At 50.4% G+C, this 59351-nt stretch overlaps 1 protein-coding gene across 1 annotated transcript; it reads left to right on the forward strand.

Moving 5' to 3' along the window:
- Positions 1–29632: 29632 nt before the first annotated feature.
- Positions 29633–36828, forward strand: Irf1 (interferon regulatory factor 1). Its single transcript, XM_059269337.1, has 10 exons — positions 29633–29838; positions 30848–30939; positions 32479–32578; positions 33294–33470; positions 33556–33605; positions 33705–33837; positions 34005–34127; positions 34569–34618; positions 35459–35594; positions 35856–36828. The coding sequence occupies exons 2-10, from the start codon at positions 30853–30855 to the stop codon at positions 35978–35980; spliced, it is 981 nt and encodes a 326-aa protein (XP_059125320.1). The 5' UTR covers positions 29633–29838; positions 30848–30852; the 3' UTR covers positions 35981–36828.
- The last annotated feature ends 22523 nt before the right edge of the window (positions 36829–59351 follow it).

The raw sequence follows: 59351 nt of genomic DNA on the forward strand, positions 1-59351 counted from the left end.
CTCCCAAAAGTTCATATATTTGAATACTTGGTCTCCATTTGGTGGAACTGTTGGGAAGGATTATGAGAGGTGGCCTTATTGGAGGAGAAATGTCACGACCAGAGGCAGGCTTTGATGTTTCAAAAGCCTGTGAAATTCCTAGTTAGCTCTCTCTCTCTCTCTCTTTCTGCCTTGTGCCTGTAGATCAGAATGTAAGCTCTCAGCTCTAGCACCATACCTGCCTGCCTGCTGCCATGCTCCCCACCATGATGGTTATGGGCTCTAACCCTTTGGAACTGTAAGCCTCAATAAACTCTTCCTTTTATAAGTTAGTTGCCTTGGTCAGGGTGTCTCATCACAGCAGCAGAAAACTGAGACCATCCCCCAGCCAAGATCATCCATGACAACTGTCTTAGTTAGGGTTTCTATTACTGTGAAGAGACACCATAACTACAGCAACTCTTATAAAGGAAAACATCATAGTTCAGAGGTTTAGTCCATTCTCATCGTGGTGTGACATGATGGCATGTGGGCAGACATAGTGCTACAGAAATAGCTGAGTTTTGTATCTTCACTCAAGGCAATAGGAGATGGTCTGTCTCACTGGGTGTAGTTTCAGAATAGGAGACCTCAAAGCCTACCTCCACAGTGACACACTTCCTCTAACAAGACCATACCTACTCCAACAAGACCATACTTCCCATTAGTGCCACTCCCTTTGGGGGCCCATTTTCTTTCAAACCACCATAACAGCTCTGGCATTATTGAGGGACTCATGATCACAGCCCACACCAACACATCCCCCAGAAGACTGAGAACCGCCCCTTTGTGAAACTGAGGTGTGATTGTTTGGGGGATTCCCAGAACATCATCCTTGCATCCACTGGTGAAGCCAAGGCTGTACAAAGTCACCCCAGACCTGAACAGAAAACACATTAGCATGTCCTTCCACATTCCGATATGTCCGTCATGGATCTGACCCACTGCCTGGAGAAAGCTGCCAAATGTGATGACATCAAAAAGGTAACAAAGGGCTGGAGAGATGGCTCAGCAGTTAAGAGCACTGACTGCTCTTCCAGAGGACCCGGGTTCAATTCCCAGCACCTACATGGCAGCTAACAACTGTCTGTAACTCCAAGATCTGACACCTTCACACAGACATACATGCAGGCAAAACACTAATGCAAAAAATGTTTAAAAAATAATAATGAAGCAGACATGTGGGGGACCTCAAAAGGGAATCTTGGGCTATACTGAGGACCAGGCTGCCCCTTGCAACTTTAAGAGCAACAGTCTTTCTCCTTTGGTGATGGGCGACAATGCTCTCAAAGGCCACTTTGTCAAGCTCATTTTTAGTATGACAAAGAACTCAGCTACAGCAACAGGGTGGTGGACCTCACGGCCTACATGGCCTCCAAGGAGTAAGAAGCCCTGGACCACCCACCCAGCAAGAACAGGAGAGGAAGAGAGGAGCCTGCAGCTGCTGGAAAGTCCCTGCCTCAATTCAGTCTCCAATACACTGAGCATCCCCTAACCAAGTTGCCTAGCGACCGAGTACTTCCCCCATACCCCTACCCCCCCCCCCCCCCCCGCCAGAAATAGCGGGAACAGAGATAGCTTGGAGAGATAAAGGCCAAAGGGATAAAAGGCAGTTTTATTTTCAGAACTTGAGGATGAGACAGAGAAGAGAAAAGAGAAATGAGCCGGGCGGTGGTGGCGTCCACCTTTGATCCCAGCACTCAGGAGGCAGAGGCAGGCAGATGTTTGTGAGTTTGAGGCCAGCCTGGTCTACAGAGTGAGTTCCAGGAAAAAAAAAAAGAAAGAAAGAAAGAAAAAAGAAAAGAGAAATGAAGAACTAATGGGTAAGAACTGGAGAGGAACAAAACTAGAGGAACAAGATGGAAGATGAGGAAGAGCCAGACGGGAAGAACTAGGTGGGTAAGAATAAGATGGGAAGAACTAAGGAGATGGGAAAGAGCTGGATGGGAAAGAATGAGAGAGAGAACTTAGAAGGTTATAGAGAGGAACTAAGGATGAAGTGGAGCTAAGATGGGAAAGAACTAGATGGATGAGAACCTAGATGGGGCAGAACTAGATGAAGGAATTAAGACAGCACATAGTGGGAACAGCATATAAACGTTATTGGTGAAATTATTAAGGCCACTCCACGTAGTTAAAAGGAGATTTATTTAGTGGCGTAACTTACAAATGAAGGGACAGGTAGGTTGAGGGTTCTGGGAAAGATGCAGCAGTAGTCCGGTGATGTTCTCTGGAGAACTCTCCTCCATCCACCTCTAGCGTCCCAGCTCCCAGCAGCAAGAGAGAAATCAGGCGAGAAAAACACTAAGTAAGAGTGCAGAATAGAAGCCGCGTAGAGAGAGAACTGACTCAGAAGAATGAAGTGTATGGACTAAAGAGTTTCGTGTACATAGATTTACTAGAAAATCCCTCAGATTTATTTGCTGCCGGTACCATCTCTTCTGGAGCTCTGGGGAAAGCTATCGAGGGGCTGAACCCCAACAGCTTGCAATACATAACAGTCTGTATTCCAGTCCCAGGGGATCTAACGCCCTCTTCTGGCCTCCGAGGACACCAGGCACACATGTAGTGCAGACATCCATGCAGACAAAACACACATAGACATAAAACAAACAAACAAAAAGTTCACTGCAGCTCCCCTATCGGCAAAATAAAATAATACATAATATTAGGATACTTGCATATGTGACGAAACTTGAAAGAATAACAAAGAAATGATTAAAAGGAGGGTGCTGGGGATGTCGCTCAGTTGGCAGAGTGCTGCCTGGGGTGCACGGAACTCCAGGTGTGATCTCCAGCACTGCACAAAACTGATTGTAGTGGTGCATGCCTGCAACCCTGGCGCTTAGGAAGTGGAAGCGGGAGGGTCAGAAGTTCAAGTGCTCCTCCACTCCATTTTGAGTTTGAGTCTCAAGACAGTGTCAAGACAGAGAGAGGTTCCGGGTCAGGGGAGAAAAAAGGAAAAGAAAGAGAAAATCCCAACATTGTGTCTCCTGGTGGGAGGGGATGTGAAGGGGGGGGAGCAGGAAATGCACTCTGAGTTGAGTGACGGGCACGTGGGTTTTGCTGTTTTAGACTGTTGGCCTAAGTGACATTTTCTCTTGGACACCTGACCTGTTTCATAATAAGGTTGAAAGTCCCCAGCCCTGCTCTTTTCTCACGCTGGAAATGTACTTTGCACCTAGTCCTCATCCTCCACTGTGCTGGTTCGAGGTGGGAGCAACCTGGAGTTAGAGCAGAGAGGAGCTTTTGTCTTGGAAGAAAAGGGCTCGTGTCTCTCGCTGTCCTACTCAAAACAAACCATACATCACAGTGCTTCCCATTTCTCAGATGTCTAGAAAGGAGCTCTGATACTGTGAAGAATGGAAGGGGGGCAACTTATGGGGTTACCCCAGAACCCTCAGCACCTTTTGAATGGGCAGGCTGGACTCTCCAAGGTGATATGGAATGAAGGCCAAACCATGCTTCTAGGAGTGGATTGACCCCAGGTGCAAAGACTCATGAGCAAGGCAACTCTCCAGGCCAGAGAGGCAACAGCTGGAAGCAGACCAGTTGCCTAGGCTGCTGGGCTCTGGGCATGGATCCTTCTTAGTGCTCTACATCTACCTGGTTCATTCACTCACTCAGGAGCACCTTCTGCAGTATAAGCTGAGCACGCCTCTCAGCTTTAGCCACGCCCCAAGGAAGAGACACAGCCCTGCTTTAGCTCTTTGTCCCCAGTAGAGGGAGGCAGTGAGCACACACTCAGAGCAGCTGTACCTGGTGGTGAATGCTCTAGAAGAGAATGGGGGAAGTAAAACAGCCCTGGGCCCAGCATGTGTTCAGTTTCCTGAGGCTGGACAAGCAGGCTAGTATTCTCTCTTGTGGAGGTCCAAGTCCAAAGCCTTTGCCAAGATGCCTATAATTTCCCAGGGCCCATGGCGGCAAGGTGGTCACTAGGTCTCTCTTGATGCTGTGTGCCTTGCTTGCTATGTGGGCCCCTTTAAGCTGTTCAGGAGCTCTGGCCCTGTTCTGCGACCAAACAAAACGCCGACCCATTGGCATAGCCACGCTCATTAGCCCTTTGAAATCAATAAGCACAAACAGTCCTGCTCTTTTTATTTTACTTTAGTTGGATTTATTGTTTTTCTTTTATGTGTATGAGAGTTTGCCTCAAGTAGGTATGTCTACCATGTGTGTGCCTGGTGCCCATGAAGATCAGAAAGGGTGTTATGCTCTGGAACTAGAGTTACAGATAGTTGTGAGCCACTGTGTGGGTGCTGGGAATCGAACCCGGGTCCTCTGGAAGAGCAACAAGAACTCTTAACTGCTGAGCCATCTCTCCAGCACCCTGTTTTGTATTTTTTTAAATGTTGTTGTTGTTTTAAGACAGTCTCTGTGTAGCCCTGGCTGTCCTGGAACTCACAATGTAGACCAGGCTGGCCTTTAACTCAGAGATCCTCCTGCATCTGCCTCCCAAGTGCTGGGATTAAAAAGGTCTGTCACCATTCCTGACTTGTTTTAAAAAATATTTTATTGCCAGGTGATGGTGCATGCCTTTAATCCCAGTACTGAAGAGGCAGAAGCAGGCAGATTTCTTGAGCTCAAGGCCAACCTGGTCTACAGAGTGAGTACCAGGACAGCCAGGGCTGCACAGAGAAACTCTGTCTCGAAAAACCATAAATAAATAAGCTAATTAATTTTAAAAATTAAAAATTATATGTGTGTGTGTGTGTGTGTGTGTGTGTGTGTGTCTTCATGTAGGTATGTGCCATGTGAGTGCAGGTGCCCACAGAGACCAGAAGAGGGCATAGGATCCCCTGGAGCTGGAGGTACAGGTGGTTGTGAGCATAGTCCTAGGAACAGAACTCAGGTCCTCTGTAAGAGCAGTATACCTTAACCATCTCTCTTTATATAAAATCAGGCCCCTGCTCCTTATTTTATTTCAAAGTCAGGTTCTCACTATGTAACCTGCCTGCCCCTATTCTATTTCGAGTCAGGGTGTTGCAGGCCCCTAATTTGGGTGATCTTCCAGCCTCTGTCTCCCGAGCATTGGGGTTTCTAGCCATGCATCACCAAGCTTGCCTTTTGCCGAGCTCAGCTCCCTATCTTCCTCTTGTGGCCAATCCGGGTATTTCTTCCCAAATCCCCACCAGTCAGGGACCCGAGACTGGCTACAAGGCTGCTGGATGCTGTCTCTTCACACAGCGGCTCAGGAATTTGAGGTACTTTAGATATCTCAGAAAAGAAGCCTGGGCTGAGGAAAACCAAGCTCTGTGCACTTTCCAGGGACGGAGGCGGACTTATCTGGGCCGTTGATGAAATCCAACACTGCCCTCTGGTGGCTGATATGTTAATATTCAGACCCCCTTGTCCCACTTTCCGGACCTTCAAACAGCTGGACACCAACCTTCCCCATCTTCTCCCCAGAGTTCTGGGATCCAGGTCTGCCTTCTGCAGAGGAGACCTTCTGCCAGTTTATACCAGCCCAATGCCTAGGATCAGCCTGATCCAGACATAGGGAGAAGGCAGGTGGCAGGCACACACCCTTCACACGGAAGAAATAATATTTTTTTAAACAGGGTGAGGAGTGGGGCGGGCGTGGTGGCACACGCCTTTAATCCCATCATTCAAGGAGACACAGAAAGGTAGGTATCCACGAGTACGAGGGCAGCATGGTCTACACAGCAAGTTCCAAGCCAGCCAGGGCTACACGGCGAGAGCCTGTCTCAATAAACAAACACAAGAAAATCATTGCCTATATCCTTATCCTTATTCGACCAACACTAAGAATGGTCGAAGGCATCCCCAAATAACGTCTGGAAGAATGAGGGTGTGGTGACCGTCTTACAAGTGGGGCTCCTTCCAGACTTCTTATTCTGCCTCTAGAGGGCAGCATGTCAGGGCTTTAAAAAACCAAACAAACAAACCAACCAACCAACCAACCAACCAGCATCCGGCTACCCTCCCTACTCCCAACCCCATTTTTGTTTCTCCTGTGGCTTTCCTCTCCCAAACCTACACTTGTGAAGACACTGAGCTAGGAGTCCTGAGTACCAGATTTGTAGACAAGGAGTTGCTCATGGCACCTCAATTTACAAAAAAAAAAAAAAAAAAAAAAGGGATTCTCTTGGTTCTTGGATGCACATGGACTGTGGTAGCCCACAGAAGCTTCCTAGTGAGATCTGAGCTTGCTTTACACAGCAGGGCTGCATTAGGGGATGGACTGACCATGTGCGTGGTCATCAGGTGTCTGGGATGGTCTGCACTTGGCTGTGCTGGGGGAGGTCTTTTGTCCCACCCCTTGGCATTCCTCTAAAAGCCCTTTAGTAGAGACAGAGGGGGCTGGTGAGTTTTGACCCAGGCCCTCTCGATTCTATCCTGTGTTCCTGTCTGTCTCTCTCCTCTATATTTCTATCTAAATCTCTTATCCCTCACTCCTCAAGAGTCCCTGGGGTAAATGAATGTGGGAGCTGCCCACACACACACACAATGGACCCATGTTCAACCTCACTTAAAATGGTGGTGTCCTGATGGAGGCAATTCTTTTGCAGTATCAAAGTATTCCATGCACATATAAAAAAAAATATGCGTATAGGAGCTGCGAAGGCTTTAGTCCATCAAGCGCATACTCCACAAGCGTGGGACCTGGGTAGGACCCCAGAACCTACCTGTAAAGCCAGCATGTGCCTGTAATTCCAATGCTGGGTTGGCAAAGATGGGTGGGTGCCTAGAGTGAGTTAGACTGATTATAGCCAATCTGTGAGCTCCAGGTTCAGTGAGGGACCCTTTCTCAAAAAGGGATGGGCCAGGGGGGTGGATCAGCTGGTAAAGGTGCTTGCTGTGGAGCCTGACACCCTGAGTACAATTCCTTGGACCTACATGTGGAAGGAGAGAACCAACTCTAGCAAATTCTACACACACACACACACACACACACACACACACACACACATACACAATCAAGCCAGGCCAGGCATGGTAATGCACACACCTGTAATTCCAGCGCTGGGAAAGCAGAGGCAGTCAGATCTCTGGGTTAGCCTGGTCTACAAAATGAGATTAAGGCCAACTGCACGGTAATAACCCGTCTCAAAAACACTTTTTAAAATTAGAAATATGTGTAACCACTCATAAAATGGTATATACCTCAGTCCTTCCAGAAGTGTCCATCCGTTGGGAGTCTGTCTATCCTGTTCCTCCTGAGGGCTGGGTACCTACTGTTTTGTTATTTGTTTTCTTGGGGGGTTATTCATTCATTTGCCTTAGATGTTGTTACCTCTTTATTTTCTTTAGTTGCCTATGTTGGCATTATTGGAACATTTTAAGTGTCCTGTTTAAATAAACACGTACTGTATTTTAACTGTATCAATTGTATATTTTATCTGTTTCATTTTGGTAGTTGCTCTGGGGCATTATATACTTACATCATAGGCTATTGCTACTGTCCTTGGTTGTCCCTCTAGAAGTGGAAGGTAAGACCCTATTACTGAAGACACCAAACACTGCAGACACAAGGCTCAGAGGCTCAAGCTGGGTCTGACCTGAAAGGCTCCTCCTGGAGGGCTAGCTTTCATGGTACCAGAAAGCACTGTGCAGACCTGCAACATTCCTACCCAGCTATGATGCCTGTTTATTGGGGATGTCTTTCTGTATGCTGTGAATACATGTTGCTGTGATTGGTTGATAAACAAAATGCTGATTGGCCAGTAGCCAGGCAGGAAGTATAGGTGGGATAAGCAGACAAGGAGAATTCTGGGAAGAGGAAGGCTGAGTCAGGAAACACCAGCCCGCTGTCCAGGGAGCAGCATGTAATGGCACACAGGTAAAGCCACGGAACACGTGGCGACATATAGATTAGCAGAAATGGGCTGAGTTTAAGTGTAAGAGCTAGTCAGTCAGTAGTTAGCCTGAGCTAATGGCCAAGCAGTTTTAATTAATATAAGCCTCTGTGTGTTGACTTGGGTCTGAGCAGCTGCGGACTGGGCGGCACACAGAAAAACTTCAGCTATACCTATCAATCACAATAACAACCAGCATGGCATGCTATCCCTAAGAGTGTAATAGTGGCATACACAGCTTGCTGGTAACCAACAGCTTTCTAATTGGACTTAAGGCTCACTAAACAAAAGAAATCATGCCTGGTACTGGAAACCTAGCCAACTAGCCTGGTCTAGTGAAGCCATGGATCTTGAAGGGGAATCTACCACCACCACTTTACTAAACCAGCATAATTCCTAACTACAGTCTAAATATTTATCCTCATACCCACAGGTAAGTGTAGTCCTCACCCCTCATCAAGGAAACTTCATTTTGCAATAGACAGAGACCATTACAGAAAACAACCAATCAAAATGCAGAGTTGTGGAGCCCGGTCCCAACTGATAATCTACAAAAAACTCCTGCCCTAAGGCTCAGGGATCGATCATTTCAGAAGAGGGGACAGAAAGATTGTAAGAGCCACAAGACCAGAGAGTGTACTGTGAGACTGTATCCTAGAAATGTCAGCGATGTGGCCATGCACACCTTTAATCCCAGCACTCGGGCTGCACAGAGAAACCCTGTCTCAAATAACAAAAAACAAAAGCTGGGCAGTGGTGGTGCACGCCTTTAATCCCAGCACTTGGGAGGCAGAGCCAGGTGGATCTCTGTGAGTTTGAGGCCAGCCTGGTCTACAGAATGAGTTCCAGAACAGGCACCAAAACTACACAGAGAAACTCTGTCTCAGAAACATATATATAAAGCATGAGAGAAAACTGAGTTTTTGTAGGGTTGTGGCGCACAGCTTTAACCAAAGCAGGGGCTGGGGCAGGTGGATCTCTGTGAGTTCCAGACTGGCCTGGTCTACATAGCAAGTTCCAGGCCTATCAGGACTACATAGTGAGATCCTGTCTCAATAAGATAATAAAAATAAAAGTAAATGCGTTTCATCATGATGTTTTCATACCCATATGTATCACTATGTTTTCTCTTATTTATCCCCACACTCTAGCCTTTACTGTAAATCCTCATTTTCCAGCTGGTCCCTTCGTCTCCCAACCATGAGTCCCTCTTCCCCTTTCATGTCTTATGATGTATAACATAACATTAATACACACATACATAATTGTTAAATATAGATCTACATCTGAAAGAAAAATACAATATTTTGTCTTTCATGTTCCGTTAGTATGTTGTTTTCCTCTCACATGCTCCCTGTTCCACATTCGTGCATGTGCATGTGTATGTGTATGTGCATGTGTGTGTGTGTGTGTGTGTGTGTGTGTGTGTGTGTGTGCATGTGCGTGTTTAAATCTAGGTTCCTTAAATGAGAGAAAGAACGCAATATTTGTCTGTGTCTGTATAGCTTATTTTGCTTAACATGGTGATTTTCAGTTTCATTTTCCTGCAAATGATGTAATTTAATTCTTTATGGTGTGGGACTTATACCTGTAATCCCAGCACTACCCAGGAGGCTGAGGTAGAAGGGCTACTGTCATGAGCTCAAAGCTAGCCTGGACTACATACTAAATTCCAGGTCATTGGACTATAGAGTGAGAAAGACAAACGGCAGTATCTCTTGTGCATATGTACTGCTTTTTTTTTTTTTTCCTGGTTTGTCTGTTGATGGACATCTTGCCTGGTCCCATATCTTGGCTGTTGTGTGCACTGCTGCAGGCCTGTGGTGTGCTGACTCAGGCTCCTTCCGTGTGTACACCCAGGGCTGGTACCACCAAATCACGTGGTACCAATTCTACTTTTAGTAATGAGGAACCTCTATGCTCTTTCCACGGTGGCTGCCCCAGTTCACATTCTCACCGACAGTCATAGGGTTCCCTTTTCCTCAGATGGAGGTTTCCTCATTCTCCACTCTTTTTATAGTAGCGTTTTGGTGGGTTGCAGATTGGGGGCTGGGGGATAGGGACGTTTCTGTGACAGGGTGTCTATGTTTGTAGTCCAGGCTGACCCTGAACTTTCAGTGAGCCCTCTGCCTCAGCCTTCTGAGTACTGAGATTACAGGCTTGTAATACCCTGCTCTAAAAACCAAACTTAACCGTACAAAATGATGGGTTTCACTAGGGCACTTGCACACATGTGTAGGATGCACTTGGATGACATTTGTCCCTCTCTTGTCCTCTCATACATAGACGACAGCATCAGGACCTGTTGTCTTTTTATTTGCAGTGCTGGAGATGGGTCCAGAGCCATGTGCCTGTGAACATGCAGGGAAGCACTCCACCACCACCAAGCTGCATTGCGGGCCCCCAAAAGGTTATTTTTGTTTTCATCATGAAACATCTTCATGTTTTGTTCTTCTGTTTTTCATTTTTGTTTTATTCTGTTTTTCGACACAGGGTTTCTCTGTGTAGCCCTGGCTGTCCTGGATCTCACTCTGTAGACCAGGCTGGCCTCGAACTCACAGAGATCCACCTGCCTGTGCCTCCTGTGTACTGGGACTAAAGGCGTGCACCACCACCGCCCAGCTATGAAATATCTATTATTTCATTGTAACATCTATTTATTTTAAAACAAGGTCTATCATCTGCCTTCTGTCTGAAGAACTTTCTACAGTTCTCACAGCTGTCAAGGAATCGTCCTAGTTTTCCCTCCATCTGAGAAGGCCTGTCACTCCTGTGGCTGACTGCTTCCATTGCCTTGACATCATGGAGCAAACCTAGGCTCTATGATGCTTTTACCTCAGCTGTTTACTTTTTATTTAGTTTTTCAGACAGGGTTTCTCTGTGTAGCCCTGGCTGTCCTGGAACTCATTCTGTAGACCAGGCTGGCTTTGAACTCACAGAGATCCATCTACCTGCCTCTGCCTCCCAAATGCTGGATTAAAAGTGTGCGCCACCACCATCTGGCTTTACACCAGGAGTTTAAAGAATGATTTGGAGGGCACTTGCTGCCGAGCCTGAGTTCACACCCTGGGACCCACATGGCAGAAAAAGAAAACTGACTCTCCAAGTTGTGCCCGGACACCCCATGAGTGCTGTGGCATGCACACAGTAAACAAATATTGTTAAAACGACACAACTCAAGGGCCGAGGAGACGGCTCAGTCAGGACAGTGCTTGCTCTGTACGGGTGAAGACCTGAGATCAGATCTTCTCAGTACCCACGTAAAAGGCCAGACAAAGTGGCAGGTGCCTGTAATCCCAGTGCTGGTGAGGCAAGAATGGGAGGAGCCTGGGGTTTGCCAAGCCAGCCCATCTAGCTAAAGCCGTGAGCCCAGGCTTCCAGCAAGAGATTCTGTCTCAATAATAATAATAATGATGATGATAATAAATAATGTGGAAAATGGCCAGGCGGTGGTGGCGCACGCCTTTAATCCCAGCACTCGGGAGGCAGAGCCAGGCGGATCTCTGTGAGTTCGAGGCCGGCCTGGGCTACCAAGTGAGTTCCAGGAAAAGGTGCAAAGCTACACAGAGAAACCCTGTCTCGAAAAACCAAAATAATAATAATAATAATAATGTGGAAAATGATAGAGTAAGAATACTCGGTGTCAACCTGTGGTCTCCACACACACTGAATATCTGTGTACCCAAACACAGATATGCTCACACACTAATATGGACACACACACACACACACACACACACACACACACACACACACACAATAAATAAAGATGTGATTGCCCTTGCTTCTAATCTAACAGTGAAACTCACTTTCAAATCTGAAGTCATTTGACCTGTTAGTCATCTCTGCAAAAGGTCATTTTTCTCTAGAAGGTTTTTTTTTGAGATGGCTTCTCATGTAGCCCAGGCTGGCCTTCAAATCCTAAGCTCCTGATCTTCCTGTGATGGCCTCCCAGATGGGTTTACAGGTGCACCACTGTGCCTGGTTCTGATGGTGGGTAGTGGTTACCAACCTGACAGTACCATACACATACATGCACATACTAATGATAATAAATAAAATTTAAATCACCTTACAGCAAAGTAATAGGCCTCCATATGGGTTTTCATATACATTTCATTTTAGCTGTTTTCCCCACCCCCTGCATATAATGCACCCATTTAATAAATTGACTATTGTGCTGTAACAATCTTTTATTATGTATTTATTTATTTATTTATTTATTTATTTATTTATTTATTTATTTGGAGACAGGATTTCACTACACAGACCAGGCCAACTTCAAACCCATAAAGATCCACCTACCTCTGCTTTCTGAGTCTTGAAATTAAAGGTGTATGCTGCCACCAAATTGACTAATTTGATTTTTTTTTTTTAGACAGGGTATCATGTAGCCCAGGCTGGCCTCCAACTTACTATGTAACAGAAGATGACTTTGTAGTCCTGATCCTCATGCCTTTACTTCCCAAGTGCTGGGATTACCAGTGTGTACCACCATGCCTGGCTTGCTTTGCAAACATTCTTTGTGTATTCTAGATGCCAATACTTCAGAAGTTATGCATTCTATAAATATTCTCTCCTGTTCTATAGCATCCACATCTGACTCACCTGTTTGGCTTCTCCATCATCATCTTTGCCTGGATCATTTCCTATTGTCTGCCCGCTGCCCCTCCACCTGGCTCACCCCTCCTGCATCCTCCTCCTCCTCCCCTGGCTCACCCCTCCTGCATCCTTCTCCTCCTCTTCCCCTGGCTCACCCTTCCTGCATCCTCCTCCTCCTCCCCTGGCTCACCCCTCCTGCATCCTCCTCCTCCCCTGGCTCACCCCTCCTGCATCCTCCTCCTGCCCTGGCCACCAGAGTATCCTCCCCTTCACAGTGGCCCATTGCAGCCCACCCCATATCCAGCAGTTGGTGAGCTTCCCGAAGAGCACACCTGGGGGCTGGAGAGATGGTTCAGCAGGTAAGAGAATGGACTGCTCTCATAGAGGACCTGCGTTTGGTTCCCAGGACCCATGTCAGACAGCCACAACCCCTTGTAACTCCAGTGCCGGGGGATCCAGTGTCTTTGGCCTCCACGGGTATTTGCACTCATGTGTATATACTTATATACAGAAATACATATATGCTTAACATATATATTAAATATGATAAAAACAGATCTTAAAAACAATAAAGAGGAAGTACATTGGGTAACTTCACTCCTGTACACAGTATCCTTCCAAAGTCCTTCCATTCTTTTTTATTTTGTTTTGTTATTCTTACTTTTTTTTGTTTTGTTTTTGTGGGTTTTTTTTTGTTTTTCGAGACAGGGTTTCTCTGTGTAGTTTTGGTGCCTTTCCTGGAACTCACTCTGTAGAACAGGCTGGCCTCAAACTCACTGAGATCCACCTGGCTCTGTCTCTCAAGTACTGCTACCACTGACTGTCTTGTTTTTGTTATTATTTTTAATTAAATTGTATTTTAAGGAAGATTTTATTTTTAATTTTGTGTGTGTGTGTGTGTGTGTGTGTGTGTGCATATGAGTGCCAGTTCCAGAGGAGGCCAGAAGAGGGCATCACATCCCCTGGAGGTGGAGTTATACGTGTTGGGAACTGAACTCCAGTCCTTTGCAAGAGCGGCCAACACTCTTATCATTGCGTATCTCTCCAGTCCATGAATCACATTTTTGTTTTTATTTATTTATTTTTGTAAATTGTCATTTATTATTATTATTATCGTCTGTTATTTATTTGTGTGTGCGCTTGTAACACTGTGGATGTGGAGGCTGGAGGACAGCTTTGAGCAGGCAGTTCTCTCCTTCCGGAAACCTTTGCATGGCTCCCTGAGATCAAACCCAGGTGGCCAAGCTTGTGTGGAAAATGCCTCTACCTGCTGAGCTACCCCTCTGACCCTATGGTTCATGTTGAGACAGGATCTAATGTGGCCCAGGCTGGCCTTGGACTCATTATGTAGCCTAAGATTAACTTGAACTTCTGATCCTCCTGCCTCTACCTCCCAAGTACTGGGATTACCACGATGCCCAGTTTATATGGTACTGGCAAACTACCTGGAGCTCCAGACGTTCTAGGCAAGCAACCTATAACCCCCAGCCTTCTTTGTTTTTGGAAACAGGGCCTTGCATAGCCAAGGCTGGCCTTAAACTTGCTAGGTGGCCAAGGATGATCTTAAATTCCTGGTCCTCCTGCCTCTACTTCCTGAGTGCTGGGATTGTAGGCATGTGTCACCTACAAGTAAGCCCTCCTTGATATAAAGCTGAACCCCTAGGCACAGGTCCCAAAGGCCCCACCTGGTGGAGGCCTGCTCACCTCACTGGCTCTTTCTACCCTCCCACCCCCCATGCTGTAGCTGTACTGCTGTCTCCCCATGGCTTTGCTCTGCCCACTCCTTCAGCTTGGCGTGCTCTTCTGCTGATCCTCCTGTCAGAGAGCTGAAAAGTCACCCTCCTCAGAGACATTCGCTAGACCCCAAATGTAAGGTGACCTTCTTTGTGCTATGGCGTCATACTATCTCATGTCTCTACAAAACTGTTATCACGCTGCGGCAGTTTCTTTGTTTGACAGCTGCCTACCTGGACTGGAAATAAGTTTCAAGATCAGGGATTTCCTCAGAGCTGGAGAGATGGCTCAGTGGTTAAGAGGAAGGACTGTTCTTCCTGAGGACCTGGGTTCGATTCCCAGCACAGCACCCTCCTAGTGGCTCACAACAGTCTATAAGAGAGCCTGTCAACAGTCTGTAACAGTGGTTCTCAACCTTCCTAATGTTGCAACCCCTCAATACAGCTCCTCATGTTGTGGTGACCTCTAACCATAAAACTATTTTCATTGCTATTTCACAACCATAATTTTGCTACTGTTATGAATCATAAATATCTGATGTGCAACCTCCGTGAAAGAATTGTTTGACCCCCAAAGGGGTCAAGACCCGCAGGATCCACCATCTCTGTTTCCCAGCACCAGGACATAGGTGTGCTTTGCCACACTCAACTTTTTAAATGGGTGCTGGGAACCAGAACTCCGTCCTTACACTTGCACAGCAGGTGCTCTACCCAATGAGCCATCTTCCCAACCCCATGTAGCCCAGGCTTGCCCAGAGCTCCGAATCCTCCTGTTTCTACCACTGAGTGCTAGGATGACAGGCTTGCACTACCACACCCACTTTCCCAGGCCTGTTTGTCAAAAGAAATCAGACCCTTCTCAGGCCATGCAGCTTTCTGGGCTCCAGCTCTGCCTAGTATCTGTGAGTTGATTTCCCTTCCCATAAATCCCAGGGTGATGGCTCAGTGTCCACACACTGGTGACACAGCTCCTTGCTCCCATGGTTCCTGTCTGCAGGCAGAACAAGGGCCCACGTGTGCCTGGGCAGTTCAGGCGGCCAGGCACTAGCTCTCTGTCTTCCTGGCTCCTCGTGCAGGCTTGTTCTTTTCCCAGGAGATGAAAAGCTCTGAGATGTGGCTATGTAGAGCATCAGCTGTTTGCCTGAGCAAGGGGCCTCTCTGAGTGTGAAAGACAATAGTCCCCTCCATACTGTCAAGGCTAGTGACAAGTTTCCTTGGGAAGCCCTGGCCTGTGCTTCCAAGAGGCACAGAGGGGGTGGCCTCAGTCCTTGCTGGCAAACAAAGCCCCAGATGCATTCACTGGCTTCTGTTTGTTTTTAGACAGGGTCTCATTAGTTCAGCCTGGCCTCAAATTCAGTATTTAGCCCAAGATGACCTTAAGGTCCCCCTAAAACCACCACCTCTTCCTCTCCCTCCTCTTCTTCTTCTAGGGATGCCAGCCTCATGTAGACCCAGGCTAGCCTCAAATTCACTATGCAGCCAAAGATGACTTTGAGCTTCTGATCCTCCTGCCTCGACATCCCGAGTGCTGGGATTACAGGGAGCCCCACCACTCCTGGTTTATGCAGTATCAAGGCTTCATGCATGTTAGGGCTACATTGAGCTACATCCCCAACCCAGGACTGGCTTACTGTCTGGGGTGGAGAGTCCTGGTGCCAGGGACATGGTGAGCAGAACTCCCCCAGGGAACAATACCCCCTTTCTGTGACAGAAAGTTCTGGGGACTACACATTGCCCATGGCTATGCGGCACACACTCCTGACTAACCTGTGAGTCAGGGCACACCAAGTCCTCTCATGCCTCTGGGCGGCGTCATCTGGAGCTCCAAAGTGGTACCTGTGTCCCACAGCACTGGCTTGGAGCTCAGGAGACATGTGTCTGAAGAGGCAGGCAGCTGCTCACTGATGCTTCGGGATTTCAGGCTGGTTTGATCCCACCTCCATTCTCAGTCTTAGCTATTTGCTACAGGAATGTGCTTTTGTTGTTATTGGTTTTCAGTGTTTCTATTTGTTTGTTTGTTTTGAGACAGGGTTTCTCTATGTAGCCTAGGCTGACTTCAAACTCTTGATGCTCCTCTGCCTCTGCCTCCTGGGTGCTATGATTACAAGTGTGCACCAATAGGTAGGCTTGACCCTCAATCAATCAATTTCCCCCTCTCCCTCTCTCCATCCCTCTCCTGTTTTGTGAAAGAGGATCTCATGTAGCCCAGGCTGGTCTCAAACTCACTATGTAGCTAGAGATGACTTTGAACTCTTGCCACCTCCCAAGTGTTGGGGTTACAGGTGTGCACCAGCACATTTATCGAGACATGATTTCTCTGTGTAGCCCTGGCTGTCCTGGAACTTGCTCCATAGACCAGGCTGGCCTCGAACTCACAGAGCTCCACTTGATTCTGCCTCCCAAGTGCTGGGATTAAAGGCATGTGCCACCATGCCTGGCTATTCTTCTCTATAGAGTGCCTGAGGGAACTGCCCTCCATCAGCCTAGCCCTTCAACTGAGTTTGAATTCTCTGTGAGTCCAGGGGGCTTGCTCAGGGGAATCCACAGGTGTGTTTGCATCTGCTGACAGGGACCAGGGCTCAGCCTTTGATAAAGAGGGTGGATGCCTGCATGAGAGCAGTTGTCCCTTAGCAGTTACCTTAGAAAACCCCATCTCCACCTTTGCCTGGGCACTGGCCTTTCTGGCATCTGTTCAAAGGCCACTAACCAGGAAGTGGGTGCTATTTACCAGATGGCATCTGCCTATCTGCTTTAGCCAAAGTCCGCCGCCTTTCATTCCTGCCCTTCCTACCAGCTTGGCAGCACTGGCCTCATACCTTTTTCTCTTCCCTGGACCCCTAGGCCAAAAAGGGAGATGTCGTTCTCTAAACTTGCCAATAGGGGGTGCTGCTGCCGTAGGGGGCTGAGCTTCAGGGATCTGAGGTGTGTAAGAGCATAGGTGGACCTGAGGGCACTTTGGTTTTGCTGGACAAAGTGGACCCATAGACAAGCCCCACCCAGCAGTGGAGGCCACCTCCTCCTCCCTTCCCCCCGGCCATGCCCACAGAGCCAGGGTGCAAAGGGCAAAACGGAGCAAAACTGAGGCATCGCTTTGGCCTCTAGCTGTGATCACCAATGACCAGGGCATTCCTGGGGCAAGCTGAGACCTTTTGACCTCTTGCCCTACTCTCTAACTCAAGTCCCTTGATCCCAGTCTCAGGCCTTGGCCTAGCTGTGGTCACGTGTGCACAGAGGGCAAAGTGCATGGGTTTTCTCCTTGCACGGCCCCCAGAAGGAGACCTCGGGAAGGCCCAGAGGTGTTGCCCCCATCTCTCCTACATCCCAGCCACACCCCAATCTCCATCCTCTGACTTGGGGAACATCAAGATACTCCTAGTATTTGCAAACCTAGACTTAGGGTCAGAGGATTAAAATGTTTCCGCCAAGTCTGCTGACCCAGTTTGAACTCTGGGTCCCATAGGGTGGAAGTTGTCCTCTGACCACCACACATGCACAGTGGCAGGTGCCTTTCTCTCATCCCTAAATAAATACATGGATGTAATTTTTTTAATTTAAAAAAAAAAGGCAAAATAAAACAACAAAAAACCGGAGTCAGAGCCCTAACACACCAGGGATGGTCGCATGAACTGTCTGTAGTTACCATCTCCACCTCTAGGGTGCAGCAGGGGCTTGGACTGGGGTGAGGCACCTATAGCAAACCTTTAAGGAGGCACTAACTCTCAGGCACACACAGATGCAGAGTTGGTCCCTGAGAGTTCGTGCTTCCTTAAATGCTGATTCATTGACTGCCTCTCCCTAGAGGGCTAGTGGGAAATCCTCCACAGCAGCTTGGGAGAATTTCCTAAGGCTCTCTCTAGTCAGGGACCCACTGACAGCCAAGGCAAGTCAGGTGGGAAAGAGTCTGTTCTGCCCTTTTGAGTTGCAGGCCTTTCTAGGCTGTCATCCCGTGTCCCCCTACCCCCTACCCCCACCCCACCCCGCTTCCCCATGATGGCCTCTCTTATCCCTTGGTCTGTGGACTTTGGCTCCTGCCCGTCAGGCCTGGTTAAACTGGTACCTCCTCAGAGGAGCCATCTGTGAATACTGACTGGGACACCTTGCTCCTCTCTCCACCCCTGCGCATTCACTCCTTCGCCTCATACTCCTGGTGTGCCTCCTGAGGGAGGTAGCCAAGCTCCCTCCACCCTTGGAGACCTTCTATGTAGGCTAGGGGTGGGGACCTGTGGACTGCCTTACTGAACAACACACCCCACGGGCATCAGACACCCTAAGTCTTCAGCATCCTGGAGTTCCTGCTCTATGAGAAGCTGCGTAAGCCACTGACTGGCACCCAGCCCATGCCACTGTGGGAAATGCTCTGTGATGTTCCTGAGGAACCTTAAGGCATGGGTTCCGTTTCCTGAGAATGATAGACAAGTCACCACAGGCCCCCTGGCTCAGAGCTTCTTCTCCCAGCATGCCATGGTTCACTCTGCCTCCACTGATAGAGCCCAGTCCTGTACAGCACTGCATGATGGCTCTCTGACAAGGTGGACACACTCACTGTGGTCTGTCACTCATCCAGCTGGAGGCCAGCATTATTTCTTCCTGACCATCGGGTGGGGGTGAGGTCCTCCGCCTACCTCCTGCCTGCGGCTGGACAGGTGTCCTTTGGGGTTAGAGGTTTATTAGAGGAATGGTAAACATGGGCACACACAGAGACCAGCAAGCAGCATATGGGACTCTGAGGAGGAGAGTTCAGGCCCATAGCGCAGAGTGGGAGTCCCTTCTCGTCGGTCTCAGAGAAAAGGGGTGGGGGAAGTTTGAGAACTGGAGTCTGAAGCCAGACTGCCCCTGTGTCCTGGGTAGCAGCGGGGAGGGAGTGAATTCCTGGGAAGGAAGTGTCTCCACCAGCGGTCCTCTGATGACCCTCGGAGTCCGGCAACCTGAAATCTGTGAACTTCCTAGGGGAAGTGAGAAGGGCACCTGCCATTCTCCAGGAACCCCGGCGGCTGGGGTGAGGGATTCTTCACACCGTCTGCTCCCGGTAAGGGGCTTGCTATTTCCTTCAGGGAAGAAAGGGGCTGCAACAGGTGGGCGTGGCCTGGAGCCTAACACCACAGTGGAGAGAGACAGGAATCTCTCACATTGGTCTCTCTCAACCCTGCTTGCCTTCCAGGGAAGGCGGAGAGGCACTTAGCAGGAATCTAGAAGTCCAGCCCCTTGTTTTCCGTCTGGGTGGTTCTTTCCCCAGGACTCTCAGGTCTCAGTAGGACTTCAAGGGACCACACACATGAAGAGGGGGATAGAAAAGGGGGTGGAGACCCCAGAGGAAGGACAGAGTTGAGCAGAAACAACCCCAAATGTCACTCAGACAAGCCTCCCCCTCATTCCCTTCTACTAAGGCAGCGCAAGTTTTTGTAGAAATTGTGTTACTGTTAAGATTATCTCAGAGAAAATGTATACACTACAAAGACCAGCTGAGTCGACCTGCCCTCCCATTGATCCCCTTATCCACCCGTCCACCATTCATCCATCCATCCTTTCATCCACCACCTATCTACTCATTTACTGTCCCGTCCATCCACCTTTCCTCCCTCTTACTGATCCACCCACCCATCCATCTACCCTCCCATCCATCCATCTTTTTATTCATTCATCTATCCTCTCATTCACCCACCTACCCATCCTCCTACCCATCCACGCATTTATACATCTCCTATCCTGTCTCCCTACCCACCCTCCCTCGAGTCCATAGGGTCACTGCTTTATGCTGAGCCCCAGGCTGGCCTGTCCTGCTTTTCTTCCACAATTGTGACCTCCGGTGAAATCCAGCACAGACACTTTAAGGCCCTCTCCCAGGTCTTCTTTATGAGCTAGGATCAGTCGATTCTCTAACTCAAAAATACTGGGACTGAAGAGATGGCTCAGTGGTAAGAGCACTTGCTCTTACAGAGGATCCGGATTATGTTCCCTGTACACACATCTGCAGCTCACACTTGCCTGTGACTCTAGCTCCAGAGAATCTGGCACCCCTTTCTGGTCTCCTTGAGCATTGCACACACAAGCACACACACATATAGACAAGCAAGCAAATACACGCACATATAAAAATGGTCTTAAAACGTAAATCTTAAAAAACAAAAGCTACCAAAAAGCCCCCTAGCCACAGAAGGAAAGAACAATAACATATTCTCTCTGAGGCTTCCACTCAATTGTCATGGCTGCCCAGGCACCCTCCTCTCCGGGGCAGCACCCTGGAATTGGGATTCCCAGGCTGAGTCACCAGGAACTGTATGCATAGCACAAGCTCTGCTCTTGCAGCATTTAGAGTTTCCCTAGTCCTCTTCTAGGCCATGGCAATTCTGAAGCCGGCTGGAAAAGGCAACACTACCTTGTCAAGGGCCACTGCTCGGCCTGTCTGACTGCCTCCCCCTTGGCAAGCTGCCTCTTTCCAAATGGCCACCACTACTGCCTTCCCTGTCCCCAGCTCTTCTGGACCAGGGAGCTCTACTGAGTTTGATTCCTGTCTTTCCAAAAAACCATGGCCTCAGCTATGGCCACAAAGAGGGAGATCTAAGAATTTAAGGAAACTCAGGTTTTAGGGTGGCCCTGCCCACCTTGACCCAAGAGTCTACTTTGGACTGAAGATACAGCTACAGTCTACTCTCCCAAAACTCCATCCTGGCCTGCCCCATTCCCTGCCGAGATTCCTGGCTCAGATTCAGGCCCAACCCACAGTCATCCCTGACTGGAGCTCTAGCTTCTAAGGACAGAAGGAAGTGGCCAACCTTGCAGCTAGCATTCCTCTGGGATGAGGTCAGTCTGCTTGCTGCCCAAGGACCCAAGGGAGGCCAGGGCTCAATCACGCATGAGGGGGCTGAGTCCACCCTTAGAGAGGAACTCTTCTCTCATCTACAGGATCTGGCTGGGCTAGGGGTCAGGGGACTGGATCCAGAAGTCCTCTTCCACTCCATGCTTCCAAATCAGCTTCACTGACCATCACTGTACCCTACCTCTAGGTTTAGCTCTTCCTAGCCTTGAGCTTGGCAGGCTGGATTGGGCAGGAGGGTTATCTCTTCTTGAGCACTTAGGGAGAAATCTTCCCAGTAAAAAAGGAAGAGAGTTGACCCAAGAGTGCATGTGATCCAGCACGGTTCCCAGCACCAGGAATCCCAGCGTTTAGAAAGTGTGGGAGATGAGGATCATGAGTTCCAGGTCAGCCTCAGCTACACAGGAATCCGAGGTGAACTCGGGCTACAGGAAATCCTATTTCAACACATAGGCATGCACACTCGCGATGATGTGGCTCAGTTAGAAGTGTCCGCCTAGCATGCATCAAACCCTGGGTTAGATCCCCCAAGCTGCAAAGACTAGGCATAGTCACCCACATTCCAGAAGCGAAGTCAGGAGGATCAGAAGTTCAAGGTCATCCTCAGTTACATAGTGAGTTCAACAACAGCTTGGGGTTATGTGAGATCTTGTCCCCCTGCAGAAGCAAACAATAAAACTCTATGACTCAAAAGGGGACAGTCAGTTCTCAGGTATCACCTGACTTTACAGTCCATCCTCAGCCAGTGGACCATCACCATTGTACCCTGTGGGACCACCCCTCTGCAGTCTTCCCTTGGGCTCCCCACCTTCTCTGGGAACAAACAGCCTGTAGAAAACTAGGCAGGTGCGCTGAGGTGGGGCTTTTCCGGGGCTGGTTTTCCCCAGTTCCCACTGGAAGTTCCACTGAGCTGCTGGCCAGGGACTCTGGACATGTGCCCGTCCCTGCTGCCCGCCTTGAAGCAGAGCTCAGCGCTCCCCGAGCGGTTCCGGGAAACTCCTCGATTTCCTTGTTGCCTCCACGTTGGCAAGAAAGCGAAACCCAAGCCCCGCCCCTCCCGCCCGGTCCGACAGAACCCAGAGAGTGTGGGTGTTGGGAACTGGGGTTCGGAAGCCCAGCCAGGTCACTGCGCATACACACACACACACACACACACACACACACACACACACACCCCTGCTGTCAAGACACTGCGAGTTAGTAAGCCCAGCCAGGTCACTGCGCATACACACACACACACACACACACACACACACACACACACACACACCCCTGCTGTCAAGACACTGCGAGTTAGTATTTCACGCTGCAATAGATGATGGAGTGTTTTTGTGGGACATCCTCCAGCACTTCTGTGCTCCTACTGTGTGTCTGCCAACCCCGGGGAAAGGGTAGGGCGAAGAGGCACAGGCAGAAGGGATTAAGAGCAGCAGAGCTGCTAGAGGTTTGCCAGCTTCAGCTCTCCGAGGTGTGATGGCGAGCACGGAGTTCAGCAACTCGCCCCAGGTCACACAGTTTACAGCTGCTGAGCTAGGTGCAAACTCCTAGCGACAGGGGAATGCTGGGCGGGGAGGAAGAGTGCTCTGGCCGCCGGCAGGTGAGCTGCCTGGCACGGGTGGGGCAGGCAGCTAGTGTGCAGGCGTGGGAGAATATAGGCGTAGGGTTAGAACGTCGGCAGCCACCTGGGCGGCCCAGCTGGGAGGCTCTGCGGTTCTGCCGCCCGCCCGCCCGCTTCTCCCTTTCCAGGAAGCCAGCCAGAGCCGAGACTGCAACTCACCCCCAAGTCGGGGCGGATCAGGAATGTGGAAGTTGGCCCAAAGGGCCTGGTTGCCCACTCTCCCCCGAATCACGCACACCCAGCATCAGAGTGCATCACGTGGAGAAGAGGGGGGTCCACCCTGGGGCCAAGCCAGGCGGGAAAGCCTGGTGTGGGGTAGGGGTGGCGCCTCGGCTACTCGGCAGGACTCGTCCACAGGGGAGGGGGTGCTGCTCCCATCCAGCCCTGCCCAGGGTCACGGCCTCTGGGCCTGGCCTCACAGTCTCCTCGGCTCGGCTCTCCGGGCCCCACAGGGCGGATGGGAACTGAGGCCTCTTTCCTCCCAATGCTGTGTTTATAAGAAATGAAACTCCGCAGCGGGCCCCAGTGGCAGCCCACACGGTCACACGCACACTCCAGCGGGCGGGGGAGGGGCGATGAGTTCCGGAGCGGCACCCACACCGCCACCACCCCCAGCGATTCCAGCACAGCGCAAGGACCCTGTGCTTTCCCAGTCAGCTGCTGCCTCCCACTCTCCGAGTTCTGGATTTAAAAAAATAAATAAAATAAAATAAATAACGGTACAACGTTTATTCTGCTGTGTCATACAGCGCGAGTGCCAAAGCTGTGAGCGTGAGCGGGGAGGGGCTGGTCTCGTGGCCGGGCAACTCCCCAGGGCCAAACTTCGGGCTAACCCTGAGCAGAAGTGCGATTCCCCTTTACTGGATAAGTTAAGATTTCCTTTCTGCCCAAGCGTCTCACAGACACAGCGGTGGGACCTGGAGCTTCACGTCAAGCTTTGGGATGGTTTCGGATGCTTTGATATCTGACTGTGTGTTTATTTTTAGTCAGGCTCTGTGTAGCCCAGGGTGACCCTGAACTGCCGATCCTCCGGCCTCTACCAGTGCCCCGAGATTACAAGTGGGTGCAGCACCTCATTAGGTTTATGCTATGCTGGGGATTGAATCTAGGGTGTCACGCAAGCTAGGCAACACTCTACCAGTTGACATGGGTCCTGCATGAAGAGTTTTGCTGTGAAAACAGCTTGGCTGCTAGGAGGTCCTTTGGGTCTGCAAGTCTGGAAGCCCTGTTGAGGGCTTGTCTGTTCTGGGGAGCCGTCAAAAACCTAATTCAAGCCTCATCAGGCCTGGACCTGGTTTCCCTAGCTCGGATTTCTGAAAGCGTTTCCCACACCTGTCTGTCAGCACAAGCACCACGGGGGTGTCTGTATAATGAGAATAATCATCAGATGAAGGGGATGGGGTGACACATCCTTTTAGCAAGGAATTTTAGTGCTTTCTAGGTGCCAGGTACCTGCTGGAGAGTCTAAGGATTGCAGCATGGCCTTGGTGTAGTGCTTGTCTCCAACGTGTGTGTGTGTGTGTGGGGGGGGTGTTGGGGTGCCAGACTCCTGCGGTTCGGGACTGGTAGGACTCCTACTTAGAAGGTGGTTCTGAAATCATAATAAGCAAGGAAGCAGAGAACAGGAGGGAGGTGGCAGCAGATATGGTCCACCAGGTAAGAGGGGAGAGGCTCCTACAGCATTTGTGTGTGGATGATTTTGTGCACACACACGTGCACACACACACACACACACACACACATCCTATCTCATGTACCCCAGGCTGGCCTGGACCTTACTATGTAGCCAAGGATGACCTTTAACTTCTGATTCTCCTGTCCCTCCCTCCCCCTGGGGCTGGGATTACAGAGATAAACCACCAAGCCTGTTTTTTGTGGTGCTGGGGATGGAACCAGAGCTTTGTTCATGCTACACAGGCACTCTGTCAATCGAGCTACATCCTTGGGTCACCTCCTGCATTAGGATCACAAAAGTCACGTTCAAGGAGACCCTGCCAGCCCCTCTGGAAGTCCGGAGAACCTCAGGGCCCACCTGAGAAGCTGCACAGTACACTCATCCTAATTGGGCCAGGGTACTTGGGGGAGGCACCCTATGCCTATGCGTGCCGCTGAGCAGCATAAACTCCAGCTGCGGCTCTGCCTAGAGTCTTACAGAAGAACGCACCCTGTGCTCCCTGTTCACCGCTCAGAAGACACTGGGCATGAAGAGATAAGACACAGAAGCTCAAACCCGAGGGCGAAGGTGAGAGGGGAGGAGTTCTGATTGGCTGCTTTGAGGGCACTCATAGAAACTGGGCCTTAGTTCTGAGTTGGTTTTTTTTGGGTTTTTTTTTTTTTTTGGTTTTCCGAGACAGGGTTTCTCTGTGTAGCTTTGCGCCTGTCCTGGAACTCACTTGGTAGCCCAGGCTGGCCTCGAACTCACAGAGATCCGCCTGGCTCTGCCTCCCGAGTGCTGGGATTAAAGGCGTGCGCCACCACCGCCCGGCTGTTCTGAGTTTTTAAGGGGCAGAAATGGAAGCCAAGTGTGGTGGAGCTCTTCTGCAACTCCAGGACTTGGGAGGTGGAGGCAGGGGGATCAGGAACTTAATGCCACCCTTAGGGGGCAGGAAGATGGCTTAGCAGGTAAAGGAACCTGCTACAGGAGCCTAATGACTTGTCTTTGTTCTCTGGAACCTACATAAAAGCCACAAGGTGGAAGCTAAAGAACAATGCCCTAGGTTGTTCTTGCCCATGTGCTCCCTGGCATATATACCATCATACATGAACATGTGCACAAGCCTAAATAATAAACATAGTTTATTTTTTCAAAACAGGGTTTTACTGTGTAGTCCTGGCTATCCTGGAACTCACTCTGTAGATCAGGCTAGCCTCAAAGCACAGAGATCCATCTGCCTCTGCCTCCTGAGTGCTGGGATTAAAAGTATGTGCCACCACCACCTGGCTTAAACATATATTTTGAAAAGGACAACTTGGGTTAAAAATGAGACTATTTTTTTTAAAGGGGAGGGGGAGGCTGGTAGAAATGGAAGTTAGTGGAGAGGAAGAAGTATTGCTGAGTATTGGGGAACATGGGGTCTCTGGGGCAGGGAGGGCAAACAGAGGGAGAAAGAAGTGAGGAGGAAAAGTGTTTGAGGCAGTGAAGCACAGTGGAAGGCTGATGGTCTCCTGTCGATACCTGTCATTTAAGGAGTGTTTAATGGTATGGGATAGTCTATCTGATTTCATAGGGGAAAACTGCAAGAAATTTGACCAAGAGTCTCACTGGCTTTGATTCATGAATTAGGCATGATTCACGGATTAGAATGAGTGCTCCTGCTGAGCAACAGCAGGATGGTTTCTATAAGGTCAGAACAAGGAAACAAAAACAGCAGAAAAAAACCTGATTGGTTAATGTTAAGGTGGTTCAGGACACATTTTCAAGTCTTAAAGCAGAGAGGACCCAAAACTCCTGTTTTTAGGAAAACCTGGTTTGGTTTAGGATCTGTGTGCTCTTTTGAAATTTCAACTAATAATGTAATACTTAGCATGAGTGATTCCATTTTGTTTCGTCTGTTGGAGCCTGGTGCAGGAACTCAGTCCAAAATAGTGGACTCTAATAATTTTGTTTAACAATCTTCTCAACAATTAAGAATGATGGGTAGAGATTTTTCTCTGGTTTATAGCTAATTGAGGCCCAGAGAAGTAGTCATTTCTTTCTTAAAAAAAAAAAAAAAAACTATTTTATTTTTAATTGTGTGTGTAATGGGTGTGTGTGCATGTGAGTGCAGGTGCCAATGGAGGCCAGAAGAGGGCATCAGATTTCCAGGAGCTGGAGTCACAGGTGGTTGTGAGAGGCCCAATGTGGGTGCTAGGATCCAAACCCAGGTCCTTTGTAAGAGCAGCAAGTTCTCTTTCCATGAAGCCCTCTCTCCAACCCCAGTGGAGTGAGTGGCAGAAGCACAGATTCCAAGCTTTTTAGACTCCGTCTTATGTTCTGTTTTCTACCCTCTTCTAAGAACAACTGGAAAGGCAGGGAGTGAGATGGGAGTGAGATGGAAGAGCACGCACCAAGCCTAGGTTCCAGGCCAAGTACCAAATATTCCAGAGGAAGTGGTACATAGCCCCAGTCCCAGCATTTGATAATTCAAAGCAGGAAGATCAGAAATCCAATGTCAGCCTGGGATACATGAGCTGTTTCAAAAATAAAAAGGGAAAAAGCAGTAACAATAAAAATTTTAGAAACTTGGGGGGGGGGCGTGGTGGCGCATGCCTTTAATCTCAGCACTTGGGAGGCAGAGGCAGTGAGTTCTAGACCAGCCTGATCTACAAGTTTCAGGATAGCCAGGGCTGCACAGAGAAGCCCTGTTTTGGGAAAACAAAAAACAAAATGGAACTCAACAAGGGTTAGCAAAAACAAACAAACACCCCAAACAACAAAAACACAGTAACCCCCCCCCCCCAATTATAGGCAGATTCTTACAATTTCAAATCAAGCACCAGGCAAACGTGGTGGTACAGACTACAGAGGCAGGAGGAGGAGGCATTCAAGGCTTGCCCGGGCTACAAGAAGCCCTCTTTCAAAAAAAAAAAAAAAGAAGCAAAAATAATAAATAAGGATCCCTAAAGTCAAAGTGGAAAAAAAAAAAAAAAAACCTCACAGAACATTTAAAAGATGTAAATGTCAGTTTCACAGGTAAATCCTAGCAGTGGGGGGTGGGGGGTGTCTCCTAAGTGGAAAATTGTTAGCGTTTGTATGTAGATTTTGCTCAGTGTTGTCTCTATTGGGGGAAAAATGGAAATAACCTAAATGTCCTACAACAGGGTGTTCATTGGGTAAATTTTTATTTATCCTTATGACAGAAAACAGGTACCCATTACTAACAATGCTGCAGATGGACATTCCAGGACATGAGCTGACTTTCATTATGCATACCCACACAGGTATTTTAATGTATTTTGTAGTCTCCTGATGCTTTCAAAGGGTCTCTGTGGGCTGCAAGAGTTACAAAGTTCCCCTCCCTAATCTCACTTTGAATTTTCCAATGGTGGCGTCAGGCTGTCTCAATACAGCAAGCATCTATCTGCTGCCCAGCAAGCAGGTGTCACAACTCTGAGTCACTTGTTCAGAAGGTCTTGGTCCCTGCAGCAATTCTCACCCTTATTTGCCACTTCAAATATCCCAGATCTCACCTCCCTATTCACTCCAGAGTCTCAGTACCTTCCTTCAAGGTCCTACTGCCATCTTGACTCTCCTAGCTCCTCAACCTCTTGTAGGAGCCAGAGAAATGATTGACAGGTACAATCATTCATCAATGGATGTATTACAGCTTGTGACCCTCCAACTGGGTGCTGTCCTAGAGGGGCAGCTAGGGCAAGGAAAGTGACACAGGAGAATGACACCACAGAAGATTGATTTACTTGTGAGTCAGAAGCTGTGAGGAAGGGAAGGAAGAAGCCTGAGGGACCAGAGTGCCGAGTCCCCGCTCAGCTTGATCTGTCGAATGGTTCTGAAAGGGGGGAGTGTGGAATTGAGAAATGATAGCTGTGAAACAGAGAGAGAGGTAGACGCAAAAGAAAAGGAGATACAGGATAGCTTTGGGAGGGATCTGGGTCAACACCACCACCGACGACGACGATGACTGAGTTTATTGCTCACAGCCTTTATATACCCAAAGCAAGGGGGTAAAAAGATCTCCCCCTTTCAAGGACATCATGGTTTAAGGTACAAAGTACAGCCAAGTGTCAACACCTCCTTAGTTCTCAAGACATCTGGTAATCACGCCTTGCAGCAAAGCATCCTGTAAGTATAAAGCACCTGGTAACCTAGCCTCTGGCCAAAAATCCTATGCCTTACAGGATAAAACAAGCTCGGTGGAATAAGGCTGCACTATGGAATCTCTGTGGGCCCCCGCACCAGAGTTCTGGATGGAACACACCAACCCGGCCACTAGGAGAGCCAACTGGCAAGGTTTACGTGTGAGCACCCGTTAACCCACACAGCCTGTGCCAACCCCTTGGGACTTGGCTTCTTGTTTCTTAGATTCAACGCCTTGGCCAGTTTCTCTATGCTGCCCAGAACGCCTCCAGAGCCAGGCTTTGGGGACTCAGAAATGACTTCAATACTATCAGGGAGGATAGTAACTCTCTCCCAAAGGCTACGGTGAGGTTGTAGAGCTGAAGCAAGTCTTAGCCACTTCTGCATTCCCTCCACTCCTTTGGTCTCGGTAGTCCCAAGGATACAAGGGAGGAGGGTCACCTTGGTCACTGCTAAAAAAACCTCGTGGGGTACAGGAAAGCACACCAGCATCTTGTGCCCAGGTAGGGCACACACATCATCTCTCCCCAGCAGGATCTCTCCCATCACCGCAGACTAGCAAAGGGGCTATTGCCACTTTGTGGTTAAGGAAATTAAGATTCCCTGCGTCCTTCGACAGCTGTGCCTGCAGAGTCCAGGCTGGGAGATCCTACTGAGAAACAACTCCACATAGCACCTGCAGCAGGCTAAGCCGTCTGCCTCAATTTCCCAGAGCGGCCGAGCGACGGACCGTTGAGAGATGTCACCTACGGCACAGTATAGGGACCGGTACAGTATAGGGACCGAATCCCTCCCTTCTTGACACTTCATTACCAGACTGATTTTCAGGGTGATTCAGTCCCGGGGGTCCCTTCTGGAGAGGGAAGCAGGTGTCCTGGAAACCCAGGAGTTAGAGGTCCCGGGTGGAAGAGAGGGGGAAGACTGTCACTGGAGCCAGCGGGCTAGGAGCGTGCAGAACGAGAAAAGCCTCGCTTTCCAAGACAGGCGAAGGGGCCGGGGGTGGAGTGGAGTGCGGGGCGGGCCCGCCGGAGCCCCGGGGCGGCGGCGCGGGCCCGAGGGGGTGGGGAGCACAGCCTCCTTGTACTTCCCCTTTGCTGCTTAGCTCTACAACAGCCTGATTTCCCCGAAATGATGAGGCGGCACCGGCCAATGGGCGAGCGCAAGCGTCCCGGCGGGGGCGTGGTCGAGCCCGGGCCGGGGAATCCCGCTAAGTGTTTAGTTTTCTCGGCGGCGGCGCCACGGACTCGCCAGTGCGCGCTACTCCTTCGTCGAGGTAGGACGTGCTCTGAGACTAAGCCGAACGGAACCGGGCTGCTGCTAAACCAAGGTCAGCGGACCCCAGCATCCCTGGCATCGCTCGCTCTCTGCGCGCATCGCGTACCTACGCCGCAACCGGTGCCTCACTCTCTCGGGTACCCTGCGTGGATCCTCCTGCTGCAAAGGTGAGCCCGTCGGGGCTGCGCGGGTACCGACGGGCGGCGTGGAACAAAAGGCGCGCGGGACACCAGGAAGTGGGGGCCATGGACACCCTGGGCCGGGGTGGCGCGCGGGCTCGGAAGGGCGCTGCGAGCGAGCGGGCGGGAGGCGGGCCGCGGCGTGCACCGCCCCCTGGCTGCGCTCGGCGGTCTGCGTGCGCGGAGCCGCTGCGGGGCCTCTTGGTGGCCCAGAGCGTCCGTCGCGCGCATCGGCGAGCAGTGCTGGGGGGTCTCGGACGTGCGCCCGCGCACACTTTTGGCGGCCGAAGCTTGGCGCCTGGGCCCCAGGTTTCGGACCCACGGTGCTCGGTGGCAGAGGTTGGCTCGCTGCTCTCAGTGGCTGGACCCCGTCGTGAACGACAGGGGTTTCGGGAGGAGGTGCCACAGGTGTCGCTTGCGCCACTTCTCTTTGCAGCAGGGGAAACCAGGCCGGAAGGGGTTGCGCCTCAGCCTATGCGTTGTGGGCACGGGCTGTCAGAGGGGCCATAGACTGGATTGGGGGATGTTGGGGGAAGTGCTCCAGGATGGAGAGTGACTTTCTTGCCCAGCCTGGAAGGTGGAGAGCTGCAGGTGACAACAAACAAAAGTAGTCCCTTCCTTCCCTCAAAGATTGCACTTTGAGAGAAAAGTTCTGGCATTGAAATGTCTGTGTATTTGGGCTCTTTTTGCACATAAGTCCTGAAGCCATCCAGTCTTTGCGTGCTTGTCACCTCCTGAGACTGGCTGGGAGAGGGTGAGAGAAGGGACAGGTGGTTTTGCCCACAATGGTGGGGAGATTTGGAGAGCAGTTCCATTCTGTTACAGGGTCCCTTCTCTATGGCTGTAGGACCTGGTACCTGGCTGATGGCAGGGGGAGGGTAATGACCAGGGTGTGAGGGCAGGGGAAGGTAATTGAGTGGCCTTGGGTGGATCGGGGCAGTGCCCAGGATTGTTTAACAGACTTCCAAACACAGACCTTCCCGTCTTCTCCCTCCAGCCGCCATGCCTATCACTCGGATGCGAATGAGACCCTGGCTAGAGATGCAGATTAATTCCAACCAAATTCCGGGGCTGATCTGGATTAATAAAGTGAGTGTTACGCTGGGTCTTTCTGCCAGTTTTAAACCATGTCCTCTTGGGGACCAGAGTTTCCCTAGTGGATAGGAGAACAGGAAGATGTATTTCCCAGTGGGTGCTGCATGCCAGGACGTGCAAGGTCGGACTTGTCCTCCTGTGTTTTCCTTCCTGAAGCTGTGGCCAGTCCACCCTCCTAGAGGCACAGTTCTCAGCACCAAGACTCAGCATCTGCAGAGTGAGAGAAACTTGCTGTGCACATAATATGATACACGGCTCCAGCTAGACGGACAGGCGATGCTGGGCTGGCTCAGTAGGGGACCCCACTTACTGTGGCCCAAGAAGCCACAGCTGGTACACACGGCAGCGTAGACCACGTAGACTTAGCAACAGTACTAGCATGGGTAGTAATAATTACCCATATGTGCTTGGTCCCCGTCTAAATAGGTTACCAATATTGTGCATGTTAATCTTCATGGTCGTCCTGTGAGATGGGTCTCAGATGAGGAAACTGAGGCACTTTATGGCAGCTTACAAGATCACACGAAAAGTGTGAAAGCCACGACTGAACTCAGACAGACTTGACAGAAAGTGTGTGTAGTTGGTGACAGCTCAGCAGGGAAAGGCACCTGTTGCCAAGCCTGACAGCTTGACTTTGATCCCCACGTCTCTGACAGAAGGAGAGACAACTCCTGCAGGTTGCCCTCTGACCTCCACAAAAGCACCCTGGCTTGCAAACACCCCTGACACACACACAAATTTAAAAATAAAAATAAGCCGGGCGGTGGTGGCGCCCGCCTTTAATCCCAGGACTCGGGAGGCAGAGCCAGGTGGATCGCTGTGAGTTCGAGGCCAGCCTGGTCTACAAAGTGAGTTCTAGGAAAGGCGCAAAGCTACACAGAGAAACCCTGTCTCGAAAAAACCAAAATAAATAAATAAATAAATAAATAAATAATAAAAATTAAAAAAAAAAACCCAAACCACAAAACCTTCATCATTGTGGCTGTTGTCCCCATACATAGTCTTTTTATTAAAATTAAACAGCCTCCTGACACACCCCAAAAACCTTTTCTCTCTCCTTGAGGTACATAGGCCAGCACTACACAGGCAGTCAGCATCCATGTCTGGTCTAGGGCTCCGTTGGGGGTATGACCAGAACCCTATGAAGGAGTCAGCGGTTCCAGGTGTCCTGAGTAGACACTAATGCAGGAAGTTCCTGTGTTGCAGTGTTGTGAGCCAGAGAAAAGCATCAGAGACCTGCCAGGCCAGGGCTGAAGGGCAGGGGGGCTTCTTAGGGCTCTTAGCACATCTGCAGCAGGTGTGTAGGGCAGGGATGTCTTTGCTGAGCCTCTGGTGCTGTGGCTCGTCAGAACCCAGACCCTTCCTGCCAGATGCAGAATGGCCTGTTTAAGGCAGTCAGGATGGGTCAATCCAGGCCAGATGTTGGGGTGAAAAGGGGAAGTCAGTCTTTTCCCATACTTGGGGGCTGGGCATACTCAGCCACAAAACCTGTGGTCTCTGAGCTGACACAGTGTTAATGTGTACACTATTCAGGAAGAGATGATCTTCCAGATCCCATGGAAGCATGCTGCCAAGCACGGCTGGGACATCAACAAGGATGCCTGTCTGTTCCGGAGCTGGGCCATTCACACAGGTGTGCAGGGTGGCGGGGCAGAGGAGAGACAAGGGGAGGCCATCACTATGGAGGCTCTGGGTGGCTCCAGCTCCCCAACACAGCATGCAGAATTATTGGAGCAGGGGATGAGGTGCACCTGTGTTTCTCTAGGACAGACTCTATTGTTTTTAACAAGTGCCCGGAGGATTTATAAAGGCAAAAATCTTAGAAAGCATGCCTTCAGCTAGAATACAGCTGTTCCTGGAAGAGACAGTTGTGAGTCAGGGTACCAAAGGAGACTTTCCTATTCCTTTCTCAGGGTGCACACTAAGGTCCCTGGCCCAAGCCTCATCAGGTTGGGGGCCTCCTTGCAGCTTTTAGGAAATAGGATCACAAACAAATAAACAAACAAAAAACAAGGAAATAGTCTCTCAGTCCAATTCAGACCTATTAGTAACGGTCCATGTTGCCCACTCTGTGCCCACTATACTCTGGAAACATCAGATAAGCCTCAGCCTTAGCAGTCTCTGGCAGGGAGACTGTCGGTGGCCCAAGACATTGAGCTCATTTTGGGATAGAGGCACTCAAGTGATCCCTTCACATGCTTGCTGGATATCTGAGCCAACCCTGGACATAGGAGAACCCCTAGGGCCTGTCACCAGTGGGTTTTGCTTGTTTTCACCAGTATGGATGTCTGGGGTCCATCCCAGCCCAGGGAGCAGCTGGTGGATGCATTCCCTTTCCTGTTCTGTAGGCCGATACAAAGCAGGGGAAAAAGAGCCAGATCCCAAGACGTGGAAGGCAAACTTCCGTTGTGCCATGAACTCCCTGCCAGACATCGAGGAAGTGAAGGACCAGAGCAGGAACAAGGGCAGCTCGGCTGTCCGAGTGTACCGGATGCTGCCACCCCTCACCAAGAACCAGAGGAAAGGTGACCAAGGGCACAGGGTCCCCAGAAGGAAGGGAAGAGGGTGGGAGGAAGATCGGCTGGGGCTCACAGCCTGTTTGTCCTGCAGAGAGAAAATCCAAGGCCAGCCGAGACACTAAGAGCAAGGCCAAGAGGAAGGTGAGTGTGGCTCTGAGCAGCCCAGCCTTGGTTTGGTCAGTCAGGTAGGGTGGGCAGTGAAGAGTGCCACAACAGGCCTGAGCTGTTCCCTCTCTGCAGCTGTGTGGGGACTCCAGCCCTGACACCTTCTCCGACGGACTCAGCAGCTCCACTCTGCCTGATGACCACAGTAGCTACACAACTCAGGGCTACCTGGGTCAGGACTTGGATGTGGAGCAAGACCTGACTCCAGGTGAGGTCGCCCGCCAATCTGACGAGCGAGGGAAGCGCGTGGGTTGGGTCTGGGAGGCATCATGGTAGCAGAGAGTAGCCTGTTTAGGGCAGGTTGCAGGGTGGATGTATTGCAGACTAAGAAAGCATGCCATCCTGACCTGCGCTTTCTGCTGCACCCTCCTCCAGCCCTGTCACCGTGTGTCGTCAGTAGCAGTCTCCCCGACTGGCACATGCCGATGGAAATTATGCCAGACAGCACCAGCGATCTGTATAACTTGCAGGTGTCGCCCATGCCCTCCACCTCTGAAGGTGTGTACTCTTGGGTCTTGAGGGGTAAATGGATGCTTAGAAACATGCATGCCATTGAGCTCATGGAGCTGGAACTGGGCACTGCTAAACCCAGCCCTCAGATCACGAAACAAGCCCCTGGGACCCAAGAAGGCAGTTCAGAGCTTTGGTGTGTTCCAGGCCAGGAGGGAGGGAATCAGGCCAGATCTTGGTCAAAGGTGGCTAGAGCTCCTGGCTTCTCTGCCCTCAGTTGTCTGAGGGTGAGGAAGGAAGTGAAGGGGTGGGATTCGGCCTTGCTGCATAGTTGGGGAGGGTGAGTCATCAGGCCAGTGTCCTGTTCTGGAATCTCCGGGGCAGGCAAGATGCTGGTTGGGAGGCTCAGGGTGAGGGGCGCTGCAGCTGGGGGGGGGGGGTGGAATTGCAGGGCAAACATGCATGGCCAACCTCTGCCCTTCTTCACAGCTACAACAGATGAGGACGAGGAAGGAAAGTTAACTGAGGACATCATGAAGGTAAATCCCTTTCCATACCGCATCTGGGAAGAGAGAGCAAGCCGGGGGTGGGGGTGGGGGTGGGGGCTTCCAAATCAGTGTGGGCAGGTGCTGTTGTCGCTTGGCTGCATAGCCCCACGAGTACCCCCGCCCCATGTGTGTGTGGGGGGCTGCTGCCTCGGCAGGTGGGAAGCCTAGTCTCCAGCAGGCCATCCTCAAGCAAGCCTCAGGGTCCCAGACAGCTGTGAGTCAATCCCCATCAGCAACTGTGTCCTCCGCCCCAGCATGCCCAACCCTTCGAGTTTGGGAAAGGCACATCAGGTTCCAATAATCAGCTTTTGGGATCTGTACTAAGATGACTTTTTAAAAAAATTTAAAACTTTTTTTTTTTTCCCTTAGCAAGTTCTTTTGCATTTCCCTTCCTTTTGCCGTTTTCAAAGTGACTAAAAGTTTTTGAGGTAGTTTAATCCTGACTCTGGCCCGGGAGCACAGAACACTGAGATGTGGATCTAGTTCCTTGTCTTCAGCCTTCCTGGCTTGTTATGCTAACCTTTGCTTTAAGCTGCCCTGCCACTAGCTGCGTCCTCCCGGAGTTGAGGGAAGTCGGGCAGATTCCGTGCCAGAGGGTGGGGATGGGAAGAGAGGGGCAGTGACAGTGCAGAGGCCAGCAGGGCCCAGGGAGCGTTGTGCTCCCCGACACTTGGGCCTTGTCTGAACCGTTCTGCGTATGGTCACCCGTTGGAGAATCCAGTAATGTTCAAGGGCCTGATTCTGCTTGGGGGAAGGGTTAGCTCAGTGAGGGGAGGGCCACAGGGTGGGGCTGCACCGCAGACAGCTGACGGCTTCACGTTCTCTCCTCAGCTCTTGGAGCAGTCCGATTGGCAGCCCACAAGCGTAGACGGCAAAGGCTACTTGCTCAATGAGCCAGGAGCCCAGCCCTCTTCTGTCTATGCAGACTTTAGCTGCAAGGAGGAACCGGAGATTGACAGCCCCGGAGGTAAGAGGTCTCCAGGTCCTTACGGGTTCTGGGAGAAGGAAGAAACCATAATTATGGAGACTGGAAAACGCTTGGAGGGAGGCAGAAGCAGATAAAAGATCCTTTTTAAACTGGGCCAGCAGGTACAGCAGTGAGCTGGTTCCCATGCTGAGGCTGGTCTAAGGAAGGACGAGCTGTGCCTGCTGCTTGCTGTGGACAACGTGTGTGGGACTCTCATACTCTTCCTTATGAAGCTTTTTTTTTTTTTTGGTCATTTTCTAGGGGACATTGGGATGGGCATACAGCGTGTCTTCACAGATCTGAAGAATATGGACTCCATCTGGATGGACAACCTGCTGACCCACTCTGCCAGGCTGCCCATTCCAGCCATTCCTTGTGCGCCGTAGCTTGGGTCCCTGACCCATTCTTGCCCTTCTGGATGAGCAAGGCCTGGCATCATGGTGGCTGTGATACAGGAAAGCTAGACTACTGTGGACACCATGGCAAAGCATAGCCCCACTGCCAAGCAGGGAAAAGACTATGACCTTCCTTGGGTCAGTGGGCGCTCAGGGCTTGGAAGACCAGGGTCTGAGTTTTTCTTGTGAGGTAAAGCTGGCCCTAACTCCCGGGAAGATGGAGTTGGAGTTATGAGATTGGTGTAAGGTAGAGGACATTAAAGCCTTGTTGCCTGGAGAGGGTCTTGTCACTGGGCTGGCCCTGAGGGAAACAGGCCAGTGACCTCAGAAAGAGCACAGCGCTGACCCCAGGGCTGGCTCTGCACTAGGAGACAATTGCACTAAGTGAGTCCTGTTCCCAAAGAATTGCTGCCCTTCCCAGCCGAGCCCTGGGATGGTTCCAGAGCCAGTGAAATGTGAAGGAAGAAAATGGAGTCCTGTGAGGCCGGGCTCCGTTAGCCTCAGAGGAGCTCTGCCTCGCTGCCTGCTCCGGCTGTGGGGTTCAGGAAAAAACATGGCACTTTCTCTGTGGACCTTGCCACATTTCTGATCAGAGGTGTACACTAACATTTCTCCCCAAGTCTAGGCCTTCCCGTTTATTTATACAGTGCCTTGCCTGGTGCCCACTGTCTTCTCAGGCCTTGGCAGTGCTCGGCAGGCCCAGGGAGGGGGTTGTGAGCGCCTTGGCGTGATTTTGACTGTTGGAAACGCCACCTAACTACTAAATTGTGTTTGATCACCTATGGATCTGTGTAAATATGTATATTTGTCTTTTTATAAAAAGTTAATTGTTTACAAGGCGTGTGGCTTTTTACTTAGAAATTGTAATCTGTTTTACTTTTTATGGAAACATTCTGATGGGAATCTTTGGCATTCTGCCTGAGCTCTGGCTGAGCACTGACATGCATCTGTCATGAATCTTTCCACTTATGGTCAAGAAGATGGCAGGAGGAGGGGAGTCATGCCATGTCACAGGGACATGCTCATTTATACTCATTTGCCACAGGATGGAGTTAAGTTTTTATTTATTTATTTTTTTTAATTTTTGGATTTTTGAGACAGGGTCTCACTAAGTAGCCCTGGCTGTCCTGGAACTCACGATGCAGACCAAACCCACAGAGGTCTGCTTGCCTCTGCCTGCTGAGTTTGGTTTGTTTTAATCACATTGTATTTGTTTGTTTGGTGTGTACGCATGGAGGTCAGAGGCCAACTCACAGGAATTGGTTCTTTAACTTTGTGGGTCCTGGGGTCAAAGCTCGGGTCATTAGGCTTGGGAGTTGGTTTTGAACTCCGGGCCCCGGTTATCTGTTAGGCTCTGGCACGGCCTCTGTTGTGCTGAACGAACAGGTGCTGTTCCAAACAATGAACAGTTGATACGATCCTGACAATCGACACCAGTGCGGACAATGTCCCCGAGGCCTGCCGTACCAGGTCTCACTTGATGGAAATGATGTCTTTGCTGTACTGATGCTAGTCATGCCTGGGAACTAAGTACCTGAAGTGTGTCCAGTGGTACCTTCAAGAACTTGGTTTTTAATTGTGGTGAAAATCTCAATAGCTCCCTGTGACCAGCGACCATGGTTTGGACCCACCTGTACTAAACAACAGGTATAGCTCGGAGGCAGATCTGAATGACGGTCGGACGGACGGACAGGGGCACCGACTGCAGTCCAAGCCCACCTGATCATTTTAACAGTGCTGAATACCAACCCTACAGCAGACTGACGCATTAGAAAAACCTTATTCAACTTTACAGACAGCAAGTGTGTAGGCATGCACATGTACACACGAAGGTCAGAGGATAGCTTCCTTAGGTGTCCATTCCTCAGGAGCTTTCCAGTGTTTGAGACAGGGTCTCTGGTCCGGACCTTCACTGGGCAGCTTATCCTAACTGGGTTCTGAGCTTCCAGAGGTCCACTTCCCTCTGTCTCCCACGTTGCTATCAGTGGCATTACCAATGTGCACCACCACACCTGACTTATAAGGTCCTGGAGATGGAACTCGGGTCTTCACACTTGGAAAGCAAGCACTTTCCAGACTGAACCAACCCCCACCCCCACTCCAACCCCCACCCCACCCCCACCCCTGCCCAGGCTGAAGTAGATGTATCTTTGTTCCCGTCTTCCCGGAGTTGTGCCTGGGCAGATGCACACAAGCTCTGTGTGTAGGTGCTCAATTGGAAGTGTCTGAAAATCATAGTTAAGGTGCCATATGTGGCAGTTCTTCCTTAAGACAAAGCCCAATTCCCAGGAATGCCTGATGGTGGAAGGTCTGGCTTCCTGGACACAGCTTTCAGGTCTCCTATCGTAGGTGCACGGGCAATGCCTGGGGAATGGAGTCATGGCAATAACAGCATCACTTTAGGAAAGCTCTGGACACAGCGTCCATATTCTCAGTCCCAGAACCCCCTGGGACCGGTGAGCCCCGCACTGGGTCCTGGACTTGAGTGTGTACCCTTGGTGGGAAGGGACGGTCAGGACAAAACTGGAAACTGGACAAAGCTCAGTCTGATCACCCTGAAGCATGAACATGCAGTGTGAGTGGCGGGTGGGCTCTTACTGGGTGGCTATCCTTGTCTGGGGGTGGGGGTGGGATCCTGGATTGCTGGCCCTGCCCATCTAAAGATCCACTTGGATTTTTCCGGGATAGCCTTACTGGGCACAAGGATGGGGATGGATAGCCTTCTTAGTGCTTCTAGATTTGAGGTGGTTAGCCTCATGTGGCATCTACAGAGTTTTCTAGTAGGTGGCTTTCTAAGTAATGGTGGGTAGGAATGGTGTGAAGCCAGCTAGAATGGACTGTGGAGGGGTAGCGGGGAAGAATTCCATCTACCCCAGCCAGCAAGAAAGACCCACTTGTGACTTTTCTGTTCTGTCCTTCATCTGGATCCCTGATGGAGAGTAGGCAGTAGTGATAAAAGAAGTCCCAAGCAACAGAGGGACTCTCTCAAGCTCTAATAAGCAAAGTTCATCATCAGTACATCATCAGAAAATCAAAGGCATTATGCTATCAGCTCCCAGCCTCCAGATGATGGAGTCCAGATCTCCTCTTACAGATAGGACCAACCCCTTGGAATGTCCACAACTCTACTTCTCCATCACAGAGCAGCTAGGTCCTGGGTCCTGGAGCACCTCCAAGATGAAGAATTGTCCTACCATGGATTTCAGTCCTTGCCTGGAAGACAAACCCTGTAAAATATGACTGTTCAACTGAAGGTGGCCGCTGGTGCCTGGAATGGAGCAATATGAGTATAAATTGAGCTAAATTTAGACCTAAGATAATTCTAAGGACTTTACAGTGCTTCTAAGGGCCGCACCTAAGAGTTTCTGTCTAACCACTAATGGATGCTCCTGGCTGAGCAACTGGGAGGTCATTGAAAGATGGATTTCTTCCGGGTTGTGATGAATGACATCATAGCTATCAAGGACCTGTGGGTGGGGTTCACTGTCAAGGGGGTGGTGTTCACAGGAGAAGCCCCACTTCTGTCAGCACAGAGGTGAGGCAGGTCTGGAGTCTAGGTTGGCTTTTAGACGGTATGGCTGAGTCCTGCCCACCTCGCCATGGCAGTCCAAGTTCACATAGTTGAGGGCATTTCTGGTCAGTCACAGGGGTCTCCTTGCCATGTCCCAAAGGTGGACCCAAAGGTCCAGGTGTTCATTTGCTTCTTTGAAGAAAGAAGAAAGCCAGAGACTATGCTGTATCAGCCACTAACATCTCCCGGTATACAGTTTGCAAAGTGCTGAGACAACACTGGCTCAAAGGATGAGAGATTTCTCAGACCCCTCTCAAAGCCATCGGAGGAGAGGTGAGATTCTGGGGAGAGCTTGGTAGGAGGTGGAGTCCTTTCCTCTGGAAGCAGAGCACTCCTGTTGGTGGGGCCCAGTCCTGCCAAAAACCTACTCTTGTACAGGAGAGGGCAGCGTGCGTGTGTGCGTGCATGTGTGCGTGCGTGCGTGCGTGCGTGTGTGTGTGTGTGTGTGTGTGTGTGTGTATGTGTGTGTGTGTGTGTGTGTGTGTGTGTTTCTTCCAGACAATCCTGTTAGAACACCCAGCAAGAAGTTTTTGCTTCTGTCAGATGCTACTTTCTTAACTCTGACATAACTCGCCCTCCATGTAGAGGATGTGTACAGTTGGTCAGACCCCTGTCCTAGAGGCACGACGGAGGCTTGGGTAGGAATGAACTGGTACATGCCTTTTCCAAGAGCTCCCTGGCGGGGCCAAGTCTGAGGCCTCACTGGCTGGCCTTGTAGTTTCCTCGGCTCCAAGCAGCTCCCAAGAGACTCATTGCTGCTGTTCCCAAGGAGACTGCAGAAGCCCCTGCTTCTGGTGGCTAGGTGGTGAGGTCTGCGTACCTGTGCTCAGTTTCCTTTCAACAGGGGAGTGCCTGGACCACTGGAGCACATGCATGAAGACAACGTGACAATTAGAGAGGCGGGCATCCACCTGCCAACTGCCTACCAGGAAGAGATATCAGCAGCATGGACTCAGCTGGACTACCATGTCTAGCCGGATATGACAACACACTCGCACCCACCTCCTCCCAACACCATCCCCTTGTTCACAGACCAGAAATCAATGTTCAGCAGGCCCAAGGGGCTTGCCCGAGATGACTCAGCTACAGAGGCTGGCTTCCAACCCACATCTGTCCATGTCCAGAACCCAGACTGGTTCCACACCGTCAAGGTTCCTGAACGAAACTGAGACTAGCCGGGAAGGAGTAGGGTGCTAGGACCCTATGCTGAGAAGGCATTTGGGACTGTTGGGCTGTCACTGCCCCATCCTGATGCCCTAGAGTCTGGGGCCTGGAGTATGTGAGTGTGCTTCCCTGGGGCCCCAGTGGGGTGGGGTTTGGCTTGGCCTTCAAGAGAAGCAATGCTCTACCTATGCCCAGGAGGCCACCTGCCGTTTCAAGGGCGAGGGAGGGCCCCAGGGTTGAGATTCAGACAAGGCTTGTAACTCGACCTCAGAGCTGCAGGCAGCTTGGCCATTACACATTTGCTCCAGAGGACTCTGGCCTGCCAGGGCTTAGCTCCCCGGGGTTCAAAGTGCGCTTGTCAGCCATGTGTCTATCTGAGCAAGGTGACCAATTCTGCTCTAAACAAACCCACTACTGAGTCCAGTACAGCCTCCCTCCCGGTTATGTACCTGGGGCTAGACCTGCAGCTCTGGTAACTTTTCTTTTCCTGGCTGGGCCCCCTGTCTCTTTCTGCTTTCCTTTCCTGAAAAGTCCCTTGAATATGAATGGGCTGACTGACTCTGCTACCATGTTCCCCTAGTGCTATCAAGCCTGGTTCTGGCAGGAGCCCAAATTCCACAGCATAGTTACAAACTCTGAGCTATACCTCTGCTCATGGAGAAGGAATGTACCAGGACATACATCAGGAGAAGGCCCCAGGGTGGGTGTGAGGACATGGAAAGACCTCTCTGAGGAAGCTGACTTCGTGGACTGAGGGAGTTATGTAGATGTGGAGGTGGGTTCCATAGAGAAGGCAATCATTAGGTCAGAACCATGATTCCTTATTCAAAACTATGAGCAAGTTCAGGCATGGTAGCGCACGCCTTTTATCCCAGCACCTGGGAGGCAGAGACAGGCGGATCTTTGTGAGTTTGAGGCCAGCCTGGTCTACAGAGTGAGTTCCAGGCCTGCCAGCATGCCAGCCTGCCAGGGTTACATAGAGAGACCCTGTCTCAAACAAACCAAATAAAACCGCAGCAAACCCCCACTATGAACGAGGCAAGAAGTTCTGTCTCGTTGGCCATATCAGAACAGCCCCAGGCTGGGGCTGGGGCTGCAGGTGCTGCCTATGGGAGGCGGAGGGTCACTGTCACAGCTGGGGACCCAGGGTTCCCCTCCAAGTGCTCTTGCTAGCTTGCTGGAATGCAAAGGGGAGCCACATGTCTGCGTGACAGAGCAAAGGCTGGAGTCTAGCAGTCCTGTGCAGTGTGAGGAGGGCAGGAAGGAAGGCTAGGAGTGTCCAGCTTTCCATGGCCATTCATCAGCACTCTTCTGTTGCAAAGCAGCGAACAGCCGGACACAGATGCTGAGCCCAGTAGACCCTGTGCTCCCAGCTTGCAGAGTCAGCCTTAGGTCACTTGGGAGGACCCCATTTTCAGTCTTTGTCCATTCTAAGGTGGAGTGTGGGCCCTCACAGTCGAAAGTGTCACCTTCCAGGTGCTCGTCCCTTCCTGTGTGCCTAAGTGATCCATGAGTAGCTAATTTCTCCTGTTGGACTGGAAGCTCCCCAGGAACAAGCGGCTGTCTGCATTCTCACAGTGCTCTGTTCCAACTTAAACTTAAGTGCATATGCTCTGGTGGCCTGGGACATTTGTCCATGGCACCTGCTCTGCTGAGCTCGCCTGGACCCTGAGGTTCAGGAGAGTAGGCTATGGCTTGGGGGAGCCTGCGGGTGACTAGGCCTGCCTCTGCAATAGAATCCTGCCCAACCAGCAGTCAAGGCAAAATCCCTGGGACAATGGCCACTGTGTGTATGACACAATCTGCCCGTGTACCCAGTGGGACTGAAGTTGGAAAGCTGAGTCATTCGTGATGTGAATTTTATTAAAAGCATACACAAGCACCTGGTAGGATGGCCCAGTGGGTAAGGGCCCTTTGCTGCCAAGCCTAATGATCTAAATCTGGTCCCCAGAACTCACAGTGTGGAAAGAGAGAACTGACTCCCTCCCATGGGTTGTCCTCTGACCTCCACACACGTGCCGTGGCATGTGCAGTAAATAAACAAGAATTAACACACACTGATTTTCTAATGAGCGAGAGAAAGAAAGGGTGTGGGTTTGGGTGAATGGGGAAGTGGGGAGGATCTGTGAGGTGTTGAGGAAGGGAAAACAGTGAACAGAAAATAATGCATGAAAAAAAAACCCTATTTTCAATACACAAAAAGAACATGGTTTAATTGTACAAGGAGGAAGAAGTATGAGGAAATAAAAACACTTATTAAAGACATCTGCAGAACACCACCCGGAAGTGACCGGAGTGTTACATTTTTAGCTGATCTCTTGCAAACACAGTGTGTCACTCACTGATGCATACAGCTGAGAATGCTGTGCCATGCAGGCACACTTGGAAGATACCTCACCCCATCTCTCCATCTTTCTAGCATCCGTGGATCCAAAGGGCTGGTGGGCAGGAAGGAGAGGTGACTGAGGCAGGCTGGCTACTGCAAAGGAGATGGGCCTCAGTTTGCTCAGAAACGAAGAGGGCGTTCCCAGGATTGGAGACTTGTGGTGTTAAGGAAAGGTCTCAGGAAAGCCAGGGCCAGTTACTACTGACCCTACTTGAGGGATAAAGGCCTTGTCTAGACTTTCTTGCTTTGCTGCATGGACAGGCTCTCCTGCTAGGGGACAGAGGGCTGACTAAGACTTCCCCTCCAGCTCTCAGCCTAAGGCTCAGAGGACAGGAGAGGAAGGAATGAAGGCAGACAGGCTGTCATCCCCTGAGAAAGGGCTCAGGGAATTCTGGTTATAAGTCAGAGATACACAGTGGAGCCTCTAATACCTGCCTGCTGCTCTACAAAGCCAGAGTTGCCCTCAGATTCTGCAAGACTCAGGCAAGTCCCTGGCCTCCAAATCTGAAAAGTGCAGGCATTTGGTAGGAAAGGCCCAGCTTTCTGGGCTTCCACAGCTGGGAGGCTGACCCTGCCTTCCTCTTCTCCACATGGACATCTCTCCCTGTGTCGTCAGCATTGCTCAGCACCCCCTTCCAAAGATTGGAAGCAGAAGGACGGGGAAGGGTCCAGGACAGGCTGAGCTAATGAGGAGGTGGAGGGTGGGAGGGGACTGGGCAATGGCAGGCATATCCCACCTGTGGTCTGGCCTATGCCTGAAGATGAGGTGCTTAGAAAACCCAGGGAGTGACGGAATGCAGGAGGCAGAGTAACAGTCCATGGCGGGATAAAGATGTCCACATTCTAACGCACGGAACCCATGACTACGCTATGTTTTGTGGCAATGAAGGACTGAGTTTGCTAATCAGTTTAATTTGAAATAGAGAGGCATCTGGGTCTGGTAGCATGGGCCTATAGATTACTCAATTACTCAAGAGACTAAGGCTCAAGAGAATCTTAGAAAACATTTAAATTACATTTATTTGTCGGGAGGGTGGCCGTGCCACGGCATGTGTATAGAAATCAAGGGACAACTTGTAAGAGTTGGTTCTCTCCTTCCACCATGTGGGTCCTGGGGCTAAAAGTCAGGGTGTCAGGCTCAGGGTTAAGGGCCTCTACCCAGTGAACCTCTGCATTCAATTCATCCTGCTCAGGGCTATCTCAAGGTCAAGATGTGCTTGGGCTACACGGTGAGTTCAAGGCAGTCTGAGCGGATATAGCATGACCCTATCTCAAACTTTAAAGGTTATAAGTTCCATTTATTTATTTATTTAATGGTGTGTGTGTGTGTGTGTGTGTGTGTGTGTGTGTGTGTTTGTACTGGTGTGTGTGCATGCACACGTGCACATGTGTGGACATCTGTACTGAGGTGAGGGAAATCCTGGGTTTGATCCCTAGTTCTGAAAACCAATACATGAATGAATGGATGGATGAGTACAAGAGAGACTACCTGGATTATCTGGAGAGGTCCAGTGGTGTCAGAGTTCTTCACTGAGAGGAGAGGTTCCAGGGATTGAACCCGGGTCTTGAACATTCTAAGTCTGCTAAACGACCATTAGTTATAGTCTCAGTTTCCACAAAGGTTTGTTTTTTTTTGTGCGTGTGTGTGTGTGTGTGTGTGTTTTATTTGTTTGTTTATCTGTTTGTTTGTTTATTGAGACAGGGTCTTACTACATAGCCCTGGCTGTCCTAGAACTCACTCTGTAGACCAGGCTGGCTTCAAATTCACAGAGATCTGATTCCCGAGTACAGGAATTAAATTAAATTAAAGGCGTATGCCACTATACTCAGCTACAAGGGTGTTTAAGGGGAAAGAGGAAGGCAAGAGAGATAGAACCAGAGACATGACATTAAGTGGAAGACAGGACCATGCACTGCTGGTTGTGAAGATGGAGGAAGGCACCATGGAACCAAGGAATTCAGGAAGCCTCCACAAACTGGATGAAGGGGATTAAAAAAAAAAAAAACAAAAAAACATGACTTTTTTTTTTGAGGTGAGGACTCACTCACTGTTCCATATGAAGCCCAGGCTGGCTTTCAACTCTTGAAAATCCTGTCTCAATCTTTTGAGTGTTAGGATTACAGGTGTGTGTCGCCTTGCCCATTGACTGTCTACTAGCACCTCCCTGCTCATAACCCTGCAAGACCTATTTTGTACATTGGACCCTCAGAAACATAAGGTAATAGTGTATGCTCTTCTAAGCCATCAAGTGCATGGACATTTCTTACAGCAATAACAGGAAACTGACACTCTTCAGAAGCTTCTAAAAGGGTCATTGCAGCTGTACCAGGTCCCAGAGTCAGTATCAGAGGACACGCATGATACCACTCAAATGTACTCTAGCCTGGCTGGGGACTAGGGTGCCCTGCAGATGCAGAGACTTAGTGACAGATTCTGTCCCATTTGGGAGAATCCAAGCCTGGGACAGGCAGAGGATATCACCACTGCCTCTGCAGGCCACACCTACAGAAAACAGCCGCCTCCGCCTCCGGGACTGCTTCCTGGACTCCCTGCCCGAGCCCTCAGTGACTCCAGAAGCTGGTTCTGCATTGTCTCTGGATGAGTATCTATAAGCTGAGGCACTCCAGATAGCCAATCAGAACCCACGGGTAGAGCCTGTGACCACACCCACTGGCAATGAAGAGTCTCAGGGTTTAGCTGTCCTCCCTGCGGGGGTCCAGTGTGGCTCAAGGAAAGCACTTAGAGGAAGTCACTGAGTTAGATACCAACCAGATCTGCATAAAGTCACTTAGCTAGTTGTGTGGCCTCACCAGGCTACTCGCCGGCTGGCAGCCTCAGCATCTTCGTTCTTAAAGGGGAACCTACGGCTAACTTTGGTTGTTCATTGGACACACCTGGGAAGAGGAAATCTTAATTGAGAAACTGTCACTATCAAATTGGCCTGTTTGTCAGAACCACGCATGGACAGGTGGTCCTGGGTTGGATCAGGAAGCAAGCAGGCTGAGCAAACCTCGGAAAGGAAGTCGATAAGCTGTGTTCTTCTGTGATCTCTACTTTAGCTCCTGACCTGGCTTCCCTTGGTTGACAGTTGTAACCTGTAAGCCAAATAAAACCTTCCCTCCCTAAGTTGTTTGTGGTCAGTGTTTATCACAACTGAGAGCCAACTAGAACAGTGCGGAGAGCAGCGTCCGCATCAGCTGCTCAGAGCTGTGAGGCTCTGGTGAGCAGCACAGAGATCCGGGCAGACTGACCGACCGACCGACCGGGCTGCTGCAAGTCCACCAGCCTTTTGGGGTGTGTGTGTGTGTGTGTGTGTGTGTAATGTGCAGTGCATCCTGAGGGGAAGGAAGGGCGAGTGCAAACTCATCAAAAGCATTTCTCACCCTTAGGCAGGAGACTGTAGCCGGGTCTGTGAGAGCAGGGGTCTGTGAGAGCAGGGGCCGAGCAGCGCGCCACCGCCTCTGCAGCTCACACAGGATGCGGATGCGAGAGCCACCCTCGTCCCCACAGGATGTCCTGCTGGCTGGAGCTTTGCACCATGCGTGTTTGTTATTTACCACCCTGCTAACGGGGTCTCACTATGTATCTCAGAACTGGTTTTTAACTCACAGTAATCCTCCTGCCTCAGCCTCCTGAATGATGGGATTGCAAGTGTGTGCTACAATGCCCGGCTCTTTTCTCCCTCCTAAAGAATATTTTCTGTGCACTCATGAACTCTCCACAACATGGATGCCTCAGCAAGAAAGGCCTGCAAAGACCACACCAGTTATTTCCACAAGGCACCACCCCTAGATGGAGAGCCACATGCAGTGAGTGGAAGGGAGAACCGGTCTCCTTTAGGGACGACCAAGTCCCCAGTCCTAGGTGGTCATGACCTAAATGCATGTAGGTCATGTATTGGAGAGGAGGATGGGGGACCGAGGGCATGAGAGGAACTGGTGAGGGGAGCAGAGGGTGAAAATATGGCAACTTGCATATGGGAGTCTCAAATAAAAAAGAAAACAAGGCTTTCTAGCCTTCTTCTGCATTAACAGCAGCCCACAGCCGAGAAAACACACAACATTTTACAGGGAAGAGCTGGGACTTGAAGCTGCAGTCAGCTGTAGCCTAAGGGATTTCTGATGGCCTAGGATGACGGATACGGAAATGCAGCATCATACTTGTGGCAATTACCTCAGGGCCAGGGGTTAAAGGTGATTTTGTTCTTAGTGTTTGTTGCATTAACTTTTCCTGGGGTGATGAAAACAAACGCCTATTCAGCCTGTTCCCAACCTTGGGGTCACAGCCAGGACAGGAATTTCCTACTGGGAGGTCATAACCAGACTTGGGGAGTTCTGTGAGCTGGGTTCTGGCCTGGAATGGGCCCCAGCCCTAGGCTCGGCATTGGTCCTGAACATGACGCTCTGTTGCTGGGGAGATAAGATGCTGGGTGAGATGTGGATCCTTCCCAGCTCTTTGCAGGTTTGCCTTGCTTTCATCCAAGCTGCTCCCACCTCGGCTTCCAGGGGCTCATCTGAGAATCCAGAAAATGGCGAGCTCCTCCCCCAGGCCTTGATGCTGTTGACGTCTGCTCCTTGGCCTGCATCTCCCAGACATGGTCTGGGAGTCTCTGCCTCTTGGCCTTGGCCCACACTGCAGCCTGTACTTCTCCCAGCCCTACCCTTCCTTGAAGAACAAAGCCTGGCGTGGCCGAAGCTGGTCCAGCCTGCTGGCCTGACTGACCTCTGCTTCCCCCTAACATGTGTGTAACAATAGCTGCCTCTGGCGGACTGTTAGCTTCAGGTCACACCACCAAAGTGCTTTCCTTCAACCTCAGGACACCTGAGACTTCACAGACTGAACAGCAGCCCCCCACTACTGCCACCCAGTTCTGCAATGTGGTGATCCTATGCATTTTCGGATGCCTCTGAGGTATAGATTGTTAATTTGATTTCACGGATAAGTGAAGCTCCCAGAGGTTAAATAACTCAGCCACGGAAGGAAGTCTCCAGAGAATTGTTTTGATTCTCCTTCCACTGCTTGCCTTCTAGCCCCGCCCCCAGGCATGAAGGGTGTGTTCAAAGGCGAACACCTAGAGGACACCCATTGACAGCTGGCAGGGGATATCAGGGACTACCATGCAATCAGCAAGTCTGTTCAGAGGTCTGGGTGCTCTGGCAGGCAGGGACAAGTCCATTCGTTCACAGCTGTATTCCTGCACCAAGTAGTTCCTGGCACACAATACATGCTCATTAAATGGTCGAAGTGATCTATCATCTGTTCAAATAACAAAATAACAAAGTGAATAATATTAATGTTGATGAAACGTATTCCACTAGCCAGCTGCCTCAGGGCTCCAGGATCTGTGGAGAGGGTTACAACATGGAGTTTTACAACTAAATAATACCTAGACAAAGGCCATAAGAACATTAAAAGACATTCTTTTTTTTTTTAAGATTTATTTATTTATTTTACGTGCATTGGTGTTTTGACTGCATATATATCTGTATGAGCATGCCAGATTCCCTGGAACTGGAGTTACAGACAGTTGTGAGCTGCCATGTGGGTGCTGGGGATTGAACCTGGGTCCTCTGGAAGAGCAGCCAGTGTTCCTCAGAAGGCTGGAGAGATGGCTCAGTTGGTAAAGTGCTTGTAGCCCAAGCATGAGGTCTTGAGTTTGATTCCTACAACATACATGAAAAAATTCAGGTGTACCCTTGCAACCCTAGCAGTGAGGCAGAGACAGGCAGATTCGGGGGCTTGCTGCACAGCCAGCCTAACTGAACAGGTGTGCTCCAGGTTCAGTGAGAGACTGTCTCAAAAAACAAGGCAGATGATGACCCAACATTGACCCCTGGTTTCCACATATATGTGCACTCATGTGTACCCATATGTACACACACACATCCAAATATCTGCACCCATACTACAAAGAAAAATAAAGAGGCTAGAGAGATGGCATAATGATTAAGAGAACTTGCTGCTCTTGAGGACCAAGATTTGGTTCTCAACACACCTATCAGGCAGCTCCTAACTACCTCTAACTCCAGCTCCACGAGATCCAATGCCCTCTTCTGGCCTCTGCAGTCACTGCACTCACATGCACATATCCACGCACAGGCACATACACAGAGTTAAAAATAAAAACAAAATCTCTTAAAAAAAAAGAGAAAAAAGGTGAGAAACAACCTTGAAACTTTCTGCGGGGCTGGAGACCAAGCCAGCAGCAGCCAGTGATGACAATCCAAATATACCAGCAGCCAATGAAAGAATGGGAATCAACACTTCCCCACCCACATCTCTAGTTCTGCATGTTCAGAATCTATTGAACATGCCTGTTGCTTCTTTAGACTGAATAACCAGTGTGCACAGGGCTAGAGTGTGAAGAGTCATGCACACTGAAATTGCAGAAACCAAAGGAACACGGACTTTATGAACATTAGCCAGGACTTCCTGTGTAAGAAGGGCCCTTGGGAAAAAGCCCTGGGTATCGCCAAGGAAGTTGGCTCCAACTGGTAGGGATATCTTACCATAGACAAGGCCCTCCAGAGAACCAGGGGGCCCAGTGGGCAGCCTGTGAAGCAGGGCTCTAATGACGCTGTGCTCTGCAGCCTCTACTACCTCCGCACTCACTCAACTGAGTTTGTTAAGTGTGACACAGGCTCGTGCCAAGTCGGGAGATGAGGATGCAGTAAACAAGGTCTGTACCCTTAGGGACTATCAGGACACTAGGGCTGAGCTGGGAAGGCCTTGGCTTCCTGGATAAGTATCCCTTAAGCTCCAGCATCAGTCACTGCTCCTGGCTACTTACTTCTTCCTTGAGATCAAGTGTCTGGCAGAGTGAATGAGGCATCTGTGAAGGGGGACTCCTTAGGGATACTTGGCCGAGATGACTGGGGGGGGGGCACGGTGGGGACAGCACCCCTGGTTGGGTCATTTACATGAATTCCTCTGTTTCTTCAAGTCCCCTGAAGTACAGGCAGGCCTTGGTCAAGAAGACAGTGGTTTTGGGCATTTGTTCCCCAGCTGGTCGTACTATTAGACAGGGCTGGAGGGTGGACCCTGGGAGGTAAGTCAATAGGAACAGGCTTTTGAAGGTTAGGGCCCAGCCCCTAGTGCTGGCCATTCTTTGCTTCCTGCTCTGCCCCAACCATACACCCCTGTCACAGTTCCACCTCCCCCACCATGGTGGACTGAAATCCCTTTGAAACTGTGAGCCAAAATAAGTCTTACCGGCCTGAAGTTGTTCCCTTCAGCTATTTAGGTCACAGGGTGGCCAAAGCAATTCACAGAGCTATGGTTTCTTCCAGCCCCCATTCCCACACCACAGATGGCTCCCGGCTATGTAACACGTTAAAGGCATCTTCCCTCCTTACTTTCTGAGGGGCCAGGCACTGAAAGGGCTGGAAAGGCACAGGATACATACACCAAGACCAGGCTCTCAGCACAAAGGAGATTTGCCCCAGAGGGACAGAGGGCAGGGATAAGAGACAAAGACAGGAGACAGAGGACGAGGGAGAAGAGGAAGAGAACAGGGGAGAGGGAAGGGGATATTTGTCCTGGAGGGACAAGGACTGCCTCTGGATAGAGAGGAGACAGATGTGGGACATAGGAAAATGGCAGATTATAAAGGGAAAAGGGGAAGTCTCATGTTAGGATGAAGTGGTTTGTTTTGACTGGGCATGTTAATTAGGGCAGCCAAAAGGGTTTGTTTGTTTGTTTGTTTGTTTGTTTTGTTTTGTTTTTTGGTTTTTCGAAACAGGTTTTCTCTGTGTAGCTTTGGAGCCTGTCCTGGAACTCACTCTGTAGACCAGGCTGGCCTTGAACTCACAGAGACCCGCCTGGCTCTGCCTCCCGAATGCTGGGATTAAAGGTGTGCACCACCACCGCCCGGCCAAAAGGGGCCTTTTAATTTCTGGGCTTTGATAGCTGGACCTTGGTAGTCAGCCTCAGGAGGAGGAAGTGGCCAAATAAGGGAGTAGACCTTGGTGGCTAGGTTTTGGAATGTCATCTAACAGTTTAGCAAGGCAGAGGGAGTGGGGGAAGGGCAAGGCCCGTCAGAGTCGAGTTTGCCATGCTTAGACCTGCCAGAGCCCTTCACTTTCCGTAGTGGTCTTTATCCTTCCGCTGTCAGTCACAGCGGTGGTACAGCAATCGGTGTGGCACCAACAATGTCTCCCAAGAGGTGCAGTGTTATGTGAAACCATGAGGGTCTGTTAAAGGATCTCAAGTATAAAAGGGGGATAATACACTCACTGACGCTGTTCTGCCCAGTGGAGATGGGGACCAACAGCAAGCTCTCCATGCCACCGCTGCCTGACGTGGCCCTCACCACCCAAGAGCGCTGGACTCCTCTCTTTCGGTTCTTAAGGGGTCATATACACAGACAAAGCCACGCCCTACGGCTTGTACCCCAAAGCCATTGGCTGAATGGAATGAATTCCCACAACAGTGCAGTGTGGGATAGGCCTGTGGCTGCGCTGTCCACCACAGTGGGTGCTGTTGAGGGCAACAAAAGATTCATACACACCTGCTCCTTCCTTCTGTGCCCCACCCCCTTTCCTCCCTCTCCTCCTTCTACAGGGTCTCATGTAGCCCATGCTGGCCTCCAACTTGCTATGTATCCAAGAATGGCCTTGAACTACCAAACTTCCTGTCTCTACTTCCCAAGTGCTAGGATTACAGGCACGGGACACCTGTAGGTGTAGAGCTGGAGTTTGAACCCAGGCCTTTATGAATGATAGGTAAGCGTTCTACAAACTGACCTACATCCTCAGCTCACGTGCTAATTTATTTATTTATCTGTCTACCTGTTGTGCATATGCATGCATAGGGGGTCATACTTCTGCTATGGAGTGCATGTGGATGTCAGAGGACAATTGTGGGAATTGGTTCTCTCTGGCTATCATGTGTGTTAACTGGGCATTGAACCCAGATCATCAGGCATGGAGGCAAGCCCTTTTACTTGCTGAGCTCTATCATCAGCCCTGCTTTTTATTTCCTATGGTGAAAAATTACATGCATAAAAACATATAAAATGTATGTCCTGTTTAACAGATAACCATAAGGCAAATCTCTACATTAACACCACCAGGAGCAAGAGATGATAACCCAATCACCGACCTCCAAAATCCCCCACGTGCACCCATTCATCACAGCCTTGGCTCTCCTCTGTGACACAGATGTTCATTTCCGTCCTTTGTGTGTTTGCTTCCCACAGCCCAGTGTCGCCACGGATAAACTTTTGGAGAAAAATATATTGTATATATTTTGTTGATCATTCCCTGGGTAAGAGTCAGTGATCATTACAGTATTACGCGATGGTATGCTACTACTTGTCTCTGTGGCTCCTGCTGTCACTGCAAGAATGATGCTCGGTTTTTCTGGGCTCTTTTGCGGTCCACAGGCTTTTGGATTATTGTTTGTTTGTTTACTTGTCTTTGAGACAGGGTCTCATGTAGCCTAAGCGGACTTGAAACTTAGCATGCACTCCAGCCTGGCCTTTAACTCTTGATCTTCCTTGCCTCCATCTATGAGATTACAGGCATGTGTCACCATGCTTGGTGACATTTCGGATCCTTTCTCTGCTTTGTAGATGTTGTGTAACAGCTTCCCCTAGATTGAAACATTCCATCCTGCAGGGAAGCTCCTTGGGCAGGAAGGTAAACAATTCAAAACAGGTTCAGGAAGTCCCTGAAACTGATCAGGTTCACTAGGCCCCTCCCTGCCAGAGTTGACAATAAACACTGAGAGTCTCTCTCAGAGGGAAGAAAGCTGAGCAGCAGCCATCGACCGATATATCCACCAGCATCAACAATGAGATGCCTGGAAAGGACACTCTCCAGCCTGCTGAGTTGCCTGCAGGTTCCCAGCTTTGTGAGCTGTCACCCATGCTGGGGTGGGAGTTGGCAATGCAGCTGTCTGTGAGTCATTTCTGCTCCTGTAAGTAACCTGCACCCATATTCCTGTAAGTAACCCCAGAAGCTCATGGTTCACCAAGTTAGATGTTGGTGTTATCCATATTTTGGTCTGTCGCGGGCTCTCTATCCAGGGAGACGTGTGTGTGTGTGTGTGTGTGTGTGTGTGTGTGTGTTGCTTCTCCCCAGGAAAAGTTCTGTCACACAGCAGTGGATGTGCTGGGGTACAGCAGTCGGACCACAGCAAGAAAAGACTCTGAGTGAGACTTTGAGATAATAAGGTATTTGTATTTTCATCTTAAATTTTTTGCTTTGCATTTATTTATTTGTTGGTAGGGTGTAAGGGAACATGCCACAGCAGATACATGGAGGTCAGAGGACAAGTTGTGGGAATCGGTTTTCTCCTACCATGTAGGTACCAGGAATAGAACTTACCATCAGGCTTGGTGGCAGGTGCCTTCACCCAGTGAGCCATCTCACCAGGCCCCAACTTCTTTAAAAAAAAAAAGACAAAAAAAAAATTGTGTTTGTGTGTGTATGTGTGTACATGTGTGTATACACGCATGTGTGTGCATGTATCCACAGAGTCCAGAAGAGAGTGCCAGATGCCTTGGAGCTTGAGTTACAGGCAGTTACCCTCTGTGGGTGCGGAGAACGAACTCCACTCCTTAACTACTGAGCCACCTGCTCAGCCCCCCTCCCCCCTCTTTACTTTACTTTTAACCTAGGAAATATTCCTCAGGGAGGTGGTGCTGTAACTCCGAAGTGTCATCTGGGTAGAGGAGAAGCATGTGCCCCCTCTTATAATTTGACTTTCTACCGTCTGGACCCTTTGGCCTGGCCAGTCCTGTTCCCTCTGGCCCCCACAGGCTAGCACCCTCTACAGCAACCTTCTCTCTGCTCCTCACACTGGCGGTGCGGTTGGGTGGGGTGGGAAGAAATTCAGAAGAGGAAGTGGAAACCAACACCAGAGCCACAACGAAGTCTGGTCCTCAAACCCCAGTGTTTGAACTGCATACTCTCTGGAGGACCCTGCGAGACTCTTGGGGAGCCTGTTGGGGGAGTGCCCAGGCCACCTTGCTGAGATATGGAGCCAGATAATCCACTGCTTGGCACCAGGTTCCCCAGGCATCTGTCACACGGGCAGTCCTCACCTCAGTCCCCTGTGTCACAACACTGGGTCTGAGCCAGAGACCTTGGGTGCCTTCAGTACAGTGCAGTGGCTAACAGCCTGGGATCTGGACCTGTCGAAACCGAGATTAAAGTGTGACTTATTAGTGGCATAGCTCTGGGTTAGTCCTGACTCTCTGCAGCCTCGGTTTCTGTATAAAAGAGGGCTAACAGGGTTACTGAGAGAATCCACGGCTATAACATGTAGAAGGAGCCTAGCCGAGTGCCTGGCACAGAGGAAGACTGAGCAGAGCCAAAACGGAAACTATGGTGGAGATCGTGGTGGGACCTCGGGCGGAGGGCTTGCCCTGGCAAGTTGGGGCCCGGCCACTACACAGATGGTGCTGGTCAGGGGCTGTGTGAGGACTCTGGAGGACTCTGAAACTCACACAGCCAGGCAGTTCTGCCCCACCCCCGCTTGTCCACCTTTGTTGGGAACACTGCCCCTCTCCACGGGACTCTGCAGGGCAGACAGAGGAACCTCTGTGCATGTGGAAACATCAGCCCGCCCCTGAGTTGCCTCCAGGAGGCTGCACTGGTGGACGGCGGTGGCCGTGGCAGCCAATGGGCAGTGAAGACTGTTGCTAGGGTCACTGTGAACCTTATTTGGTGACATGGGGCTGACCCCGCGTTTACCTCCGAGAACCCTGAGAAACACCAACCACAGCTGTGAAATATGAACATCTCAAAACCACAGCTGCATTTCCTCTGAGAAAAGATTCGGCTCTCCCCCTTTTCCTTCCCTTCTCTCCTTGGATGCCATGGAGACCTGTGAATCTCAAGACAGAAAAGCCTGCTGCTGCCTGCTGCAGCCTCAGAGTGAGCAGACTTAACGACAAGAACGCAGAGACCACCACATGGCTGCTCTCAAGCCCAGCCCCAGCAAGGACGGAGCTTCTGTCACCACCATGGCAGCTGCGCCTCTGTGCCCTCTCTCCGCCCCTCCACCACAAACACACCCGAAGGGCCGGCTCCTTGCCCCAGCCCCACTTCCTGCAGCCTAGGGAAGCCTACTGGTGTGAGGAGGATGAGGAGGATGCAGGCAGGGAGGGAGGAAGTGGGCCTGGCCTGCAGGGCCCTCACCATCTGCTCTGGCCACATCGCTTCACTGCAGCCCGGGCAAGCCCACAGTTCAAACGGCTGGCACTTACGGTTTATCCCTTTCCGCTGGTACAACTTGTAGCTTAACATTAAATGAAGCTGTGGTCCTACCCCAGACAAAGGAGACAGAGAAGATGGGTGACGTCTACAGGCCCCTCACCTTTTTGTACTGCCTTGTGTGTTTGGGAGCTGTGCTTTACACACACATACACACACACACAATGTAATAAAAAAATTATTTAAAAAAAAATCAGTCATGTTCCCAGCCTTCAGCTCCTAATCCTCAGGATGAAAGTGGCTTTTCTTTTCTGGTCCTTCTGGAGCTAGGTGTCCTCGTGTATATGGGACGGGCTGTGTGAAGCCCAGCTGTATAGGGGGCAAAGACAGGGCTATGTTGGATGTGCCACGGGTGGTCTACCCTTGTGGCCACCTCCTGCTACTAAACCTAGAATCCTGTACATATACTGGAGATAGTCCAAGTATTCCATGAGCGGGGCCTGGGAACTGGGGACAGCCGATCTGGGGTATCTGCCACCACCAGCTTCAGAGGAAGGTGCTCGGAGGGCCTGAGAAGGGGTGTGGACACTGGAGTCCCTGAGGCCGCAGTCGTGAGAGAGCATCATCAGTTCTGTACATATCCGAGTATGTACTTGCTGCATGCAAGGTACTATTATTCTACACCTTGGGGACACAATGTAAGCCACACAGACCAAGTCTGAGCCTCAAAGACGTCCAGTGGAAGAGGCAGATGTTAGGCATATTACCATAAGGATAGCAAATACAGGGTTAGCAGAGGGTCAAGTTCCAGGAGTCTTAACCCAAGGGGTGTGTAGGGTTGGGGGGATTTGGGCTGCTTTTCCCTGAGGAGGAGACATTTCAGGTGAGGCGAGGGGCAGGGTGGAGACAGCAGTGGGGTCAGTTTGTAGCTCCCCCTCACTGAATTCGCTCCTGTATTCTAATGTCTTCAGGGTAATCTGCTGCCTGCAGGAACACTGACCTCCTGGAACCATCCAGTGTGTGTACACTGGAGCCCGTGTGTATCTGGAGGGGTGGGGCGAGAGGAGAAGAGAGCCCAGGATTTCTGATCTTTGACCCTCAGTTAAATTGTGTGAGCAAGCACCTCCTTCCTCATGGGGGAGTCCCCCTCAAGTACTGTTGGAAAGAGTCTGCACGTGAAGACATGTTACGTACTGACACCTCCTGCCCTCAGTGAATAGGCCTTTTTCTCCCTCAGGGACTCTCCGTGTGGAAAAGAAACCCTGGCGCCTCCGAGGGACGAGAGGTTGTGATTTCCAGTTTTATTTTCCAGTTTCAATTTAGAAGCAGCTCCGCCAGCTTCCTACTTGCCCTGGTCCCCAGGGCTTCAGAGAAGCTGTAGAGCAGGAAGCAGTGTCGCCAGCACCCTGCTCCCACCGGTCCTTGAGGGAAGGCAGGGCCAGAATTCTGTGTGGGGGTGCTGGGAAGCTGCAGATTCCTGGTCTCTGAGTTGGGATCCTTCGGCGATTCTCACTTGGACTACGGGCTACCCGAAGGCAGTCTGAGAGCATCCAAGACAGCTGGAGCACACCAACATGGCCTGAAACAGCTCCATGGCACTTTCTAGTACAAATGTTCATGAAAGGGGGGGTATCTGTTCAGCACCCCATCCTTCCCTGCCTGACCTTTGACCCTCAGTTAAATTGTGTGAGGAAGCGCCTCCTCATGGGGGAGTCCAGGTAGGCCGTGGGCGACAAGGCAGTCCTTTAGAAAATGGCTGAGATAAAACTCCATGGTTTTTAGAGTCTCCAGGAAGCTTCTTCCTCCTGCCTCAGTTTCCCTTTCAGCTGCTAAAACAGAATGGGGAGCACTGGGAACAAAAACAAGTCCAAAAGATCCTGCTAAAGGCTGTCAAGGCTCTCTCCCTGTCACTGTCACTTACGTGACATTCTTAGCCTAATTCTAACCTGGCTTGAGGACACTTCATCTCCGCTCCCCACCCTGTTTGAGAACATGTGGGGTGGGTCTCCCATGCACCCTTGCCCTGGTTTGATCTTGGAGAGAGCAGGTGGACAGGTCCCCAGGCAGCCTGGCAGATGTAAGCGCCCCTAATCTCTAGGGCAAATTTGTTCTTCGGTGCTTCTAGTATCAGACTTTGATCAATCATTAGTCAAAGTTGCAATAAAAAGATAATCCTCTCAGGGCTGGGCTGTAAAGCTCCTGACTGCAAGGTTAAATAAGGACTTCTTTGGAAGCCTCCCAGTCAGAAGGGCCACATGTCTGCGGGCTGCGGGCTGTCTCTGCTGGGTGGGCATACAGGTCAGCTCTCTCATTGGCCGTGACCTCTTGTTTTATCTTTTCTTTGCTGATGAAGTTAGAGATGTCTTGAATCCAAGACCAGGTGACCAAGCAGAGGAAGGGGGCTATAGTTGGACTCAAATGTGACCTTGGGGTCCTACCCCCAGTCCCCAGCCTCTCCAGAGCCCCATGGTGGAGGAGCACGGCATTCGCCTCACCCAAGTGCAGGAGAGGGCCTCAGGAGAGGAGGCACAGAGGAAGTAGCTGCAAAAGGGGTCAGAGACCCTGCAACACATTTCGGAGGCAGAGGCTGGCCTGCCGCTTGAGAAGGGAGGTCCTGTTTCCTGACAGGCTGAAGAAGCCGGATCTTGTCAGGGATAGTGCAAAGCTCAGCATCATGTCCTAGAAGCAGGTGCTCCGAGGCAGGGGCTGGAGGAATCTGAGTAAGCTCGGCCTGACCAACGGACATAGGGGCTCCAGAGAGCTGTCATTCAACATCTGTAAGGGCACAAGAGGCACAACTCTTTCCATCCCTTCCCAGGTGTTACTGGCCCACTCTGCAGCACAGTTTTAGGCACATCAAAGAAATGAGCATTTTCAGAGAAGCATGACCCAGGATATGAGTAGAGCAGAATCAGTGGGAGAAATCTCTCAAGAGATCGATGACATCCAGATTAATAGATCCAGTTCTGGGTGGCTCCAAGGGAGGAGGCAGAACTGGGGGACAGCTGGGGGACAGGATGAGGAGATTCTTCCTTTAGGTTCAATATGGCTTCTGATCTCTCTCTCTCTCTCTCTCTCTCTGAGAGAATAGAAATATACTGAAATTTTAAAAGTGGCTCTGTTTAGTGCTTGAGAATGATTTTAAGTCCCCCCTCCCCATGTCTAAAATCTCTAACATATACACATTCCTTTTTGTGGTAAAATATAATAATAGGTATCACTACATTTACTCACTTGCCATGACAGAATATCAGACAAAAGCAACTTAAGGGAGAGAGGCTGGGGCTGGAGGGATGGCTCAGTGGTTAAGAGCACTGGCTGCTCTTCCAGAGGACCAAGGTTCAATTCCCAGCACCCACATGGCAGCTCACAACTGTCTGTAACTCCAGTTCCAGGGAATCTGGCACCTTCACGCCAATGCACATAAATTTAAATGAATTATTTTTTTAAAAAAAGGGAGAAAGGCTAACTGTGGTTCACAGTTTGAGGGTACACATCATGATGGGAAGGCACAGCAATGGGAACTTTAGGCAGCTGGTCACTTTGCACCCACACTCAGGAAGCAGAGAGCCATGCATCCCGATGCTCAGCTCTCTTTCTATTATCCGGTCTAGGACCCCACCCATGGGATAATGCCACTGGCATTTAGGATGGGTCTTCCTGCCTTAATTAACCTAATCTAGAAAGTGCCTCACAGACGAGCCTAGAGGGTTGTTTTCCTCATTACTCTAAATCCCATCAAGTTGACAACCACGATAACCATCACAGTAGCTGTGACCATGCTTTGTTTTGTTTGAGACAGGTCTAACTAGCTCAGGCTGGTCTAGAACTCCCTAGGTAGCTCAGAATTATCCTGCCTCCACCTCCCAAGTGCTGGCATCTGCTTGGTCATTATAACCATTTCAAGAGTATGGTTTCTGAGGTGTTACATATAACCATCTTTAGAATGTTTGCACCATCCCAACTGGAATCCCTATCCCCATGGATCATGAGCTCCCCACTTTTCCCTCCTTCTAGTCCTGGCAAGCACCCTTCTACTTTCTGTCTCTTTGAAGGGGACTCTCCTAAGTAGCTCA

This window comes from Peromyscus eremicus, chromosome 8a, assembly GCF_949786415.1.
Source record: "Peromyscus eremicus chromosome 8a, PerEre_H2_v1, whole genome shotgun sequence".
In the NCBI taxonomy this organism is placed as follows: Eukaryota; Metazoa; Chordata; class Mammalia; order Rodentia; family Cricetidae; genus Peromyscus; species Peromyscus eremicus.

Coding starts and splice junctions, on each gene's coding strand:
- Irf1 (XM_059269337.1), top strand. CDS start 30,853: ATGCCTATCACTCGGATGCGAATGAGACCCTGGCTAGAGATGCAGATT. Junction 30,940..32,478: donor GGCTGATCTGGATTAATAAA/GTGAGTGTTACG, acceptor TACACTATTCAG/GAAGAGATGATCTTCCAGAT. Junction 35,595..35,855: donor GGAGATTGACAGCCCCGGAG/GTAAGAGGTCTC, acceptor GTCATTTTCTAG/GGGACATTGGGATGGGCATA.